Source organism: Anolis carolinensis, chromosome 1, assembly GCF_035594765.1.
Source record: "Anolis carolinensis isolate JA03-04 chromosome 1, rAnoCar3.1.pri, whole genome shotgun sequence".
NCBI classification, from domain to species: Eukaryota; Metazoa; Chordata; class Lepidosauria; order Squamata; family Dactyloidae; genus Anolis; species Anolis carolinensis.
In genome coordinates, this window is record NC_085841.1 from 206,037,088 (window position 1) to 206,109,176 (window position 72,089).

General features: G+C 40.4%; 1 long non-coding RNA gene across 1 annotated transcript; it reads right to left on the reverse strand.

The window, feature by feature from the left end:
• Positions 1-5,444: 5,444 nt before the first annotated feature.
• LOC134294145 (uncharacterized) lies at positions 5,445-41,984 on the reverse strand. The gene is made up of 3 exons (XR_010001116.1): positions 41,175-41,984; positions 40,440-40,510; positions 5,445-9,088 (listed from the first exon to the last, which is right to left on the reverse strand). It is a non-coding gene; the product is annotated as an uncharacterized LOC134294145 (long non-coding RNA).
• Between the last annotated feature and the right edge of the window lie 30,105 nt (positions 41,985-72,089).

The following is a 72,089-nucleotide window of genomic DNA, read 5'->3' on the forward strand; positions in this document are numbered from 1 at the left end:
CGAGCAATCCAACATTTGAGAAGGGTAACAGAATAGCAATTCTGAAAGAATATCCAATATCAGTATTAGAAAAAAGACGCAAATACTTCTTCTTAACAGATGAACTAAGAAGAAGAATTATAAGACTCAAATGGGACAGAAAGGAGGGCCTTATGACGACATGGGAAGGGAACAAAATCTGGATAACAAGCGAATACAAAGCTAGGGCTTTTTATGACAGAAATTTGCATACAGGAACGGAGAGTGGGGGGGGAGAGAGGTGGAGGGGGAGGGGGGATGGGGGGGTGGGAGAGGAAGAAGGGGAGGGGACAAGTAGACTAAAGAAAAGGATAAGGGAAAAATCTCCTGAGGATGCAATAGATTTAATGGACTTCGAGAAGGGAATAGTTTACAAGGTTGATGTTAGTAAAAATGATGATGGCCCAAAGATGTAAAATTTATTCCAACAATATCAACGGTTTTAACTTACCTAATAAAAGGAAAAAAGTATGGCAACAACTCAAGAAAGGAAAGTACGACGTAATATGCTTACAGGAAACACATATCACGAATAAACACGTAGCACACTTATCTCAGAAAAGCCTAGGGAAAACATTCTACGCATCCAGTGCAGAAAAGAAAAGGGGAGTGGTCACATACGTCAACGAAAATATTCCATCTGAGAAAAGGTTTAATGACCAGGATGGTAGAATGTTAGGGGTCAAAATAACAACAGAGGGGAGAAAAATTCTAATTTGTAATATATACGCCCCCAACGGGAGCAAGATAAAATTCGCTGAAACTTTATATCAAAAAATCCTCGAAGAAGAGTATGATGATCTTCTGATCCTGGGAGACTTTAATGGAGTATTGAACAACAAGCTAGACAAATCCATTCCAGGGGGGAAGAAAAAAGACAAAATGGCAGGAGAGTTACCAAAAAATTTCAAACAGGTAAAGGAAGATCTAGGCTTAATAGATATTTGGAGGTATTATCATGAAAACGAAAGAGACTTCACATTTCTATCAAATAGACACTCAACTTGGACACGTATAGATATGATCTGGGGCACCAAATCAATAGTGAATCAAGTAACAAAAATTAAAATAATGCCCAGACTGAATTCAGACCATGCACCAATAGAAATGATAATAGAAGATAGAGGAAAGAAAAGAGAAGCACTTAGATGGAGACTGAACGACACACTGCTGAAAAAAACATCGGACCAGAATTTATATAGAGGAAAAATAGATGAATACTTCAAGCTCAATAAGGAAGAGGACACTCCAGTCGAAGTAATCTGGGACGCTAGTAAAGCATATGTAAGAGGATTGATGATCCAACATAATGCAAGAATGAAGAGAGAGAGACAATTAAGATATACAAAAACTATAGAGGAAGTGACTGAATTAGAAAAACAATTAAAGGGGAAACCTCAGGACAAAAAAATTAAATTGAAATTAGAATTGAGCAAGAAAGAGCTAGATACACTACAGATGGAGGAGATGGGGAAAAAGTTAAAGTACATTAAGCAACAGCACTTTGAGCATGCAAACAAAGTAGGCAAATGGTTGTCGCGGAGGTTAGCGAAAAAAAGACAGGCAAATATCATTAATAAAATCCAGATAGGAGGGAAAAATTATCACAGCAATGAAGAAATAGAAAAACAATTTACCAAATACTATGAGAAATTATATGCGGATGATGGAATTTCTAAAGAAAAGGTAATTCACTACTTAGGCAAACAAAAAATCTCAAAACTTACAGAGATGCAAAGGGAGATTCTTAACAGGGAAATAACAGGGGGAGAAATAAGCAAAGCTATCAAGAGAATGTCGCCTAATAAAGCGCCAGGGCCAGATGGGTTTACGATGCGTTACTATAAAACATTTCAGGAAACATTAATTACTCCTTTACAGAGGGTTATGAACAAAATCCTTGTAGAAGGGAGAGTCCCGGCAACATGGAAGGAGGCAAATATAACTCTTCTCCCCAAAGAAAATACAGACCTGGCTAATGTAAAAAACTATAGGCCAATATCGCTGCTGAACACAGATTATAAAATCTTCACAAGCATACTAGCGGCCAGACTTAAGGAAGTGTTAAAGGACAGGATCCAAGAGGAGCAAGCAGGGTTCTTACCAGGAAGGCAGATGAGGGACAACATCAGGATAATACTGAACGCCATAGAATTCTACGACAAGAACCCACAGAAGGAGATCGCACTCCTATTCTTGGATGCCGAAAAGGCGTTTGACAACGTCAACTGGTTTTGTATTATAGAAACCCTCAAAGAAATGGATGCCGGATATTATTTCATCTCCGCAACGAAAGCAATTTACTCAGACCAAACAGCGAAAATAATCACGAATGGTCAGTTATCTAATAGTATAAACATACAGAAAGGGACAAGACAGGGGTGCCCACTTTCCCCGCTACTGTTTATCCTGATGTTGGAAATCCTACTGGAGGCCATTAGGAAAAATAACGACCTTAAGGGACTCAGGATCAAGAACCATAGTTATAAAACACGCGCGTTTGCGGACGATATCGTCTGTTTAATAGAGAACCCCTTTGAGCAGTTCGACTCCTGGTGGGGAACTATAGCCAATTTTGGAGAAGTGACAGGGTTTAGGATAAACCGAGAGAAAACCAAAATTCTAACTAAGAACATGACACAAGAAAATAAAGAGAAGTTAAAGAAGAAATCGGGTATTGAAATAGTGAAAAAGATCAAGTACCTAGGGATAGAACTAACGGCGAGTAATGCTCAGCTCCTAAAAAATAACTATGAAAAGAGATGGAGGGAGATAAAAAACAAAATGAATAGATGGAGATCGCTAAAACTCTCTCTCATAGGAAAAATAGCTACAGTTAAAATGAAGATCTTGCCCGAGGCACTTTTTCTGTTCCAAAATATACCGATTTTGAGAAACCAAAAGATTTTAAAAACCTGGCAAAGAGATATTAACAATTTCTTATGGGAAGGCAAAAAAGCTAGAATCGCTTTCAAATATCTGAAAGATGAGACGAGAAGAGGAGGCCTGGGGCTCCCAGATCTATCGTTATACTACGAGGCAGCGAGTCTAAGCTGGGTTAAGAGCTGGTCAAATCTGAAGGAAAAGAAAATGCTAGATTTAGAAGGACATGACCTAAACAAAGGATGGCATAGCTATCTATGGAGGGAGAAAAGTAAAAAGGAAAAGTGCTTTAAACAACATTATATAAGAGCAGCACTAATAAGAACATGGGACAAATACAAAAGAAGATTTTACAACAAGGTCCCAATGTGGTTCTCGCCGATGGAGGCAGAACACATGAGGGAACTCCCAAAGAAAAAATGGTTAACATATAGACAGCTCCTAAACATAGAAAACCAGGAACATAGGCTGAAAAGTTACGAGGAAGTTAAACAATTGGAACCATCCATGTCATGGTTAAATTACTGGCAACTAAAAGAAAGTTTTAAAGAAGACCAGAAAATAGGTTTTGAGCAAAGGGATACAGGATGGGACAGAGTGTTAAAATCCGACAATAAAACCATAAAAATACTGTATCAACAGCTATTAACATGGGAAACGGAAGAAGATCAGGTTAAAGAAGTCATGATAAAATGGGCTAAAGAGGTGGGCCGTTCGATAAATATGTCGGAATGGGAAAGCATATGGAACAAAAATATCAAATTTACATACGCAGTAGAATTGAAGGAAAACTGGTACAAAATCTTTTATAGATGGTACCTCACGCCGGTGAAGTTGTCCAACATGACTAAGGGAAAGGGAGATGGCAAATGTTGGAAATGTGGGAAACACATTGGGGACTTTATGCATATGTGGTGGAACTGCAAAAGAGTAAGAGGTTTTTGGCAAACCATACACAAGGAAATGGAAAAGATAATAGGGGTAAAATTTGACCTGAGACCGGAATACTTTTTACTAGGGATAACGGACTTTCCGATGGACTAGAATACGGAAAAACTCTTCACATTTATGGTGACGGCAGCCAGAATAAATCTGGCCAAACTATGGAAAACTAAAGAAACACCGTCAAAGGAAAATTGGTTGTTAAAACTTATGGATATCAAAAATATGGACCTACTGACTCAATACATAAAACAGGACGATGCCCCAAGAAAAGAGACCAACTGGGGTCCAGTGAAAGACTATATGGACAAAGAAAATACCAACTGAAGGGAATTTACAAAGACTAACCAACCTAGGACCCAAGGCACCTAGGGAAGTCGCAGAAGTGGGGGACAAAGGGTTTCGCCATGCAAAAGGCTCGGAAGGCGAATGAGTGGGGTTATGTGTGCATGTTAGGGTGTCTTTGTCATTGCCTTTGTTAATGTCTTTGTCATTGTCACTGTGTGTTACTCTGGTTATTTCTTTGTCTTTTTCTTTTATGCATTTGAAAACCTATAAATAAAAAATTAAAAAAAAAACATGTACAGTAGAGTCTCGCTTATGGGCTGGCAGAATGTTGGATAAGCGAATATGTTGGATAATAAGGAGAGATAAGGAAAAGCCTATTAAACATCAAATTAGGTTATGATTTTACAAATTAAGCACCAAAACATCATGTTATACAACAAATTTGACAGAAAAAGTAGTTCAATACGCAGTAATGCTATGTAGTAATTACTGTATTTACGAATTTAGCACCGAAATATCACGATGTATTGAAAACATTGACTACAAAAATGTGTTGGATAATCCAGAACGTTGGATAAGTGAGACTCTACTGTATATGAATTGGAAGGTAAGCCAGCAACCAGGTTTTTTTTTCCTCTCAGTCTTTTCATTTGCATCTCCTTCTAAAGGTATTTGGCATATTTGTATGTGACTCTACCTCATTAGGTCCAATGAAAGAACTACTGGATTCAGCAATCTACAAACCAGACATGATGAGCTGCATATCACAATTAGAAAAGTGCTTTATGTAGTTTATGACTGCAGAAGTGTTGCTTATAGACAGTCTAGTTGTGCATTTAAACTGTATAATTAATGCAGTTTGACCCTACTTTAACTGTCATGGCTCAATGCTATGGAATCATGAGAGTTGTAGTTTGGTGATGAACCAGCACTATTTAGCAGAGAAGGCTAAAGACCTTGTAAAACTATGGCCCCTTTTACACTGACCTTATATCCCAGGATCTCATATAATCCAGTTCAAAGCAGATAACCTGGGATCAGATCCTGGAATATAAGGGCAGTGTAGAAAAGGACTTTGACTTCCATGCCACCATAGCATTGAGCCATGGTACTTAAAGTGATGTCATATTGCATTAATTTTACAGTGCAGATGTATCCAAAACAATGTTGGAGCCCCCTGCCATGTGGGAATATACAGCTAAAGCATGCCTCAAGATCCAACCTCTGCTTTTTTATTGGCAAAGAAGGCGCATCCACAACCTTCTAAGGCAGCCTATTTACTCTTGTACAGATTTTACAGTAAAAAAGTGCTTTCTAATATTCAGGTAGAATTTCCTTTGTTGTAATTTGGATCCATTGGTTTGTGCTGTATTCTAGCCCAAGCATATTGTCTGGCTTTTGCACTTTCCCAGCAGCCCTGTCCTTGCAACTATTTTGTACAAGTGCCTGCCTTGCCGTTTAGTGGAGTAAGTGGCCACTATGTTAGGCTATTGATTCTTTGCTGATGGTTATATTTTTATGACCGTCCCCTTATTTTTAATCAGTGCATCCCAGGAAACTATCCCTCCCACCACCATTGATATCACCAGCTATATTGCCCACTTTGGGAAGCACTGATCTAGACCTAAGCTATATAAGGTTTTATAAGTCACTAGCTGTGCCCGGCCACGCGTTGCTGTGGCTTTTTTAAGGTGGTTCCATGTCTTAGAGGGGGGGAATCCTTTGTTGGGAGGTATTAGGTGGCCCTGATTGTTTCCTGGATGGAATTCCTTTGTTTTCAGAGTGTTGCTCTTTAATTTGTGTTTTGAGATGAGAGAGTGATGAGTACCGAATGGGTTTGGACCTTCAAAGAGTGGGTGTTTCCTTGTTTTGGGGGGGGGGGGGAACTTTGTTGAGCGTAAGAATGTAGAGACGTGGATGAGGGGTTGTGTTGTCAATTTTCTAGGTTGGGGGGCCTTTAGTTTTGTTGTTTTGCCCGGTGGAGTGACGCTATATATATAGATAGATGATTAGTACTTTCCAAGCTTGCCTTGAAAGAAATTAGTAGACATTGTTTTAACAAGGGAATTATATACTTTAATAAATGAGTTAAAAAGTAAGGTTAGAAGGAAAGGCAGACAAAACCAAATAAAACAACAACAATTCCATATTAAAACATAGTAAAAGCAGCCATAAAAAGGCAAGTCATAAGGATACCAATTCCTTGCACTTTTACAAATCCATAATAGTTGTGGTGGCACAGATAGCGTTGTCATGGGATCAGCATTTACTGGTTCTGGCTTTCATTGCCCTACTTTTTCTTCCAAGCTTCTCCCTTGTGAGAAGGGGCAAAATGAACTTTAAATAGATTCTGTGACTGTCTGATGAAAAATACACTAATTCACATAACACAGACCCAGTGATTGTCCAGATATCTAGAACATCACAATGGTAATTTTGCTGTTCATGTCATTCAATTTGCCAAAACCTGAAATGATAGAATGTAGAGTTGGAAGAGACCACATGGGCCATCTAGTTCAAATTCCTTCTGTAGTTGGCACATGGTTTTTAAATTTTGGAAGAACAACTTTCTTTGCTGCTTAGAAAGCTGCTTTTGGACATGAGGAAGCATAAAAGAATTATAATAATTTTTCCGACTCCTTATAGTTAAATATGAACCTATTATTTACATACATTCCACCTGAACATTAGGAAGAACTTATTGACTGTAAGAGCTGTTTAATAATGAAGCAAGTGGGTTAAATCTTTGTGCCAGCTGGACTGCTGACCTGAAGGTTGAGTTGCTGACTTGAAGGTTGCCGGTTTGAATCCGTGAGACAGGGTGAGCTCCCGTCTGTCAGCTCTAGCTTGTGGGGACATGAGAGAAGCCTCCCAGCAGGATGGTAACACATCCAGGAGTCCCCTAGGCAATATCTCTGTAGACAGCCAATTCTCTCACACCAGAAGCGACTTGCAGTATGTTCTCAAGTTGCTTCTGACACAATAATAATAAAAAAAACAGTGGACCTCACTGTCTTGGAGTGTGGTGGAAGCTCCTTCCTTGGAGACCTTTAAACAGGCTGGATGCCCATCTATAGGGGTGCTTTGATTGGCTTTTCCAGAACAGCAGGAGGTTGGAGTAGATGGCCCATGTGGTTTCTTCCAACTTTATGATTCTACATTCATTGTATATTTATACAAAACACCTGGGATGGCACTGGGGCAGCAAAGTGCAGCATCAAAATTGGTTCCCAGTTCTGTGAGTGAAGAGGTGAGTGTTCATGCAAGTTAGAAGAAAGGATCAAAAATCTTTTAAATAAATGGGGAGAGGACACAACAAAGGTTAGATTCCAATGTCATGGAGAGATACTTTAAATCCTGGAATTGATTCACCATTGCACTCACATGGGAACTACCAGCCATGACTAGTTTGTATTTTCATGATAGAAAATAGTATGTTGTTTCCCCCATGTATCATCTAATGTGGCTAGCATATGGTAGAATGTTCTTGAAATTGAGCTAGAATTTGGAGGTCCCCTTAGAAAGGAGTGGGACCTGGGACCTCCCCGAGGGTCCGTGCTTCTGGCAAGAAGGAGAGAGCCGCTGCGAATCATAGATCCCCCAATCCCCAATAATTCTCACCATAAGCTGAAGAAGGGACCACCAAATTTTATTTGATCCAGCTGGATAGGATGTCAACCACAATCATTCGTCAAGAAGACATGTCATACAACAGAATACAGCACCCTTTATAGTGAAAAAACAGGGTGGCGAGGTTTGAATTTCCCGCCCCGCCTCCCTCAGCCGGCTTCACATTGATTGGTCATTGGAGCGGGGACGCGAACACCCTGCCCAATCAGAGAGCTATCCCCACTTCGGCTCCTCAGCCAATCAGGAGCGAGGGGGCGGTCTGGGTCCTTGACAAAGGGCGACTGAGTGGATTTGTGAATGAATCAGTGAGTCTAATCTGTACATAATGGGCACCGACAGCTTAAAAGCCCTCAAGGTGTCCCAAGATTATTTTCAGGGGTGAAAATATACATATTGGTCTGGCGTGGCTTGCCAGATTCCGGTTTTCAAAAGGCTGGAAGCAGAGCAGATGGGTGAGTTATTTGTTAATATGTTCGGCTGGGTAAATTGACAAATGGAATGACAGGCAGGACGATCTTGGCTTTCCGAAGGCTAGATCGTCCCAGATTTGAATGTGACAAAGAACCAAGTGATCAATTCCTCTTTTGAGCGGCCTTGCTCTGAGACTCAAAAGGGAAGACCAATGGCTATTGTTCATGCAAGGTATTTGATTATGTCCTTTGTGAGAGGATTTCCCCTCTCAGGAATGCAGATGACTTTCTGCCATCCAGGTCGAACAGGGGTGGGTCTTAATATTTCATACATTGGGGACATAAGGGAAAAGAGAGACATATAGGGATACATAGAATACATTCATAGAGTTAGAAATCATATTGCCCACTCTCACCTACCCAAAAGTCCAGGGTAAATCCATAAGTCTCATAAGAAAGTACAGAATCCAAGAGGAAAGGAAGAAGGGGTTCCATTGAGTGTCCATAGCATGGCCAAGCTAGCCAAGGTCCAGTGAGAGGAGGGGCCGATGGAGATGGGGGTCACTGCCCGAGGCACCAGTAGACCCCTGGATGACCCTCTCCATGTTCAGCATGCAGTCCAAACTTGGTAAGCCATGAAATGGCGAGGCGAATGGCGCACCGGCAAAGAGGCTGGATTTGACAATCAGCTGTTGTCTCTTTAAACTTGTTGCTGTAGTAATAAAGATGATTTTTCCAGAGCGGACAGGTCTCAGTGCAAAAAGCAAAATAGTAGTTATGCTTAGAATCAGTTCAGAGAGATAGGATATTAAATTGGTGCCAATCCGTTAATACGTGGATACGGAGATCTTGGAATCTTCCTTATCTGCAGTTTAAAGGGAAAGCTTTCCAGCCGGTTGTCGGCAGCTTGCCAGCAGCTTGAGAAGGAAGGGGAAGCAATGCGAAAGGTTTGTTAATAGTGAGAATGGAAAGGTTCCCATGCCATAGTCAAGGAAAGATGCAAAATAACTACCATGAGAAGGGAAGGTTAGAATCAGATGATACATTTATTAGGGATTACTTACATTGTTGGGGATAGGGAGGGAGGCAAAAAGAAACATGTTATAAGCTGCTGTTGGGACACACATTTCATTTATTGGTTGGTCCAGCAGGGCTTTTCTCCGGATCCGTGGAACTCCCTGCTGCAGGCCAAATTAGGTTGAATGCAGGAAGCCTATTCTGTTCGACCTCATTCTTACCAGATATTCTAGCAAGAAGAACTCAGCAAGCATGTAGAAAATGTTCATTTATTTGAAATACTGGGTTTGAAGGTTGTTGTGGGTTTCTGACGTGACAAAGCAAAAGCAGGCTGCCCTAAGTGCAGGGAGGAGATTGTGTTATTATTATTTTTAAATAGCTAGGCTGAAATTTAGCATATGCAAATGCCTACCTCCTTATTTTCATTATGCTTGATTGCATTTTCTTTTCATCCAAAAACTTTAACTAGATTGTGCAGTGCTTTGCCCCCAAGCATTTATCACATTTTCCTGTGACAGAGAAACAGTAAGCAGCATTTTCAGTTGCCCCTGAATTGATTGTCTTTTTTTAAAGTCCGAAAGTTTGGAGTCAGATCAACAACAACAAGAGAAAGTGGAGTTCTTAGAAAAAAATATGAAAGGGGGAAGTTGTGCAAAATGTGGCAATTAATCTTGCAATAAAAATAATTGTTTACAGTTAAAATTAACGTAACATGTATTCCTCAGCAGATAATAAATTATGGGTTTTCTCATTAGCATTTGAATTGATTTCCTCTAATTTCTGAGGAACACATGAGCATGTGACCAGATTAAGTTTAATTGGACTACTACAGCTGGTACTGATTGTGAGTGGGTGGAGGTGGGAAGTTGTCTGACTGATTGGTTGTCTTGAGCAGAAACAAAAGGAGATAAAAGTAAGAGAAATTCCTGTGGTTTGTAAACAGTTGAAAATGCAACAAAGGACATTCACAAGAGCTGCTTCATATCAATGAATGAGCAATATTCATCGTTTGTTTTCCAGAACAGCATACAATGCATAACACATGAGAATTAACATCTGCAAATAATTGCCTTAATTCAGATCCAGACATTCTGTATCCAGCAGTGTACTGATTTGTGTGTGTGGCCTTCACCATTTAGTCATTCAAAGTAGGTGCAAGTGAAGATCCCTCATTTGCAGGAATGAATGAGGGAGCCCTAACAGATATAGTGGCTGTATGTGTGCAGTGGAAGTACCCAGATCCATAAGACAAACAGAGTCATTAGTTAAGAAGAGATTAATGTGATTTTCAAAAGCTGCATTGTTCTATTTAAATATATACTTCAATAAGTATGATAATTATTCTCACCGTTTCCATTGTCAGGAATAATCTACCCAATACAGAGAACACTGGTTCTACTAGTACGGTGGTTCTCAACCTTCCTAATGCCGTGACCCCTTAATCCAGTTCTTCATGTTGTGGTGACCCCCAACCATAAAATTATTTTCATTGCTACTTCATAACTGTTAGCTGTCATTTTGCTACTGTTAGGAATTGTAATGTAAATATCTGATATGCAGAATGTATTTTCATTCACTTGACTAAATTTGGCACTAATACCTGATACACATACATTTGAATACTGGTGGAGTTGGGAGGGGATGATTTTGTCATTTGGGAGTTGTAGTTGCTGGGATTTATAGTTCACCTATGCTCAAAGAGCATTTTGAACTCCACCAACGATGGAACTGAACCAGACCTGGCACACAGAACTCCCATGACCAACAGGAAATACTGGAAGGGTTTGGTGATCTTGAGTTTTGAAGTTGTAGTTCACCTACATCCAGAGAGCACTGTGGACTCAAACAGTGACGGATCTGGACCAAACTTGGCACGAATACTCAATATGCCCAAATGTGAACACTGGTGAGTTTGGGGAAAATAGACCTTGACATTTGTGAGTTGCTGGGATTTATAGTTCACCTGACCAACAATAGAATTAGGCCAAACCTCCCACACAGAACCCCCATGACCAACAGAAAATACTGGTCTTTGTCAACCTCTCTGAACCCCCCCTTGCAACCCCCAGGTTGAGAAACGCTGGACTAGTAGAATGTGACCTATTCACACTATGCAATTATGCAGCTATTATTCCACTAATTGCTATGGAAACCCGAGACTGACAGTTGGGGGGGGGGGGTGGTATTAAAATTGTCCTCTGGTGCTCTGACCAAACTACAGGACTCCATAAGAGGGAACCATGGCAGTTAAACTGGAATAATAGTATCATAACTATGTAGTGAGAATGGACCTTAATTCATTCTTAAGGAATGGCCAAGATTTATTAAGAAGGATGCTTCCATCTATGTGCAGCTGGAATTGGGACAGTTCATAATGTGTTACCTCAATAACTCCAGTGCATTCCATTTGTAATATCCTTTGTTACTTCTTCAGACAGGTTGTGCGTAAGACCTACATGCTTGAGAAAAAGATGCCAGCATTGCTCAGTGTGGGAAGTACTCACTTGACCCAATGAAAATGACAACCTTCACAGAATCTGCAAATCTGTTTTGGAACTCATGTAGAAATCTTTTACCATCACAGCAATTCTAATACAGTAGAGTCTTGCTTATCTAACACAAACGGACTGGCAGAACATTGGATAAGCGAAAATTTTGGATAATAAAGAGGGATGAAGGAAAAGCCTATTAAACATCAAATTACGTTATGATTTTACAAATTAAGCACCAAATCTAAGAATGTTTGACTTATCCTCAGAATTTTGGTGAATTTTCAAAGTTTTTATTAAAAATTTTTTTTAATAATAACAAAAATCTGTTCCTGGTTTGAAAGTGTTATTTCCTGTTTCACTGGGTTGTCTTTACTTTGAAAGCTGTTGTTCTACTTTAGAAACTTTGTTTTTTTGGCTGAAACTTTGTTAAATTGGTGGAGAGAGACTCAATAAACCATAATGTGCTATTTTTTTATAGAACGGTGTCCCTTGCTGTTTTTATGACAGAACCAATTAGGAAATGAAATTTATCAACCAGGAAGAGAAATCATAGCACACCATCAAATCACTCCTCACAGATGGCCATCAGCCTCTGAATAAGGAAATTTGTTCCTGGTTTGAAAGTGTTATTTCCTGTTTTATTGGGTTTTCTGGGGCTGAGAGAGTGTGACTTGCCCAAGATCACCCAATGGGTTTCCATGGCTGCCACAATGAAGCCACAATCGTAGTCCAACTCTCAAGCCACTATACTACACCATGCTGTCCCAAAAAGGGGCCCGCTGTTTCTTCCTATGAGCCCTCTTCTACTCACAAGTGGCTTTCTTCCTATGAGGCTTAGCCCGCTGCCGATGTTACACTATGTATTTGGAAAAAAACATTTTTGTTTTTTTTATGAATGCACCCATGAGAAAATGTATAAGGATGTGGGTGAACTACAATTCCCAAAAGTCTTGGGTCAACCCTTCCAAAACTCCCCCAGGATTCACAGCTGGCCATGTTGGGTATGTGTGCAAATCCGTCATTTGGTCCAGATCCGTCATTTGCTAGGTTCAGTCTTCTCAAATACAGGTGAACTATAACTCTCTGATGCCAAGGTCAATCATCCACAAAGCCTGTCAGTATTCACAGTTGGCCAATTGGGTCTGTGTGCCAAGCTTGGTCCAGATCCATCACTTTTCTTCTTATCCCAGATTATTTGGCAGTGGGGACTCATATAATTCAATTTAAATCAGATAATCTGGGATCAGATCCTGAGATATAGGCCAGTGTAGATCCAGCCTGATTCCTCTTCCACACTGCTCCTCTATCCCAGGATCTGATCCCAGATCTGCTTTGAATTGGATTATATGAGTCCACACTGCCAGATAATCATAGAATCATAGAATCATAGAATAGTAGAGTTGGAAGAGACCTCATGGGCCATCCAGTCCAACCCCCAGCTAAGAAGCAGGAAATCGCATTCAAAGCACCCCCGACAGATGGCCAACCAGCCTCTGCTTAAAAGCTTCCAAAGAAGGAGCCTCCACCACGGCCCGGGGGAGAGAGTTCCACTGTCGAACAGCTCTCACAGTGAGGATGTTCTTCCTGATGTTCAGATGGAATCTGGGATAAGAAGATAATCTAGGAGTGGTTTTCTTCCAATGGGGTGTACACATACACACAAATACTACTAAAATACTATTAAAACATAGATTTAAAATGCAAGCTTTTCCCTTCCCAGAATGATACTATCTATTATATATATTTTGCAAATCTTGCTTCTGCAGCCAGGAAGGGAAGGGAGATTTCTCTCCAGCAACTGCTTTAGGAGCCCTTTGCAAACCTCACTTTCCCTTCAGCAACCGCTTGGAGATTTCTCTCCAGCAACTTTGCAAACCTCGCTTCTGCAACCAGGAAGGGAAGGGAGATTTCTCTCCAGCAACCGCTTGGAGATTTCTCTCCTGCAACCGCTTTAAGAGCCCTTTGCAAACCTCACTTCTGTAACCAGGAAGGGAAAGGAGATTTCTCTCCAGCAACTGCTTTAAGAGCCCTTTGGAAGGGAGATCTCTCATTTATCCGAAGGTTATCCGAAGGTATTCCAAGGCATGGGTGCCTACACTTTGAATTGGAAGGTTAAATTCGAAGCGCCAAACCACCTCGGAACCCCATTTGGATCTATTACAATTAACGAATTTATTACGATTAATAACTTTTCCGATTTTTTTGCTCATGCCTATTGGCTACTAAAAGATTGACTACAAATAAAAATAGAATTGCATAAAATGAACTTACAGTAACAACATTATCAGAAGTTAAATCCATAAAAAGTTTAGTCCTGTGAAGGCCGACTGTGTTGGATAATACAGAACATTGGATAAGTGAAGGTTGGATAAGCCAGACTCTACTGCAATTCCAAAACGATGAAGCTAATAATGAGGGTAGAAGTGAAGTGCAGTATAGCAGCACCTGGAGGACAAGATGTTCCCACTTCTGTTTTAGAAATGTATTGTTGGTGCAACTCCATTAGATGGTATTTATTTGCCTGAGGAGGTTAACTAGACGTTCAGAGGGCAGCAGGGGAAGGGAAAATCCAGGAAATACAGCATGTATGTGATTATCTTTAGCTCCTTTGCTCTGTATTTTGATTTTGTGTTTTTTCCCATCACTGGTAAGTGTCATTTTGTCAATTCTTTGGCCCTGATTTCTATATGGAAACTAAATCATGCATGATTGAAAATTTAAACATCAAACCACCCCCACTTTGAGTAGTTGCATTCTGTGAAAGAAGGACATATAATTAAAATATAGAACACAGAACCTAAAGAAAACACTTTGCAAATTGAATGCTGTTTCTCTGAATGCCTCCTTTCCATTACTTTGTAATTGATGATAGAGCAAAAAACTGATATGGAAAACTGAGTATCTCCTGCCTTCATTTACCTCTCCCTCCCTTTTCTATTGTTGTGGTGGCTAATCTACACAGCTAATTAACATTAATCCCTCACTCGGTTCTCATGGGAAAAGCATAATGTTTTGTCCAAAGTCACATGTGCTTGCTTGTCAATGGTAACCTTCAATCACTATGTTTTAATTTACATAAAAGATAAGTGTTCTTCTTTATTGGTATGTCATCAAATTGCTGTTTTAAAGAACCAAATTTAATGCGGTTCTACACAGACACTATAATCCAGTTTGAAAGCAAATTAAAACAAACTGGTTTAGCAATGCCGTGCCTACATAAACACCCCAGGAACCAGGTGGAGGCTGGGACAGTGGCAATAATATCTGCTGAATGTGGATTGCAACCAGGCTCAGGAACCACAGTGTTGGTGCTTAGACAGCGGCTGTAAGATGTTTATTTTTCTTAACCAGTCTGCTGAGATGCACTGATGCTCTGTAGATGATCAGAGTAGATCTGTTTCGAGTCCTGTATGAAATGTGCACTGGTTGCACCAAATTATCTAGTTCTGGACTTTCTGGTGAGTTTTTTTAAACACACTGTTTCTGGCATGATGTGTGCTGCAGTGTGCATTGGGGATATATGTTTTGTGGACATCTCACTTTCAAGTCAGCTTCAAACTGCATTATAGAACCACTCAAGTTTGAATTTTGAAACAGTTGCTTAGGACTAAGATCCATGGAAACCAATCAAACAGAAAAACCTGGAAAACCTAACCTGGGAATTTAAAGTACAAGAATTCCCCAAGCCAACAAGGCCAATGAGAATACTGCCTGCAGGGGACTGTGGCACGACATCCCACACACTTACTTTTGCTTTTTCCGATTGAGACACACTTCCAAATAAACGTGAATAGGTTGTATTATTAAACATGAAAAGGACTGCATTGCTTAGAACAATATTCAGCAATTAAAATTATAATATCCACAACATGTGAATGTGTGTGGAGGCAGATTGGATGAAAACAAAGAACAAGTTAAAACATTGCCTGTTTGTCGGATGCACCTGGGTTTAATCAACAACTACATGGAAAATAGATCTATAATATTCTGCCATATTAGCAAAGTTCTAGTTTAACATTCAGTTTACCCTTTCTCTGTTTCTTTTCTAAATGCCTGATTTTTCTCTTTTTAAAAATTTGAGATAAAGCAAATTATCTTGTGGTCTCTCTTGATCTCAGGTGCTAAATTGCTGGAGGATGCAGACAAGACAAATAATTTGATCCTTGGGCATAAAAAGTTATGATTTGATTAGAGTCATGGTTACCAATGTTTGGTCCTCCAGATGTTTTAGATTTCAATCCCCATATTGCTTGGCTGTTGGCCAAGCTAACCAGGGCTTCTGGTAGTTGAAGTCTGAAACACCTGGAAGACCAAAGGTTGGGAACCACTGAACTAGAGCACAGGTGGGTAATATGTGGTTTTCCAGATGTTGGATTGCAACTTTCAGTATTCCTCACATATTCGCTGTCTTTTAACTGGAGAATCAGAATAAATAAGAAAACAATTGAATAGGACACAAACACAGTTTTTTTAGCAATTAAAATGCAAAAGTATGCAAAAGTATGAACAACTCTTGACTCCCCCTGAAATTGGAGATGATTAAACTAACCTATTTTTATTCTATGTTCTTTTTGCATGTGTTCACTTACAAATCTGCTCCATGCTGTTTCCATATTAATCTGTAATTTTAAAAATGTTTGTGGATATTCAGATTTAAATTGGTAATTACATACATGCACTGAACTACTGGACCAAGCAAGTAGGTAGGTCTTCTGCTACAAAGTGTTTAGCTTCCCACAAAATGAATATTAGTTTAGAACACTACCTGACTATTCCAGTTGCAATAGCCTTAAGACGAATATATACTCGGGCTTGGTTTGAACAACTTGTTACTATGATGCAAACTGGTCCTACTGTAACATCCCAAAAAGTGAGAGATTCTGCATTTGGGGAGAACAAATTGTGGAAAATATCAAACATTTTTTGATTGACTGTCCAGCATATACTGTACTCCGATACAGATATTTACATCCATTACTATCCAATTTTAGGTCTCCCAACAGAAATGATCTTCTTACATTACTCTTGCAAAGACAAGGAAGATCCACCATAATCAGAGTAAGCCTTTTTATTCTGAAAGCTACCAAGAAAAGCACACATTTCCTGAAAGAAGAATTGGGAAAATAATATTCTGACTGTAAATAGAAGGTCAGCTGCCATCATCTCCTCCTTTTTTGACTTGTTTTTATTAGTGTTGTATTTTGAAATGGTCATATGACTGGTCAAATAAATAAAATTATTATTATTATTATATGCACTAAACATTTCCCTTCTAAAAATGCATTAATGATCAGATTTCTCTTAAAATAACATTTTAAAATTCCCGTTTTATGGGTGGCTGGGTTTTCAAGATAGGGAAAAATACAACATGGGATGAATACCTAACATCCGGTCTTCACATTAGAGTGAGGAGCTTGGAATAGGTTTTCTGATCTTGCAGAATGTCCAAAGACAGGATTTCTGAAGCATCCCTGGATGTAATACACTGTGTTTATAGTCCTGCTTCCCACTGGCTGAGCTTTGAAGACAGGATTTTCTCCTCGCTGCCCCTTTCCGTCTCCCACACATTCTGCGCATTAAATCTTTCACCAGCGCCCTAATGCCTTGCTTTCCCCTCCCCTCTCTTTGCTCTGCAGGAGAGCTATAACCCACAGTATTTGTTTGGTGGTGGCTAGTGCTGGGGTTATCATAAATTGAAATACAAGCACACTTAAAATTTCCTAATAAATAAAGTGCTATGTTGTTTCAAAGCTGCCTTTTCACCTCATTACAGGCTCAGCCGAGTGGAGAGTGATGTCATGGTTGACCTAGCACCACTATGCCCATAAATGTTACAGTATGTTCCCCTCTTTACTTCCTGGCTAAAGCACTGGGAAGCAGCTTAATACGAAATTCATGTTGTGCTGACAGATTTAAAAGTTGCCACAATCCGGAACAGACAGCAGCTGAAGTTTACAGACATGGCAGACACATACCACTCTCTTATATCCTTAAGTGACGACATCCTCAGTTTAAAGAGTTATGTTTCCATCACCCATAATTGCTGTCTATCTACAGATTTAAAGGCAGAAAGAAGGGGAAATCCCTGTAAATCGGGTGTGTGGCTTTTTAGCAAGACAATGTGCAAAGTATTAATGTCCATCTTGAGGGACTTGTGGATTTTAAATATATAGACTCTGCTGAATGTCTTGTTTGAGGGCCGAATGAGGTTAAGATATTGACTGTAAGGAGGAGATGGGTCCAGGTGGTGTGTATCATGAGCGGAAATGTGTCCCTTGTAGTTGCAGCATCTGAGAATCTGAAAGTTCAAGTGGTAAATCTAGACGGCAGGAAATTAACAAGGTTGAATCCAACAAACCCGTTTCCTGGGCTTTCCAAGCAATTAAACAGACTACCTGTCACCCAATATTTCCCTCATGAAAAAACATGCCGCTGAGGGGAATTTATAGGAGCTGTAGGGAAGGTTTTCCCTACAGCCAGCTCTGAAATACTTTGGTGGCCCTCAGTAGTCTTGCTGAAGGGGCTGTTGTGCAGAAATGGAGGTTGAACTATGAAATGGAAGGTATCCATTGCTTCTTGTAACCTTGGCATGTTCCTTCACCTTCCACTAGCGACTCCCTTTCACATTTATTTAATATGCCACCACACTCCGCAGAAACTCCTCTCAGATTTATAGGTCCAGTGCAAAGTTATGCAAATAAATAAGTGTTCATTATAAATACTGTCCTGGATTTTAAAAATAAGTTAAGAAAAGATGGTGACATTGACATTCTTTCCAGAAGGTATCTTCTGCATTTCTCCCGCAATGAGTTCTTACTAAATAGCTGGTGTCTGCCACTGGAAATTATGTTTTGCATCAAAAGAGCTCCATAGGAAAGAGGCTGTGAAATACTTTTAATAGTTCTTTCACTGAGGCATTCTTTCCATATTTTAAGCGTGGGGGCCAGAATTCTTTTCAAATGTTTCAGGAGGTGGTGGGGAAGTGGATTTTTGGGGAATGATCTGGATGAATGGCCAATTCAGTAATGTGATGGCATTCATTGCTCTCAGGATTAAAATGAGATGTTTCCCCAATTTGTGGGAGGGGAAATTGCGGGAAAAGCCAAGATACCTTATGTAACGGAAAGCCTTATTTTATTGGGTATTTTTGTCTGTGTTATTTAATGTTGATTCAGTGGTGAAGGTGGGCAGGAGTTAGCTACTGCTGATTGGCTATGTGTTGCTGTGGTAACCTAGCTGCTTCTGTAGAAATGTAACTATTTCGAAGCTAGCAAGAAAGGGGTGGAGCTAGCTGGATGAAAAAGGAGGGAATGTTTTTAAAAGAGTTCAGTTATTGAAGTTCTCTAGCCGGTGAGCTAGGTAGAAGACGTCCGCAGTTGAGTTATGTTCAGGTTCTAGCTGGGGAGCTAGAAAGAAGATGTTTGGAGTTGAATTAGGTTCATGTTTCTAGCGAGGGAAGCTAGAGGAAAGACTTGTGTGTGTTTGGTTCAGTTTCTAGCCTGTGTGCTAGTGGGAAGATGATATGAATTTAAGTGTGCAGCTACAGATGTGGTATTGAAGTATAAAAGGACTAGCTTAGGTCCTGGTTCTCAGCTGGGTGTTGCTGAGGGAAACGTAAAAGAAACTGTTGAGACAAAGTTTCAGACAAGTAGTTGATGTTAAAGAATGAAAGATATTCTCTATATTATGTACAAATGAAACTGAAGAAGGAAACCTTTGCAACAAGTTATGCTTTTTGGACTAAAGAAACCATAAATAAATAATTCTTTGTTTTTAATAAAGACGGTGTTCCTGAGTGTTGAATTGCTCTACTTAGAGTCAGGGGAAGATTTGTCTCACATACTTCCCCTCAGTGTCACATCATCTCATACATGCACTCGCACAGACTCAAATGTTTATAGCTGGCAGTGGCTGAGATCCTGAAAGAAGGATTGCCCCCTGCCATAGTGGGATTTGAGAGATCCCATATTTAAAAGGTGTGGCAAAGGTGCGGGATATTAAGAAGAAGATTCCCTTAGCCTAAATGTAAAGGGCTTTGGGCAGGATGTCCCACATTTAATGGTGGCAGTGGTTGGGATCTTGAAAGAGAGATTCCCCCCCCCCCCCCCTGCCTGTTTGAGAAGCCACTCTTGTGCCTTTCTTTTTGAAGTGAGCCTTGCACCTTTGTTAGGGAAAGTTTAAATGGCCTCTTTTCCACACAAATGATGTCAAAATTCTTGTTTAATTTGCTGGATCAAGCACCAACAACTTCAACAGATCTTCAGATTTTTTAGGGGTGTGTGTATGTGTAATTATATAAAATGTTATTTAATTCACAGAACACATATTTGTCCATTTGGTTGAGCAAGCAAAGTGCTAAATTTTACTTCCATTAGATCCCCACATTAGCTATAATTATATGCCATCTACAAGTCTACATTGTTGCTGTTATTTTGATCATTAGCTTTGCTTCATCTTTCACAAGACTTCTTTACTGTAGTAATAGCAATCCACATGGAAAGGCTATAGCAAAGGCTATAAGCTGCTTAAGCACCTTAAGAGACAGAACCAAGGCTGTGTCCAGGGACACTCCTGTGCTGCATCTGGGGCAGCCCCAGAGCACAGTACTCCAGATTATGTGGGTAAATTTAGATGCAGCTCAAGTGGTCTTGTTCAAGACAGAAGCTTAGAAGTCCCTTCAGCTAGGGTGCAGGATAAGAGTCATAGCGAAGGAACAAAGCTTGATAGTAAAGGTAAAGGTTTCCCCTGACGTTAAGTCCAGTCATGTCTGACTCTGGGGGTTGGTGCTCATCTCAATTTCTAAGCCGAAGAACCGGCGTTGTCCGTAGACACCTCCAAGGTCATGTGGCCAGCATGACTGCATGGAGCGCCGTTACCTTCCCACCGCAGCGGTACCTATTGATCTACTCACATTGGCATGTTTTCGAACTGCTAGGTTGGCAGAAGCTGGAGCTAACAGCGGCCGCTCACGCCGCTCCTGGGGTTTGAACCTGGGACCTTTTGGTCTGCAAGTTCAGCAGCTCAGTGCTTTAACACACTTCGCCACCGGGGCTTCTTCAAAGCTTGATAAATCCACCTTTGTCAGCAGCTGTCAGTCTCTCCTTATAAAGATGTATAGGCAGATAATTTTGGAAGAGATGGTATACAGCCATAAGAGGGAAGTTTTCAGCATTAAGCCAGGTCACCAAATGCCTCAAAGGGGAGGAGAAGGAATTGTCAGCTTTATGGCTGGTAAAACATCTTCTCATCATAGTTTACTCCCTAATTCCGAGTCACTAATTCTACCATTTGGTCTGCTGGTATAATGAAGCAAGAGCTCCCTCTCCTCAGCAAACTGCCATAATTATTGTCAGCATGACACCGGATCATTAACTAAACTTCAAGAGACTTAGTTGACTGATGTTCTGTACTTGCCATTTTGACTCAAGATGCAAGAAGCACTTGACTCTGCCCATTTCTGATGACTGTTGTTGTCCATGTACCTGGTGTCTTACTGCGTTTGTTGTTCTATAATGTAGTTCTTCAACTGTAAAGGTTGGGGGTTCTCACATTTACAAATGAAGACATTGTAGCCTCTGAGGTGTATATAACCCAGCCATCCTGCTCCCAAATTTTTCAGTACATGATTTTGAACCTAAATGCCACTTGGGGATCTCTTTTTGGACCCAGGGAGGGATTTTTCACAATAGGAAGTGGTCCACACATTGGCCAACACAATCAATGGGAGAGGCCCCTTTCTTTGATTCTACAATTCTATGCATCTGTTGTAGCTCAGCAAGCGGCTGAGGATTTTTCTGATTTCTCTGTCATGTCAGAGGATGTGGCTGTCAGTGTCAGGAGAGAATTGCAGACAGAAGAGACCCCAGCAGAGGCTAATGTTTTGGATTCCACAGGGGAAAGGGAAAGTCCCAAGTCCCTTGGGAAACTGCTTTCAGCTGATGGGGAGTTTTCCTGAGAAGCTAGTTAAGCTTGAGAATGGAGGGAGTGAAAAATAGTTCAGATGTTCTGAGAGACTCTGTGAGAAGACCTTGAAGCCCAGGTGCCTTCGACATGATCTCATGGCTACTTGGTTGGGTTTAAATTACAGAGTGCTAGCTTCATGCCTTTCAGAGGAGACAACGTTGTCATAGGAATGGCTTTCCTGTCTGCTCTCAAGTTCATGACTCAAGTATTCTCAAGTTATCTGGTTCATGTTTTTGTTTTCTTGAAGGATTTATCTTGGAAATATTCTTGCTTTCTGGTTTATGGATTTATGGTTGAAGTACTGCTGTTGCTTTTATGTACTTTGGCATTTTTGGATTACTACTATTTTGTATTTCCTATTCTGCTGATCACTTTTAAAATTGAGCTTTTACCTGCTTTCTTCAATAAACATTTTTAGATAGAATTACTGGACTCTGGTGTGGTGCTGGGTGAAAAAGTCTTTTCAGTGCTAGAGTGCAATAGCATCCTTCGCCTCTTGTTTTAAAAAAGGCTGAATTATGAGATGCTAGAGGTCTTATGAAAAAGTAGTCCTTGGAAAGCTTCTAGTTTGGTTTCACCGCTTTTTTTGTGTGTCAGGAGCAACTTGAGAAACTACATGTCCCTTCTGGTGTGAGAGAATTGGTCGTCTGCAAGGACATTGCTCAGAGGATGCCCTGATGTTTTGATGTTTTTACTATTCTTGTGGGAGGCTTCTCTCATGTCCCTGCATGGAGCTGGAGCTGATAGAGGGAGCTCATATGTGCTCTCCCCGGGTTGGATTCGAACCAGCAACCGGCAACCGGCAACCTTCAGGTCAGCAATCCAACTTTCAAGACATAAACACATTGACTATACCACTCAAATCACACTTCTGCACACTCTTTGCTGCTTGCTATCAGGCTTAGGGTTTCCATCTACAAGAAACAACTGTTTTTAGGATTTGGACCTCTGATTTAGGAAGAGGTAAAACAGCACTGCATTTTCCTGACATTTCCAATTAATGTGTGTAAATAAGACGGCGTCTGAAGGCAGGGCATGCCATGGTGTGTCCTCTGTCACTACTGTCAGGTGAAGGGGACATCTTTTTAATCCTCTCTTCAGTCCAACTTCCCCAGATCCATATTAATTTGTCTTTGTCTCTGGTAAGGCCTCTCTTAGATAATTGTCTCTCATTGTACAGTGACCTTTGCTAGCTCACTTGTTATCTTGTAACGGAAGAAGGGAAACTCCTCACAGCAAAAGGTTCTTGTCCTGTCCTTGTTCTGCCCCAAGACAATAAGAACAGAGAGCAGAATTTCTTGTGGTCGGAGGGTGAAGAAGTGTGGATTCCCTGCATTTCTTGGCAAGTACTTAAAGGAGCTCTCAACACTTAATAACTGTAAGTTGCAACAGCGACATGCATGGGGGTGGGCCCCACACATATCTAAAAGTTACAGAATTCCCCTTGCTGGAAAAAGAAATGAAATGATGCCTTGCTTACTTCCTTTGAAAGATGTTTTTCCACTTAAAAAAGTTTCTGGTTACTTCTTTGCTACTTGTATCGTTGGATGAATTCTTTTGTAGTATTGATTTAAAGCCGCAGACATTACATTACCAGTAATCAGCTTAGTTCCATTATTTTTATGGCCTGCCGAGGGTAGTGTTATTGTTGCAGAATTAACATATTTTAAGGGAAGCATAGTTGACATAAAATTGAGGGAATTATAGCTGCCGTGGCCCTATTTGCTAGGCAAGGACCATAGTAGTATGTTGAGGTGGGGGGGGGGGGGGTATCAAAATACCAAAACACTGTTGACCCAGCTAGCAGGTCCTTATCAACAGAGAGTCTAACAAACAGTATTAATCACTGTTTCCCCTGTATAGGTAAAGGTAAAGGTTTCCCCTAACGTTAAGTCCAGTCATGTCTGGGGTGTGGTGCTCATCTCCATTTCTAAGCCGAAGTGCTGGCGTTGTCCGTAGACACCTCCAAGGTCATGTGGCCGGCATGACTGCATGGAGCGCTGTTTCCTTCCCGCTGGATCAGTACCTATTGATCTACTCACATTGGCATGTTTTCGAACTGCTAGGTTGGCAGGAGCTGGAGCTAACAGCGGCCGCTCCCGCTGCTCCCGGGGCTTGAACCTGGGACCTTTCGGTCTGCAGCTCAGTGCTTTAACGCACTTCCCCTGTATACTTTGATTCAAACCCGTACTCTGCTTACAATATTGTTAAAGAAGGATACTTTATGAAAATTGTTTCTGTAAACATAATTGAGAGCTTTCTTTACAATTTCGGTTATTGAGGATGCAACACAATTGAGGAGAAAGGAGACCTATTCATTCATTGGCAAGCCAGAGTCCTGTGATGTTTGAATGAGCTCTGTAATAGTAAAAGCATCACTGGAAGAGAGTACAATCCAGGTTGTTAGCTGAGTTGTGGGGTATGTGTGCTGCTTATGATAGATCAATTTCCTAACCCTAGCTAGCATTCCTGTGTACTTTAACTAACTTCAGTCTGATCCTTTTCAGGTTTTATAATTTACTATAACAGATAGAGCCTTTATGGAAAGAAAGGAAGTCTTTCAAATTGGCTGAGTTGTAACCATGAGATGAGACCTGAGACATTATATTCCAGTTATGGATGATGATCAAAATTGGGAATTTTCTCCAGTCTTGAACTGCTGTGTTAGATTCTCCCATTTTTGTTGGATCTTTAAAGAAAAAAGATCTTGGTATCAGTTATTTTCTCAAAACGTCTCATGTTACTCTAGCACAATGATGGGCAACCTTTTGTACTTGGTGTGTCAAAATTCACCAAAAAACCTAGCATGACTTGGGTGGTGTGTCACTTTGAGAAAAAAACCATAATTTTGCAATATGTATAGTTTAAATAACAAAAATGTATAATTGCAATATATAACTGTATTTAATAAATCAAAAACTATTTACTACCATTATTTCCATGTACAACAATCTATGGTACCTCTTGCAGTTTCCACGCTGATTTCTCTCTATTCTAGTTTCAATGTAGTCATGAATAATGAATAATATAATAATAATATAATGGTAATAATATGATAATATACTACAATAATAATAATAATAATAATAATAATAATAATAATAATAGAATAATAGTAGAATGATATAATATATATATAAATGTAATGTGCATAATTCCCATGGAGTAAACAACAAAACCACTGGACCAAATCACACCAAATTTGGTCACAAAAGACATAGTCATCCAATCAATCTGCATGCGGCAGCAAAAATGGCTAGGTGTGTCAGTACTGACATGCGTGTCATAGGTTGACCATCACTGCTCTAGCACTAGATACGAGATATGTTTTTTTTTCACCCATGTAAACAAACACTCATATGGAAAACCAAGTTGATATAAACTTGCTTAGAGATATTGCCTGATCCCAAACATTTTCCCAGACCCAGTGGGGCTTTATTCTTATGCCTCTCAAGCAGGACCATAGCCAGAATTTTTTTTTTGGGGGGGGGGGGGTGCAGGGGTTGAAACTTTTAAAAAGTGAATCATGAATCACTCTGACCATGAGGTCATGAGTTCGAGGCCAGCCCGTGGCGGAGTGAGCACCCGTCAATTAAAAATAAAAAATAGCCCCTGCTCATTGCTGACCTAGCAACCCGAAAGATAGTTGCATCTATCAAGTAGGAAATAAGGTACCACTTATAAAAGTGGGGAGGCAAGTTTAACTAATTTACGACATTGGAATGAGGAAGTGCCGTCAGAGTGGATGATGAAGCAGCTGCTCCACCCTGTGGCCAGAATCGAACATCCCTTCAGGAGAAGGTTAAATTGCCTCTGCGTCTGTCTGTCTCGGTCTCTGTTTGATGTGTTTATGGGTATTGAATGTTTGCCCTATGTGTGTATAATGTGATCTGCCCTGAGTTCCCTTCGGGGTGAGAAGGGCGGAATATAAATACTGTAAATAAATAAAAAAATAAAATGAAGAGTAGTTCCATAATGCAAAATAATTTAATAATGCAAAATAAATCAAGCTCCATCAATAAACTTCAGTGGACACTCAAGACAGATAAACTTTAGTGGACACTCATGAGGATTTGGGTAATTAGTTAAAATGCATGAGTAAACTAGATTTTTTTTAACTGAACCCCTAACAACCTCCCCCCTTGGCTACAGCCCTGTCTCAAGGCCCTTCCAGACAAATTTAAAACTCATGACTGCTTCTGGATTAGCCTGAGAAATCTAAACAACGCCGCAGGCTAATCCAATATAATCCAATATAATCCAGGCCCCTTCTACATTGCCATATAATCCAGATTATCAAAGCAGATAATCCAGATTATCTCATTTGAACTACATTATATGAGTCTACACTGCCATATAATCCAGTTCAAAGCAGATAATCTGGATTTTATATGGCAATGTAGAAGAGACCCCAGAGTAAACCTTTGTTCCTACAACGATCTTGACCAGGGGTCCCCAAACTAAGGCCCGGATGCGGTCCATTGAAGCCATTTATCCGGCCCCCACGGCACAAGGGCAGAAGGGGGTTGGGCTAAATGACCCAAGGGGGGGGGTCTCTTCTTCTCTTACAACCATTATTATTATTATTATTATTATTTATACAACGAGTCCACAGCAGATACTCTGCTGGCTGTTGTATTGGATCACACGTCGGACACTTCCCAAATGTCTAGGACTGTGTGATGTATCGGCGAATAATGCGCGCAGATCCCAGTAAGGTGGCCTTCTGCAGCTGGCAGGTGGGGATTGTGTCAGCGCTGATTGTGTTTAAGTGCAGGCCAAGGTCTTTAGGCATTGCACCCAGTGTGTCGATCACCACTGGGACCACCTTGACTGGCTTGTGCCAAGAGTCTTTGTAATTCGATCTTTAAATCCTCATATCATGTCAGCTTTTCCAGTTGTTTTTCCTCAATCCTGCTGTCACCTGAGATTGCAACATCGACAATCCATACTTTATTTTTTAACACGATTGTGAGGTCAGGAGTATTGTGTTCCAAAACCCTGTATTATTATTATTATTATTATTATTATTATTATTATTATTATTATTAACATTGAGGCTGGGTGGCCTTCTGTTAGGGGTGCTGTGCTTGTGCTTTCGGTGTACAAAGGCAGAAGAGGATTGGACTCAATGGCCAACTATAGTCCGGCCCTCCAACGGTCCGAAGGATTGTGAACTGGTCCCCTGTTTAAAAAGTTTGGGGACCCCTGATCTGGACCTTTCAAAAAAAGTCTGGATTTTCACAAGTGTGGGGTCTGACTCTCGGGAACACCTTCCATGATTCTGAGGATCAATCTCCATGCCATCCAGGTTTTCTGAGCTCCAGGAGCCCAAAGAACCAGGATGGAACTGCTTCCCCCTCTCCCAGTCTCCCAGCTTTCCTAAAATACGTACCATTTGCAGGCCTCTCCAGTAGTTTTTTTTAAAAAGGAAAATGGGGGCTGGGGGTTGGCTAGATGCCCTAGCCCTGGTCATTGATATGAGAAGGCATCTATACCACAATTGTATGGTCTATATCCCCAGAGGAATTGGCAATGTCTCTCCCCACAACTGCAAATCTGCATGGCAAACCCATTTAAAACTGGTATGGCATTTAGAAGGCATGGCTCCAAGGAAGAGGGAGATATAGGTGTGCATAAGCCTTAGAGTGTGACTTGGACCCAAGCCCCTGAAAACTCAACTCTGCCAACTATTTCAATTAAGCAGTGTTGTTAAAATGTTTTAATGTATGACTTCACCCTTCGTTTTATAGCATTCCTGGAAAACTGTTACAAATACAATAAATGCTCATTTAATCTTGAACACTTGACTAGTTGTCATTTGTGAGACAGTGCAATAAAATGATCACAGGCACTAAATGGCCTATTTTATATAGAATACAATATCCTTTGCTACAGCCGTAAGGTATGCTTTAAGTTAGGATTTACCTCAGGATTTAAAGTTAAAATGCTTAAAAGGATCTGTTCGTATTTCATTAGATGCACGACTTCCAGTAGAAGTTAATCAATCTCTTAAGTGTTCTGGTTTTTCAAGCTTTTCTAAGAGAAGGAACTGAGATTCTGTGATGGCTGTCTCTAATGCTGAGAAGTTTGTATTCAAAATCAGCTACTTAGTATCAACTTAATTTTTTATTCTTTTAAACTTTTGTAATTATAAATTGTTTTACATTGATTTTATTGAGGGCCACCCTGAGATCTTTGGACAAAGGGGAGGATTATAATTGTTTTCATAAAATAAAAATATATGAATACAGGCAGTCCCCGAGTTACAAATATCTGAGCTTATAAATGACAGGGGTGCGACAACAGGGAGTGAGAAAATTCTACTTCTTGGAAGAGAAATTCACTCCTGAAAGAGTTGGCATGGGAAAAAGATGTCTCCACTGAAGCTTTATCCCCAATCCTTGTTTCCACAACAAGCCAAAGTTTTCAAAATCCAATTATCACAGGGACAGAAAGTGAGGTGAAATCTTCTAAACAAGGGCACAAACTGCAACTGGGGTATTAATCCTTCCCTATGCTATCCAAAGCTATATACGAGGGTGGGTCAAAAGGTTTTGCTTCCTGTGTCATAAAAACTTTATAAATGAACATATTGGGGTTGTTGTATGTCTTTCGGGCTGTGTGGCCATGTTCCAGAAGTATTCTCTCCTGACGTTTCGCCCACATCTATGGCAGGCATCCTCAGAGGTTGTGAGGTATGGATAAACTAAGTAAGGAAAGGAAAGAATATATATCTGTGTAGAGTCCAGGGTGTGGCAAGAGTCCTTTGTCACTGGGAAGCCAGCATTAATGTTTCAGTTAATCACCCTAATTAGCATTGGAAAGGTTTTTGTCTCTTGCCTGGGGGCATCCTTTGTTCAGTCATTAGCTACCCTCTGCCCTCAGAGTGTTGGTTCCCATCTACTGTTTTGATTTTAGAGTTTTGTAACACTGGTAGCCAGATTTTGTTTCATGGTTTCTTCCTTTCTGTTGAAGTTGTCCACATGCTTGTGGATTTCAATGGCTTTTCTGTGTAGTCTGACATGATAGTTGTTGGAATGGCCCAGCATTTCTGTGTTCTCAAATAATATCCTGTGTCCAGGCTGGTTCATCAAGTGCTCTGCTATGGCTGATTTCTCTGGTTGAATTAGTCTGCAGTGCCTTTCATGTTCTTCGACTCTTGTTTGGGCGCTGCATTTGGTGGTTCCTATGTAGACTTGTCCACAGCTGCCTGGTATCTGGTAGACTCCTGCAGAGGAGAGAGGATCCCTCTTGTCCTCCTCTCTCTTTGTACAATTTGTACACATTTACACCATAGTTTAACCCAGGCATCAAACCATTTTGGAAAAATTCAGGATTTTGCTTAGTAACCCAGTGCTAGATTTGAGCAGCTGAATACAATGGTCAAATATAGAAGGTTTAATCAAATTCCATACAATGAGCGATTTTGCATCTGCAAAGCATCAAAGGTAGAAGATATTACACATGTACTGTTTAGCTGTAACTTGTATAAGAAAGAGAGAAACCAATACCTTGGGCCATACATTATACATAAAACACAATGGGATCCTTATATTAAAACTACATTTTTATTGGCCGGCCAGAGTGCTAAAATAACATACAAAACAGCCTTTTCCCATTCAAAGCCACACAGCTGAGAACTGCATATTTGGAATCAATTGTGGTAAACTGTAAAGGTGATGCAAATATTTGATTTAGATTGGGACTTTGTTAGCAGCTTGTTTGTTTCAACTTCTGTTGTACTGTGAGGTGTATGTTGTATGTCTATGTGTTAAATGTTTTGATATGGCTGATGGGCTAATCAATAAAGCATGTTGTTGCTTTGTGACCCATGATTTTAAAGCTGCATTCAGTCATTGAATCTGAAACTACGTAGGTTGTATTTCTGGACCTCTGAAAGATAACCTACGTGGTTTCAGATTCAGTGACTTGAATGACATTAAAACAGTGGGTTGCTATGAGTTTTCCGACCTATGTGACCATGTTTCAGAAGCATTCTCTCCTGAAATTTTGTCCACATATATGCCAGGCATCCTCAGAGGTTGTGAGACCTGTGGAAACTTGGCAAGTGGGGAATGTCCAGGGTGGTAGAAATAAATCTTGTCTGTTGGAGGCAAGTGTGAATGTTGCAATTGGCCACATTGATTAGCACTGAATAGCCTTGAAGCTTGAAAGCCTGGCTGATTCCTGCCTGGGGGTATTCTCTGTTGGGATGTGTTAGCTGGCCCTGATTGTTTTCTTTGGTCTATCATTTTCTTTGGCTCCCTCTTATCCTTTGCTGAACGTACCATTTGTTTGATTTTCTTATTGGGTCTGTAGATACTAGTTTGTAGGTTGAGTTTCTTCATCAACTTTCCTATGCGGTCAGTGGTTCCCTTGATGTATGGCAAGAACACTTTTCCTCAGCGTCTTTACTTTTGTGGCTTGTTCTTGGTCTTGCAGCTTTAAAATCTAATCTATATCTATATGTGTGTGGCTGAAGTTACACTTTTAAATTTTACCTGTTTGACTTACAAACAAATTCATCTTAAGAACAAACCTACAGAATCTATCTTGTTTGTAAATTGGGGGCATTTGTTGTTGTTTATTTGGTCAGTAGCTTCTGACTCTTTGTGACTGCATGGATCAGCTCACGCTAGAGCTCTCTGTTGGCTGTGGCCACCCCCAGCTCCTTCAAGGTCAAGCCAGTCACTTCAAGGATATCATCCATCCATCTTGCCCTTGGTTGGCCCCTCTTCCTTTTTCCTTCCTTTCCCCCCGGCACCATTCGCTTCTCCAAGCTTTCCTCATTATGTGGCCAAAGTACTTCATTTTTGCCTCTAATCTCCTTCCCTCCAATGAGTGGTTGGGCATTATTTCCTGGAGGATGGACTGGTTGGATCTTCTTGCGGTCCAAGGCACTCTCAGGATTTTCCTCCAACACCACAGTTCAAAAGCGTCTATCTTCCTTCGCTCAGCCTTCCTTATAGTCCAGCTCTCACATCCATAGGTTACTACGGGGAATGCCATTGCTTTAACTATGCGGACATTCGTTGCCAGTGTGATGTCTCTGCTCTTCACTATTTTATCGAGGTTGGCCATTGCTCTCCTCCCAAGAAGTAAATGTCTTCTGATTTCCTGGCTGTAGTCTGCATCTGCAGTGATCTTTGCGCCTAGAAATACAAAGTATATCACTGCCTCCACGTTTTTTCCCTCTTTTTGCCAGATATCAATCAGTCTGGTTGCCATCATCTTGGGTTTTTTGATGTTTAACTGCAACCCAGCTTTTACACTTTCTTCTTTCACTTTCTTCTCAGGAAACAGACAAGGTGGCTTGGTATCCCCATACCACCAAGAACTTGATACAATTTATTATGATCCACATAGTCAAAGGCTTTGGAATAGCCAATAAAACAGAAATAGATGTTTTTCTGAAACTCCCTAGCTTCCTCCATTATCCAGTGGATATTGGCTATTTGGTCTCTGGTTCCTCTGCCTTTTCTAAACCTAGCTTGTACATCTGGCAACTCTTGCTCCGTGTATTGCTGGAGTATGTCTTGCTGGATCTTGAGCATTACTTTACTGGCATGTGAAATAAGTGCCACTGTAAAGTTTGAGCATTCTTTAGTGTTTCCCTTTTTTGGTATGGAGATATAAATTGATTTTTTTCCAATCTGATGGCCACTCTTGGGGACTTGGGGACTGCCTATATTCTAATTCAAACTAGTTCCCTAAGATTCTGCAAGGATGCCTTCGTTTATACATTTACATTGTACAGTTGTGACAGTTACCGTTTGGTGTGTGATATTTACACCCGTTCATCAAACTACGTATCTCCCAGTTGCAAACCTTCAAAAGCTCTCCCTGCAATATACATGATTATGGTAATTTGAAAACAAAACACAGGCTAGGAAAAAAGGGGCATGATAAATGCATATCGTCTAAGCCTTTATGGCTCTAGTAAATTTAATACCCTAGGCTAGATTGAATTCACTTGGAGTTGCTCATGCAACAATCATCTTGGAAATGAGTCAATCAACAGGCTTTTCCTTACACATTATTACTTTGCCTAAAAACCCCCAGAAAACAGTTTTTATTCCCTGATCAATTTACTTCCAAGGAATACCTAGCACTGAAACTGTTATTTCTCTTCAGTTTATAACAGTTGCAAAAATAAAAGATTACCCTCTAACACCAAAAACATCTACTTTTGTAGCTGAATATTTCATTTTCTCTAAGATGCTTAACTAATAAAAATTTTGAAAGGAATTTTCGCTCCACAGGAACAGTAAGTGAATGTTAGCAAGTGGTGTTGAGGCTGAGGGTGGGGGATACAGGTTCATTTGAAAAAAACTATTGCTGACAAGCTTTATCTATGACTGAATTCATCCAAAGAATTTGGATTTAGAATGGTTGAATTCTATCAAAGTCCATGACATCAAATTGGTTTGGATGGATCACAGTTCTTCAGTTTTACAGGAGCTGTAGTTTGGGCCTTGAGCCCTTAGATTATTTTATATTGCCAATCTAAAGACAGTTATATCCAGTCTCCCAGAACATTAGCAAAGACTATATTTATACACTTGGCCCTCCCCTTTCTTCCCTGGCCAGCAAAGAAAAGTAATAAAGATTGCCTATAAATAGTTTGTGTTTGTAAACAATTCTGGAGAATGCTGTGTATCAGCTTTTCAATACAGTATATTTTTGGAGTTTAAGTGCATCTTCCCTCTTAACATTTTCAACTAAACAATCTTTGGAAGAAAAATCCTAAATCTTAAAGTTAAAATCGGAAAACTGTTTCTGGTGAGGAACAGGAGAGGCAAGCTGCTTGTTACAAGATGAAATCATGAAATTTAATTGCTTCCACATTCAGTTGCCATTGGATTATTGATGTCAGGATGGGCAATAGCTAGCCAGTGGCTGTATATAACTTGTGATGCAGAGTTTGGAGAAGTTACTATTTTAGACTACAGCTCTAGTGGCCATGCTGATTGGGAAAATCGAAGAATTGTAGACCAAGGATGTAACCTTTCCTTGCAGAGGCCTCAGATACCTTCCACACCAAAATGTGGGTTTAAAATAGGACCCTGTCCTGTATTACATTTACCTTCCACTAAGTGGTTAATGAGCAGGTCTTGGTAATTGAAAAAAAACCTCAGCCCCCACACCATATATTTGAAGGTGTGAGGAAAGGGATCATATTGTATTGTTCATACATAACTACAAATCTACTGCTGAGTGCTATCTACATAGGGTCGATCACAGAAACCATGTTTAAAGTGGCAGGAGTCAATGAGGTGCATTGTGTTGCATTTTCTCCATTACTCCTGAATATTTTTTACATTATCTGCATGGGGTGGGAACAAGCTCAGTCACAACCACGACCCTTCTTTGGGGGAAGTGTCAGAACAAGTTGAAAGAGGTGACATAAACATTTTTTAGCAGGGGTAGAGAGTAATAATGTCGAATTGTGGATTTAGACCACATCACCTTCTCCTTTAGGATCCCTACCCTGTTAAAAATCCCTCCCTGTGTGTGCTCCTTACTCCCTCCTCCATGTGCTCTGAGATGCAATAATCTGGATCACCTAGAGCTTAAAGAGTAGGCAAAGAGTATGCATCCCATCTGAAATCCGGTGGCTGCCTCCTGCAGAATTCTGGGCCTGTAGTTTAGTGAGGAGGAGCTGAAAGCGAGGAGGAGCTGAGGAGCCTTATAACCAAGGTGAAAGAGGAAAGTGCAAAAGCTGGGTTGCAGTTAAATATCAAGAAAACCAAGATTATGCAACCAGAATGATTGACAACTGCCAAATAAAGGAAGAAAACGTGAAGGCAGTGATAGACTTTTTATTTCTAGGTGCAAAGATTACTGCAGACACAGACTGCAGCCAGGAAATCAGAAGAAGTTTGCTTCTTGGGAGGAAAGCAATGACCAATCTCGAAAAAATAGTGAAGAGTAGAGACATCACACTGGCAACGAACATTAAAAAGGTACTGCTGCCATCCACAATTCTATTATGATGGTTCCTTCCTTGCAGTCCTCTCACCAGCAATTTCAAAATTCTTTTGATTTTGATAGACTTTCAAGACATGACTGCTGGGGCTTTTAATGGTGTGCTGTTCTGCCGATGTCTTTCTTTTTAATCTTTGAATGGATGTGTTTGGCCTACAACTCTCAGAAATCCCAGCCAATTTACCAGCTGTTAGGATTTCTGGGAGTTGAAGGCCTAAAACATCTGGGGACTCCAGGTTGAGAACCACTGAGCTACAGGGTTCAGGAGGAGGGTGAAAGAAACAAGAGACATAGGCATAAGATGATGGAGGATGCAAAAGAAGAGGGTTGGTATGGTGAGAGAAGAAGGGATGAAAACTTGGTAATCTAAATATCAAAATATGGTATACAAAATAAAGGGGAGGGGGTTCTTAAAGGTGCAAAGTAAGGCAAGGAAAGCAGAGAAGTGCAATTGTAGAGTAAGCGAGGGAAACATTGAGTACACCAGTAGTTCCCAACCTTTGGGTCTCCAGGTGTTTTGGACTTCAGCTCCCACACTTCCTAACAGCTGGCAAGCTGGCTGGGTTTTCTGGGAGTTGAAGTCCAAAATACCTGGAGGCCCAAAAGCTGGGAACCACTGATCTACATTGTAGAATTAGTGCAATTTTATACCACGTTCATTGTCATGACTCAGTGCTTTCTCTGTCGAAGAGTGCTGGTGCTCCACCAAACAACAAAAGCCCAGGGATCCACAGTATTGAGTCAGGGCAGTTAAAGTAGCATCAAACTCCATTAATTCTGCAATGTAAATGTACCCACTTAAGGCAAGGGGAAAGAGTAAATAAGAGGTATAGCTGCAAGGAACAATGGAATTAACTATGAGGCAAAATGCCTGGTAAAGAAGTGTGGTTTCCCCTGCATTTCCTCTGATGAATCAAAGGCAGTCATTCTCAGTGGCTTTTCACAATGCTTTCTGAATACAGTAGAGTCTCACTAATCCAAGCTTCGCTTATCCAAGCCTCTGGATTATCCAAGCCATTTTTGTAATCAATGTTTTCAATATATCATGATATTTTGGTGCTAAATTCATAAATACAGTAATTACAACATAACATTACTGTGTATTGAACTACATTTTCTTTCAAATTTGTTGTATAACATGATGTTTTGGTGCTTAATTTGTAAAATCATAACCTAATTTAATGTTTAATAGGCTTTTCCTTAATCCCTCCTTATTATCGCTTATCCAAGCTTCTGCCGGCCCATTTAGCTTGGATAAGTGAGACTCTACTGTATATGCCTTTTTGCCCATGTTACATGGAGCTGACATGTCATGAAACTCCACAACAAGCCTGTAAGGTAGAGTTGCCTGGATGTGATGATGGTTCAAGGTCACCTGGTAAGTTGTTTGAACAAGGAGGGGTTTGAACTTAGGTCTCTTTGTTCCTAAATAGGACATTAAATGTTAATTTTATATTAGTCTTCTCAGAAGAATGGTATCAAGGATGAAACATAATAGCAGAAAAAATGCAGTGATTAATGTGCAGTATTTGCCTATCTAGAATGCAAATTAATAATATGCATAATTATAATAACATGTAAATTAGATAACAGATTTGAGGGGATGCGATATGGCAGACCTGAGTGGTACCGTTAAGTCAAAAGAAACAAAATACAAGGAGGCTTAGTGGCCTGTTTCCTATTTAATATTGCCAATGTTGTCTGTGTTCGATCTCTAAATAGTGGTCCCCCTAATTCCTGGCAGTGCTTTGCTTTTAAAAAGGTAAAGGTTTCCCCTGACGTTAAGTCCAGTCGTGACCGACTCTGGAGGTTGGTGCTCATCTCCATTTCTAAGCCGAAGAGCTGGCGTTGTCCGTAGACACCTCCAAGGTCATGTGGCCGGCATGACTGCATGGAGCGCCGTTACCTTCCCGCTGGAGCGGTACCTATTGATCTACTCACATTGGCATGTTTTCGAACTGCTAGGTTGGCAGAAGCTGGAGCTAACAGCGGGCGCTCACTCCGCTCCCGGGAGTTGAACCTGGGACCTTTCTGTCTCCAGCTCAGTGCTTTAATGCACTTCGCCACTGGGGCTCCTTGCTTTTACCAGGGCTCTCTCTTCCTGTCCATTCTGCTTTCAGCTCTCCAACACATTCTCCCTCATTGCAAGGCAAACAAAACCCAGAAGAATGGGGAAGGAAGGACATTGAAATGTTCTTTTCTGACAAATTGGGACAGGAAGGTCACCCCAATGATTTCTTGTATTAAAAGGCAGGTTTTGTTGGTCTTCTCTGTCTCCTAGTCTTTCCAAATGTTAATAAGCCAGTATACAAATCATCCTAGTGTTTTCCCCAACTTAAGCTTAACCTTCCTCCATTACATTGTGATGACTATATTAAGGCAACAGTATTAATCTTCCCCAGGTCACTTTCTGGGTCAAATCCCTCCCTTCTTGGATGTTAAAAGTGAAGTAATGGACAAGATGGGTCTTATAGAAGGTCCTAGTAGAAAGGCTATTACTACCGTGTTTCCCCGAAAATAAGACAGTGTCTTATATTAATTTTTGCTCCCAAAGATGTGCTAGGTCTTATTTTCAGGGGATGTCTTATTTTTCCATGAAGAAGAATTCACATTTATTGTTGAACAAAAAAAAAAGAACATTTATTATTTACTGTACAGTAGTTGTCATCACAAACCAGCATAACCAGACAAACTCTGAATCCTATCAAGAATTTCTTGTTACTACCATTATTTCCATGTACAGCTGGTACGTACATTTACCGATCCTGCATGCTCTGGTGTTCTGTTTGGCAGACGCTGGGCATGCTTCCAAACAAAAACTTTGCTAGGTCTTACTTTTGGTGGAGGCCTTATATTTAGCAATTCAGCAAAACTTCTACTAGGTCTTGTTTTTCGGGGATGTCTTATTTTCGGGGAAACAGGGTAGTAGCTTCATGGGGATGGAGCAGTTTTTATTGGGAAAATAGCATGGGGTCAAAACAGAAAAGATGAATTTATTTTCTTTAGTCTTATGGCCCTGATCTAATTCTGCTCCTCTCACCTGCCCTTAGCTATTATTCCATTTTGAAAAAACACATCATGAGATCTGATCATTTATGAGATCTGGACAAAGTGATTAGCATTGTTTCTAAGATAAGTCTCAAATCTACTTTTTTAGAGAGTGAAGTCAGAAAACGAAGAAGAGAAAAATCAGTATAATTCATCTGGATGAGTCTACTGGAGTGGATTTGAAGAATCCCCAGTTACAGGGAGCCTGTTCACACTGCAGGATTATGGCACTATTGTTTCCATGTAACTGCCATGGTTTTACCTTATGGAAACCTAGGACTGGCAATTGAGGGAAGCATTTAGAATTTTCAATCAGGGAGTTCTTCTGGTGGTTGCAAACTATAAGTAAGTACCAAAATTTTAAAAGCAGATTCAGTTTTTAGCAGGGAAGGGGGGGTCTGCCATCTTGAGTCCTAACCTAGGAGAAAGAGAGCATATAAATGAAATAAATAATAACAAATTAGGAAGCAGTTGTGGCAATTAAAGTGGAATACAGTATGCAAGAGATACATTCCTGGATTTTGTGTGGCTAAAACCATGACTAGCAAACCATATTGAAAGGCAGGACTTCTTGCCCAAGGATGCCACAGAGTTGAGCTGGAGGACCAAGAAAATGCCTAGAGAGGCCATATTTTGTCAGAAATTGTTTCACTGGTATTGGTCCCACAGATAGGGGGTCATATTGTAATAGTGCTGTAATTTCTTAGTGTGGATGACTCCAGGGTCTCACCAGCACAGCAGCTGACCAAAAATAGAGCTGCAGCTGCAAATGGAGGAGGAAGAGGAAGCTTTATCTATATATATAAAAGAGTGATGGCATCACGGCGACTCACAAAACAACAAAAGTACAGGCCCCCCAACCTCGAAATTTGACAACACAACCCATCATCCATGCCTCTAGGTTGATACAACAAAAAGAAAAGAAAAATAAAGTCCTAATTAGAGGGAGAGCAATAATTTTTTTTATCCAATTGTTGCCAGTTTAGAGGGCTAATCTCTGCCCACTTGGTCGCCTAGCAACCAATTCAGCCAAAGGACAGCCAGGGTTAAGTTAGGGGACAGGCAGATTTAGTCCTCATTTAGGCTTCTTCCACAGATTATCTAATTTGCACTGGATTATATGGCAGTGTAGACTCAAGGCCCTTCCACACAGCTATATAACCCATTTATAATCTTATATTATCTGCTTTGCACTGGATTATCTTGACTCCACACTACCATATAATCCACTTCAGTGTGCATTTTATACAGCTGTGAAGAAGAAGCCTCATATAATCCAGTTCTAAGCAGATAATATAAGATTATCATTATGCAGTAGAGTCTCACTTATCCAACACTCGCTTATCCAACGTTCTGGATTATCCAACGCATTTTTGTAGTCAATGCTTTCAATATATCGTGATATTTTGGTGCTAAATTCATAAATACAGTAATTACTACACAGCATTACTGTGTATTGAACTACTTTTTCTACCAAATTTGTTGTCTAACATGATGTTTTGGTGCTTCATTTGTAAAATCATAACTTAATTTGATGTTTAATAGGCTTATCCTTAATCCCTCCTTATTATCCAACATATTCGCTTATCCAACGTTCTGCCAGCCCGTTTATGTTGGATAAGTGAATCTCTACTGTACTGTATTTACAAGTTTACCACTAAAATATCACAATGAATTTAAAACACTGATACAAAAACATTGATTATGTTTTTGTAGTCAGTGATTAAGGCAGACTGCGTTGGATAATCCAGAACATTGTATAAGCGAATGTTGGATAAGTGAGATTCTACTTTAATATGAAATAATTACTGGGATAGAATAATGCAGAACAATATAATCTCTAAAACCAGGACAGTAAATAAACAGGGGAACTCCACACAGGAAATAATCAGGGCCAGCTAACACCTCCCAACAAAGTATTCCCATCATCAAAGTCTGGCAAATCCTCTGTTTTCTCAGGGCCACAGACAGTAGAAGCACATAAAATATCGCAAACAACACCACTCTGAAAACAAAGGAATTCCAGACAGGAAACAATCAGGGCCAGCTAACACCTCCCAACAAAAAATTCACTCAGGGAGGAAACAGCCAGGCTTTAAAGCTGCAAGGCCATTACATCCTAATCATTTTTCCTAATTGCAGCATTCATACTTGTCTCCAACAGACAAAAAAAAACCAATCAGAAATATTGTATATTCACAACCTTTAAGAAATAATATCCCCTGATGGCAGAGTATGTTAAAGCACTGAGCTGCTGAACTTCTGGACCGAAAGGCTGCAGGTTTGAATTGGGGGAGCGGAGAGAGCCCCCACTGTTAGCCCCAGCTTCTGCCAACCCAGAAGTTCAAAAACATGCAAATGTGAGTGCATCAATAGGTACTGCTCCGGTCATCCCACATGACCTTGGAGGAGTCTAAGGACAACGCTGGCTCTTCGGCTTAGAAATGGAGATGAGCACCAACCCCCAGAGTCAGACATGACTGGACTTAATGTCAGGGGAAAACGTTTACCCTTTACCTTAACTACCACCAATTCCTCAATACTTTATTTCCCATACCACCATACTTCGCCACAGCAACGCGTGGCCGGGCACAGCTAGTATGTCATATAAGGCTCCCTCTTCTTCCTCCATTTGCTCCATCTCTCCTTTGCATCCATCCACTAGAGCAGTATAAGGACAGGGTATGCTAAGTACTTTACATGTTTTGCAAAGCATGTCAAGCTGCATTTCAGGAATGACCAGCAAGTCATCGGATAGCCCTTTTTGCACCCGGTGTCTAGTTAAGACCTCTACTCGAACACGCACTGCAGTTTAGCTGTCAAGGCACTATCACTTTTGTGAAAGGTGAGATGATTTAGAGGCTGGGAGAAGCTTAATTTTTCTTGATCACCACGTGCAACCTGGAATTTTAATGGCAGGCATAATTAATTCTTCTGATGTTAATCATCAGGGCTGGACTCCACAATTATCAGGCTTGTGCAGCTGGGGCATGGTGCAGACATGAAAAATTAGGAAAATGAATCCGTAATTGGGTGGCAGATTTAATCTGCATCATGAAAACAAAGTTAAAAAGAAGGGAGACTGGGAGAATTTCAGCCCAAGCTTTTGTGCCAATAAGTGCTGACAGAACTGAAAAATGTTGCCGATGTCCAAAGTGATTGGTAATTACCAAGCCATTGAATTTTTTATTGTCAATTTATCATTGCACCAGAGGTTAAATTTAACATCTTCTTCTAAAGCCATCACTCTAGTAGGAAGGCAAGCTTTGCACCACATGATCTCAGGAGTCAGTGAAAGGTTAATCAGGTATTCCTTTTGCTGGCATGATCTTCCAAATAATCCTTCCTTTTTGCATCCTTGTGTGGGTATTAATATGGGATAGGTGGGATTTGTGGGTGGCAATGAGATGGTTTTCACATTAATATCACCTATCTATTCCAGCTAAACATTTGCTTCAGTTCCTCAGCAACATCCCTGCTTTTTCCATGCTGTTTATTTACATGGTTCTCTTACAACAAACCTCCTATCATATATTCTCTGTCCTCCCTTTCTCTCACTTGACTCCTTCCCCCTAAACATATATACTGTGCTATATGCATAGATTTCTCCTTCAATACTAAAGTCAATATTAAATATATGTTCAAAATATGTATGGTAATGTTACCAATCACAATATGCTTTATAATGCAACAGCAAAGGAGGGCATTTGTGTGTGTGTGTGTGTGTGCTTGTGTGTATTTTTAACTACATCTTTACCTTTTAATGGAGTCCCAAGAGTCTTGTATTTCCTTGCATATCTTGTCAAAGGTCTTTATATCCATTTGCCTCTGTTACAAAGAAAGGAAATTGGATTTTTAGAACAGAAAGGTGTTTCTCAGTCATAAGAATTTAGGCGTATTATTTATTTGCTCTGTTGGGACCCAAGAAATATGCCTCTTAAAGAAATGTGTAATAATACAATTTATCAATCAAAAGACAATGGAAGGCATTTAAGTGTATACTTCGTGGCTCCAATAACGATTAATGAGACTTGAAATGTCTCAACTCAGGCTGTATTTTCATCTTGACAATGGCAAAAATCAGGTAAAATTACAATTCAAATGCTTATCAAATTTCCCACATGTGGTTCTGATATCAGGAACCAATCCTAATGTTTGTATAAATCAATATATTTTTAGATCAGTGAAATGTTGAGCTGATTGAGCTAGATTAGGTTGCCTCCAGCTACAAAAATATGAAGTCTCTTGCACACTGTGGTAAGAATACCTTTTAATATTTGTCTGCTTCAGTCTGCTTACTCCTCTGCCTTGTATTCTTAGATACTGACTATTCCCATGCATTCTTGTCTATCTATCTCCCTACATTTCACTGGGCTGTGCACTAACACAAAAAAGAAATCGTATGCATTTTCAATAAATTAAATATGGAAATGACCTTAAGGGGAAAGTTGGAAAGGAATCAATGTGTGCATTAATTACGGCAATTCATTACCTGAATAAATGTGGAATACAATCTCCCTCTTCCCTCTTTGTAGGGAGGGAAGATGTTTACAAGAGACAAAGGGTTTTGATCCTACGATGATAATCTGCAGATTTCTTCTTCTTCTTTTTTAAAGTGTGACTTCCATCTTCTTGGAACGAGCTCTAGGGGATATCCTAGGCTGGGATCAATTCCCTCAACCTGCAAAAGCAATGAATTATTGAGGCTGAATATAACACACACACACACACCCGCATCACAAAATTGCAGGTCATATGATGTACGCCTCTCTCCCTCTCATTTCGAGGATGAAGATGCAGGTTTTGCTCCCCTTCTTTTGTGCCAGGACAACCAGATGTGTGAAAGCGCATCTCTGTTGCTTTTAAATGTAACAAGATAACGCCTTTGCATTATTCGCAGTGCGAGATGCTGGGGAAGAGAAAGCGACAAGCAAATGAAATCTGTAGCTTCTCATAGCACAAACAAAAGGACTACTACATCATGTAGGGTGCCCCCCCCCCCCAACTACGAATACTACCTATGGGGGTTGTTTGGAGGCTAGGTGGCTAGGTAAATACATTTATATCAAAGAATAAATACTGTAATCATGATTGTATCGGAGCTACAAATTCTATCTTAAATTAGTTTTGTGGCAGGAATTCAAAGTGTCCTCCTTGCATAGGCATGTACAGTTTGCATGGCCGAAGCGCAGAGTTGATGCAAACCTCACTTTGAGCTTCTCTTGGAATTTTGTGACTTGTCTTCACTGCTGGAATCTTTAATCCTTCTAAGGGTGGATACATTGGGGAGAGAATTGCAAAAAAATTATGCACACACTTATACGCTGTTAAGAACCCCAGTGGCGAAGTGTGTTAAAGCGCTGAGCTGCTGAGCTTGCAGACTGAAAGGTCCCAGGTTCAAACCCTAGGAGTGGCATGAGCGGCCGCTGTTAGCTCCAGCTTCTGCTGACCTAGCAGTTTGAAAACATGCCAATGTGAGTAAATCAATAGGTACCGCTCCAGCGGGAAGGTAATGGCGCTCCATGCAGTCATGCTGGCCACATGATCTTGGAGGTGTCTATGGACAACGCCGGCTCTTCAGCTTAGAAATGGAGATGAGCACCAACCCACAGTCAGACATGACTGGACTTAATGTCAGGGGAAACCTTTACCTTTACCTATATGCTGTTAAGACTGTATACCTTTTTTGCGGGGTTGTTTATTCGTTCAGTCGTTTCCAACTCATGGACCAGCCTACGCCAGAGCTCCCTGTTGGCCGTTGCCATTCTCAGCTCCTTCAAGATCAAGGACAAGCCAGTCCCTTCAAAGATACCATCCATCCATCTTGCCCTTTGTTGGCCTTCTCTTTCTTTTTCCTTCCATTTTCCCCAGCATTATTCTCTTCTCCAAGCTTTTTTCGGAGAGGTTGCAAATATATATAAACACACACACAGAGCATTATAAGTTGTTAAGGATGCATACATTTTGGGACACCGAGTGTGCATATATATACACATACATATATGGGTGATATGTATGCATATGTGTATAGTATACACATAGTATAACGGCGCTCCATGCAGTCATGTCGGCCACATGACCTTGGAGGTGTCTACGGACAACGCCGGCTCTTCGGCTTAGAAATGGAGATGAGCACCAACCCTCAGAGTCGGTCACGACTTGACTTATCGTCAGGGGAAAACCTTTACCTTTTATAGTACACACACACACACACACATTTGGTTCCACCTCTATATATTTATTAGTGGTTCAATTGTATACATACGCATAGAGAGAGATGATTCAACCATTCATCTATCTATCTATCTATCTATCTATCTATCTATCTATCTATCTATCTAGGAATACAGTAGAGTCTCACTTATCCAAGCCTCACTTATCCAAGCCTCTGGGTAATCCAAGCCATTTTTGTAGTCAATGTTTTCAATATATTGTGATATTTTGGTGCTAAATTCATAAATACAGTAATTACAACATAACATTACTGCGTATTGAACTACTTTTTCTGTCAAATTTGTTGTATAACATGATATTTTGGTGCTTAATTTATAAAATAACCTAATTTGATGTTTAATAGGCTTTTCCTTAATCCCTCCTTATTATCCAAGATATTTTCCTATCCAAGCTTCTGCTGGCCCGTTTAGCTTGGATAAGTGAGACTCTACTGTATATATATATATATACATATATGGGTGATATGTATGTATATGTGTATAGTACACACACATACACACACAAAACATTTGGTTCCACCTCTATATATTTACTAGCTTTGCCCGGCCACGCGTTGCTGTGGCTTATGGGAATCCTTATGGAATAGCAGTGAATAGCCTTGCAGTCTCAAAGCCTGGCCGTTTTCTGGAGTAGCTGGAGCTTTTTGTGGTATGAACGTAGAGGCGTGGATGAGGGGTTATGCTGCCAAGTTTAGTGTTTCTGGAATGTGTAGTTTTGTTGTTTTGTCCTAGGCCGAAATTTCATTATCCTTTTATATATATAGATTAGTGGTTCAATTGTATACATACACATAGAGAGAGATGATTCAACCATTCATATATATATATGTGTGTGTGTGTGTGTGTGTGTGTGTGTTATATAGAGAGTGAATTAAGTATTGCTCACACATTTTTGGGGATACTGTGTGTGTACACATACGCACACGGGGGTATGTATGTGTACACATGCATATGCACACACATGTATACACATTGAACTCTCCTCCATGGCTCCCTCTCTATTTATCAGTGGTTCAATTTTACACACACACACACACGAACATACATATAGTGGGTGAGAGATGGTTCCTCTCTACACACACACACACACACACACACACAAGATAATACATATGAAGAGTTCAGTGTTTCTACATAACACACACACAGCACCCAGTTCTATGGGCAAGAGGAAGCTGTGAGTTACTGAAGAGATGATCTGCGGCTCCCCTGAATCAGTGTCATTTGCCCTCTCTTCCCCACTTTGACTAACATCATGCGGGACTGCTGCCTCACCGCCGGGGCAACACACACATTAGGGACCCTCGACACACTCCGGCTCTTTTAATTGGATGATGTCCAAAATGGCAAGTAATTAAGAATCAATTTGAGGCCATTAGGAAGGGAGGTTGGCTAGCCAGGGTTGCATATTTCAGAGGAGTGAGGTTTTTTTAATGAGAGAAGAGGGGAAGAGAGAAAGGCAGGGAGAGAGATTAAAGATAGTGCAGGGACTGCCTGGTGCTGAAGCTAAAACAACTGATACTACAAGGAAAGATGCTGAACTCAGGAGTCTGCTCTAATTGATCTCTTTACTGTTCTGGAGGAAACTTCTTTTTTAAAAAAAATAAGGAATGCAGGTATTTACTAAGCATCAGTGGCTCAATAGCTATTTATAAAGATTAGAAATCAGAGCAGCCACTCCAGAGTCCTCTTCCTCCTTTACTCTCTTCCCAGTGGAAGCGCATGTTATCTCTTTCCAGACATGTTCACCTTACAACTGTCACGCCATTTTCTCTTCTCCAGGCTCTGCGGTCCCTGCAGCATCTGCTTGTTTATACTGTGCTGTCAGCAGATGGCATTTTAAAAACCCACACATGCTTCCCACCCCCGACTTGTTAATGGGAGCTGGAAGGAGAAGTATGAGTTCCTTTGCTCATTTGGATTCATAATTGAGCCTTCCTATCTAGACTCCCCACATCTCGCTTTCTTCCTCCTTTCCCGCCTTCCCTTTCCCTAATGCTATAGAGCAATGATGGGCAACCTTTTCCGCTTGGTGTGTCAAAATTCACCAAAAAAACCTAGCATGACTTGGGTGGTGTGTCATTTCGAGAAAAAAACCATAATTTTGCAATATGTATAGTTTAAATAACAAAAATATATAATTGTAATATATAGCTGTATTCAATAAATGTACATGTACAACAATCTATGGTACCTCTTGCAGTTTCCATGCTGATTTATCTCAATTCTACTTTCAATGTAGTCATGAGCAATGAATAATATAATAATAATATAATAGTAAGGAGCCCCGGTGGCGAAGTGCGTTAAAGTACTGAGCTGGAGACAAAAAGGTCTCAGGTTCAAACCCCGGGAGCAGTGGGAGCGGCCGCTGTTAGCTTCAGCTCCTGCCAACCTAGCAGTTCGAAAACATGCCAATGTGAGTAGATCAATAGGTACCGCTCCGGCAGGAAGGTAACGGTGCTCCAAGCAGTCATGCTGGCCACATGACCTTGGAGGTGTCTACAGACAACACCGGCTCTTCAGCCTAGAAATGGAGATGAGCACCAACCCTCAGAGTCGGTCACAACTGGACTTAACGTCAGGGGAAACCTTTACCTTTACCTTTAATATAATAGTAATAATATGACAATATACTATAATAATAATAGAATAATAATAGAAAGTAATATATATATATATATATATATATATATATATATATATATAAAAATGTAATGTTCATAATTCCCATGGAGTAAACAACAAAACCACTGGACCAAATCACACCAGATTTGGCCACAAAAGACATAGTCATCCAATCAATCTGCATGCAGCAAAAATGGCTAGGCGTGTCAGTGCTGACACGCGTGTCATAGGTTGGCCATCACTGCTATAGAGGAAATATTGAAAGTTACAGGCAGGAGGTGCCTGGTTGTATTGGAAGAGTCAGATATTTACTATTGGAGTGCTAATGCAATAAATCAGATCTGAATGCTCTCTCAATATTATTTCTGCTTCATACTCCAGTTTCTCCATGAATATATATCCCTAGGGGGAAAAACTGGGCCCAGTTTCTTAGCATGGAACAACACAGACAGAAATGTCATGCTGGAATGGCTGTGCGCGCATATTTTTAAAAAAATCTGCTCAAAAAACACTCGTTCTTGGATTGTTATTTATATTCCCTGCCTGGAAAATAGGAAAATATTCTCTAAATGAATCCTTATGGGAGGAGCTGAGCCTCGGTAAGAATAAGGGTTATGGTTATGGTTGTGTAATGTGAAAGGACCTTAAGTTTATGCAATTCTTTCCCCCTGCTCCCCAGAGTTGCAAGTCTGAATAAACTAGAATGGTTCATCTTGCAGAACATCCATTTCACACATTGCTTGATGCACCTGGACAAACATGGGGAGAGGATTTGAAGTGGTCTTCCAGCATGTAAAATTGTCCACAAGGCTCAAGAATTATGTGTATTTTCATACCATTTCCCATCTACATTTTTTGCTTATTCATTTTGCTTATGGGCCTCAACTGATTGAGTTTCCAGTTCTCTTTGTTTTAATTGAGTCTCCATGTTCATGCGGTTGCATCTCGATCTTTCTTGACACATGCTAGGCTTACCTCCCTCCTCACTGTCTTGCCCTTCCTCTCCCACTGATCAGCTTCTACATTCATTCTCATGCATCATTTTAGAAACTGATTTTCATAAATTCCCAGGAGTATAAGGTGTTCAGGAGAGCCCATTGGCGCAGTGGGTTAAACCGCTGAGCTGCTGAACTTGCTGGCTGAAAGGTCGGCAGTTTGAATCTGAGGAGCGGGGTGAGCTTCTGCTGTTAGCCCCAGCTACTGCCAACCTAGCAGTTCGAAAACATGCAAATGTGAGTAGATCAATAGTTACCGCTCCGACGGGAAGGTAACGGTGCTCCACGCAGTCATGCCGGCCACATGACCTTGGAGGTGTCTACGTACACCACCAGCTCTTCGGCTTAGAAATGGAGATGAGCACCAACCCGCAGAGTCGGACACAACTAGACTTAATGTCAGGGAAAAATCTTTACTATCTTTAATGCGTTCAAGTGTTTTAGCAATATTATGCTAGTTAAGCATTAGCATCATTATGTTTTGATGCTAGGATTCCTCTGTCCATTGTTTGATCTCTGTGGAATCTGTGTCGTAGAAACAATTGTAGTGTTTACTTGGCTGACATTTTCACTGGGTCCAAGACAATAGAAATATGCAAAACAAGTAACTGATGCATTTCATTTCAGAAAGCACTGGCCTGGGCAGTGGGAATAAAAAAACAAATATGTGGTAATGTTGCAGGCACCCAGAAATTCCTTAGATGAAGAAAACAGCATATGAATTCCAACATAAAATCAGTCTGTGTAGGAATACAACCTTGCATTTCCTGCAATGTTTTTTCACACCTAGCTCTTTCATTTCATTTCATTGTATTTTTTATCCATTTCCCCACATAGTAGTTTTAGGCCCCTTCCACACTGTTGAATGAAATCCCACATTATCTGCTTTGAACTGGAAAATAATAATAATAATAATAATAATAATAATAATAATAATAATAATAACAACAACAACAACAACCTCCCTGCAGTAAAGAACTGGTGGAATCACAAACCTGCAAAAGTCTTGGAAAATGAGTACGCAAAGATACTGTGGGACTTCCAAATCCAGACTGACGAAGTTCTGGAACACAACACACCAGACATCACAGTTGTGGAAAAGAAAAAGGTTTGGATCATTGATGTCACCATCCCAGGCGATAGTCGCATTGACAAAAAACAACAGGAAAAACTCAGCCGCTATCAGAACCTCAAGATTGAACTTCAAAGACTCTGGCAGAAACCAGTGCAGGTGGTTTCGGTGGTGATCGGCACACTGGGTGCCGTGCCAAAAGATCTCAGCTGGCATTTGGAAACAATAGACATTGACAAGATTACGATCTGTCAACTGCAAAAGGCCACCCTACTGGGATCTGCGCGCATCATCCGAAAATACATCACACAGTCCTAGAAACTTGGGAAGTATTCGACTTGTGATTTTGTGAAACGAAATCCAGCATATCTATCTTGTTTGCTGTGTCATACAGTAAAATAATAATAATAATAATAATAATAATAATAATAATAATAATAATGATAATAATGACTTTATTTATACCCGCTCCATCTCCCCGAGGGGACTCAGAGCGGCTTACAACAATGTAAATAACAACAATAATCAAAATAAAACAGTGATAATAAAACAATAAACCAATAACCAATTTAAATAGAATCAACGTAAGTAACTAAACAATTCATAAAAGTGAAAAAATAAACCAAATATTTATAAATTCACAACAGACATCATCATTTACAACCAGAATTATATTGTATAAAACAATTAAAACATCTCTGCCACTGCTCAGGTTAGTGAGACCAGGGTCCAGTTTAGAAAGTGTAGACCAATTAACAGGACCGGCCGGAGGAAATTCGAAGGGGTACGCAAAAAATTTTTTGCGCCCCCTCCCCTGCGCCGCAGGAGGCGTGGCCAGGACTGGCCCCGCCCCCCACGCCCTAACCCCGCCTCCAACGCCGGGCGGCCACGCCTCCCGCGGCGCGGGCAGCGTGGGAGGCGGGGCCAGGATGCGCGGCGCGGGAGGCGGGGCCAAACGTGGCCCCGCCTCCTGCGGGGCACGCCCTCGTGCAGCCAAGCTGCGGCAGGAGTTCTTCCAGGCCGCAGCCTGAAAGGACTCCCGCTGCAGCGGGCGCGCGCCATGGGAGGCGGGGCCAGAGCTGGCCCCGCCCCCCACGCCCTAACCCCGCCTCCAACGCCGGGCGGCCACGCCTCCCGTGGCGCGGGCAGCGTGGGAGGCGGGGCCAGGGTGCGCGGCGTGGGAGACGGGGCCAAACGTGGCCCCGCCTCCTGCGGGGCACGCCCTGGTGCAGCCAAGCTGCGGCAGGAGTTCTTCCAGGCCGCAGCCTGAAAGGACTCCCGCTGCAGCGGGCGCGCGCCATGGGAGGCGTGGCCGGTCCCGCCTCCCGCGGGGTGTGCCCTGGCCTGGCTGCGCCATGGCGCGCCCCGTGGGAGGCGGGGCCAGAGCTGGCCATGCCTCCACGTCACATGGCCCCACCTCCGCCAGGTGTGACCCCACCTCCCAGGGGTTCAATAGCGCCCCTGGGAAGGTGGCGCCCAACGCGGGGGCGTGGCCAGCGTGCCATGTTGGGCCGGGCCTGCCAATTAGGTTATCCGAATATATGGCTGTGTGGACTTAGATAACTCAGTTCAAAGCAGATATTGTGGGATTTTCTGCCTTGTTATTCTGAGTTATATTGCTGTGTGGAAGGGCCCCAGTCTAGTTTCTGATGTTCATGTCTTCAGTGTTTCTATCCAAACAACATGAAATGTTAAGGTCTTATATTACTCGCTGAAGGAGAGCCATCATGGTATAGTGGTTTCAGTATTCAATTATGACTGGAGACTAGGTTTTGAATCCCTGCTCAGCCATGGAATGACTTTGGGCAAGTCATACTCTCTCAGGCAAAGGGAAACCTGCTTGTAACAAACCCTGCTAATAAAACCCCATAATAGGTTCACCTTTGTTGATGTGTGCTTTCAAATAATTTCTGATTTAGGGTGACCCTAAGATGAACCTATTATGGGATTTTCTGAGACTAAGGCCCCTTCTACACAGTTGAATAAAATCTCACATTATCTGCTTTGAAGTGGGATATATAGCAGTGTGAACTCAGATAACCCAGTTCAAAGCATATATTGTGGGTTATTCTGCCTTGATATTCTCGGTTATATGGCTGTGTAGAAGGGCCCTAAGAATTTGTGACTTGCCCAATATCACCCAGTGGGTTTTCAAGACTGAGTGGTGATTAGAAGTCTGTTCTTCATAGTTGTAGTCCAATGCACAAATCAGTACAAAATGTGCATTAAGTTGGAAAATGACGAAGGCGCACAACAGTATCAACTCCTCCTCATCCAAAACATGAGACACGCCATGTGTCAAAGTTATTAGACAAATACCCATGTTTTATAAGCAATGATACTGCAAAGATGACAGGAAGGGGGGGATCTTTTATAAATATCCCACCTCTGACACCAATTTGCGGAGATGTGGAGGAGTTTCTATTAATTAATTATATTTATATTATATTATTATTGTTATATCCGCTGCCATTATAAAGATGTTTATAATGCGGCCACCAGATGTCAAGGGGATCATCTATTCTTGCCACCACTATGGGAATACGTAGCCACTAGCTACTTAGAGAAGAGACTTTTAAATCTTGGTTTTTCTTTCTTCTTCTTGTTTATTCTTGATGAATATGTGTATATGACAGAGACTGAGATGCTTGAAGAACAATAACACGTTTATTGAGGCAAAAGCTTAATGGTTACAATAACTTTTCTTCTTCGATGCACTTTGGCTAACAGTTGCAATAACAGAATGAAGTGATTCAAACTTCTTACAATGTCACTTCTTTCTCCACTGCTTTAACCTGCAGTCACCCTGTGAATTTCAATCACAGACTATCTGTTCCTTATCTGGAAACAGACTACCTTAAAATAAGCTACCAAACTTATTTTTAATCTGACTCAAATAAACTCTTGAGTCTCCCTGATCCCCTCAACTGAGAATCAGACTTCCCTGTACCTTATCAGGGCACAGACTACTTAAAATAATTCACCAAACTTATTTTAAAATTGACTCAAATAAACTCTTGAGTCTCCCTGATCCCCTCAACTGAGAATCAGTCTTCCCGGTACCTTATAAGGGCACCGATTCTAAAATCAACCTTCCCTTCCAAAAATAACAATAATAATATAATATAAATATAATTAATTAATAGAAATTCCTCCACATCTCCACAATCGATGTCAGAGGTGGGATTTTTTAAAAAAAGATTTCTCCCCCTTTCTGACATCTTTGCAAATTGGTGGCAGTGGTGGGATTTCAAAGGATTTCCCCCCTGCCTGACTTCTCCTCAAATACAGATGACATCTTCTAACCTTCTCAGTCATGTCAGTTATGTCTTCTTCATTGTTTTCAGAATGGTGTCCAATTGTATTTGTTTATTCTAATTTGTTAAGGAATTACCTCATGGTAATTGCAATAATTCCTCCCGTGATAAACAAAAGGAATACATAAAACCAAGTAATTTTATTTATTTATTTATTTAAGTATTTATTTCAGAAAATTATAAATTAACAGAGTGGTTTTGTTTGGTTTTAGAACAACAAAAGATGTCTCAATGATTCTTAAGACAGTGCATTGGGGGTCATCAGAAAAGAAAGACAAAGATGCTGCAGAAGAAAGAAACTGCCATACACGTTTCAGCTGGTCAGAAGGCATGTGGTCTCTGTGTCACTTCTCCAATTCTAAAATGGCTGCTTTAAGATCAATACTCCTATGCATGCAGATGTTGCTGAAGAAAGAAGAAATTCAAGTACTACAATGATGTTTCAGTGACTCTGCTTTTCCTGATAAAGCAAAGAAGGGACCCCCTCTGCCTTATTTAGCATGATACAAGAGGCAAAGTTAATGATATCTCTAATACACTTCCCCATACAGGGGATGAAAATGATATCCACACAACCTCTAAATACATCAAAGGTTCTTTAAACACCACATCGGACTCAAATATTGATAATGTAAAGGAAATAAAGGAGCATGCTAGGGGAACAAAGAATGAAAACCATCCCAAGGCAAAGGTAGTTATCAGTGAATTGTGCATTTGGAAACACTTGATGAAGGCATCAAGCCATGGATCATATGGCTTTGCAGTTCAACCTGAGTGCAAATGCAAAGGCTCAGCTACTCTGATATTTAGCTGCCAGATCCTGCATGCTCCATGGAAACAGCTGAAGGGCAAGTTGCCAGTACTGAGGTTCAGAGCAAGCCCTCGGAGAAAAATTTAGTATGCCATGAATTCAACTGAATAAAACAAGTAAACCCAGTTAGCAAGGAAGATCCTTGCTTCTTCTATGGAGGCAGCTACCCCTACAAACATAGACACTTATGAAAGGAAAAAAAGTTCTCAAAAGTAGTATAGGACAGTGTGCTGGTATGGCTGTACTAGAAGCTCCAACTTTATTTTCTTTCTGCTAACGTTTGCAGTCATAGGGCAGGCCGCCTGTCCATCATCATTAAGTTTGGTTCCGCCCCTTGTTCAGGGCTCTGGGAGGGAAGGAGCCATTTTTAAGTCAGTCTCTCTTGAGGAAGCTAAGCTATAGGACGTAGACCAGCTTGTTCCGTAGAAAAGCTTCATATCTCAAGAACATCCGGGGATATAGAACATCCGGGGATATAGAACATCCAAGGAATCAGAAACAGAAATTCCAGGGGAGAGGTCCCAAAGGTTCTGGCTAAGAGCTCACAGCCTGTCAGGCTCATAGCTCTTGAGGGAAACAGCCCTAAAGTTTCCAAAGAAACCTCGGAGAGGGAATAGCACCACAGATCCACGGAACCCCAGCTGAAACATCTGCTAGCCTTGGTTGGTAGGTCCACTCGATACCCAGACGCATTTGGAATCGGTAGTGGGTCCCACATCAGCTAGGCCCATATAATAGACAGCCTGGGAGAGGTTATAAGGGGATTTTCTTCTTATAGAGAAAGCACAGTTATCCAAAGCCAATTGTCTGTCCCCTAGGGACAAGATTGAAAAGTCAACAGTTTATTAAGGAAACCTTGAAGTGTTATTTGACTCCTTGAAGATTTATTATTTGTTCAACAATAAAGACTTTGTTATCTCATTAAAGACTCAAAGGACTATCCTTTTCAGGAAAATCCTCAAGAACCTCTCTTTTGAGGTGCCCTGGCTTCCCGCTGGGCATAAAGTATACGTCCTATACAAAGACAATAGTTACAGGCCCAGCGCGTGACAGAACAGACAGTGATAGAAAGACTGAAAAAGAGAAAAAACAAAATCCCTAGGTAAACCAAGGGCAAGATGGATGGATAGTATCCTTGGAGTGACTGGCTTGACCTTGAAGGAGCTGGGGGTGGCAGTGGTGGACAGGAAGCTCTGACGCAAAGGTCCAGGAAGTCACAAAGAATCGGAAGCGACTGAACAAATAAACAACAACAGGTAAATCAAATTGGTTTGGGTAATGAAGAGAATAAGTGATTAGAGTATTGGAAAAAACAACAACACCTTGGAGGGTAATTATTCTTTTTAAATTAGACCACAATTTAAAACCAGCTGACTCCAGAATGTGACCTGCAACCTCATCACAAAGGGCTAAAATTGGCAGCATGCACTGATTTTAGCCCAGATCACTCACGGAGCCAGCTGGCTCCCATCAGATGATGCCGGCGTGGCTCCGTGAGTGAATTAGGGCAGAGCCGGCACAGGCTGCTGCCAGGGCAACATGGGAGGGGTCCTGTGTTGCCATAGAATCCATGGGGGGAAGCTGTGTGCACCATGCGTGATCACACTTCCCTCCATCTGATAGGCATCACCTGGATCCGGGCAATGCGGGGCATGTGGTACCGAATTTCTGGAGCGGAGCAACACTGGTGGCAATGAGAGAATGTTGAAAGCCTGGGCATTTGTCAGGGCACCAAGGCTGATAAAGAACCTGCTATCATAAATAATGCCATTGCCTTAATTTTGCATAACTTTTAAAAAGCTGGGCAAAATTTACCAAAGAGGTTTCACAGACTGCCATGCTTCTCTAAGGCTGGGCAGAAGTTCTAAGAATTCCATACCACATAGCCCCATGAATCCTGGAACTGTGGGCTTTAAAATAACTTGTATATGAGAAACACTAAAATACAATCACTGGCAGAACAGGAACAATTATAAATATTTTAAATACCCAAAGTCTTGGAAACCAGAAGGACAACTTACAAACAGCTACTGCTCTATATGCACATAAGTCCAGGTACAAAAATATGTTCTCATGGTGTCTACATCTAAAATTATGGAGTATATTGCAGCCTTCTATGTAGCAAAATAAATTCCATCTCCACAAGAGGCTGTGAAAACAGCTGTTTGACTGAACATTATGAGGGTTATCAATCAGGAAAGTAAACAACAGCATTGCATAATAATTATACAAAGAATATGCTGACAGATTTTAACAGCTGGGGAAAGACAAAGATGTAAAAATTAAAATTCACATTGGTCATAAAAAAGTTAAGCCTATAGCTACAGGCAAGCAATGTTCTATATTGAGGGTTAGGGAAGAAAAGTTATAAAGAAGCTTCTAACATCATAGAGTAGGCCTGAAGGGCAAACATCATGAGCATCACCAAGAACTGTAGCTCTTACACCCAATTTCCAGGGAAATAATCCTGAGTGGATGTGCAGGCAATGGCTAATGAATTATCATCTGAGAGAGACCTACCATGCCAACAGAAGTATGTAGAAGTATACTTCACAGAACTTTAAAAGTTACTTTAAAAATAGTTAATTGTTTATCATTATTTTATACTGTAATTTAAAAGTAATTTGCTAGCATCACAGTGTTAAACTAGTACCTCCTTCTGCTAATTGCTGCCTTGCATGTTGCTTTTCCATTACTTTTCATTGATTTTTAAAAAGTCCTTTGGATTTATGGCATCCCAATTGAAAAATCCCTGTCAAAATTCCTCTAAAGATGCATAAAAATCTCTTAATAGGGTATTTTTGAGTAACTAGAAAATATTACTTGTTATGAAGTGGTTTTGATCCAACATTGGAAAGATAGCATTAACCTTTGTTAGCAAAATAAGTCAACTTGTTACCTGTTCACTTCTATTACTTGATTCTTCAATCGTAATTTAAATTTATCAGGAGAATATCATTAGGTGGAACTAGACATGTCTTAAGCTTGTTACATCATTCTCTTCTAATGTTGACCTAAACATATATGAAAGAATCAATCTCGGTATCTGCCATAGAGGTTTCCCATGATGCTATTCTTGTCAGAGATGCTGTTGCAGGAGTGAAATGTCTGAACTGTAACATCATTGCCTATGGCAGATATTAAGAGGTACATTAATGGAGAGAGTAGAGAGCAAAAATGTGAACTCAAGAAAGATTCACTAGCATTCTAGGGAATTCTCCTAAGACAGGACTTTGCTGACCCAAGGAAAATAACTATTCTGATGACCAAAAGGCCAAGCTCTGTGATATCTGAACCCTACTGGGATTCATTCTGTGAGTCTCGAGATGTGTCCACCACAAGTACTGCATGCTCACAAACAAAATGCAAAGTGGGAAAAATAGAAGAAGAAAAAGCTGATTACAGTCTACCCTTCATATCCATAGGTTCTGCATCTACAGATTCAAGATAATGGGACACAAGCATCAATTGATTTTGAGATCCAAAGGGGATCCTGAAAGCAAATCCAAGCAAATACAAGGGTCAACTATATAAGAATAATCTTAAACAGAACTGCTGTACAGACCCTAATGATATATCTTGACTCTAGCAAGGAAAATGCCATGGCAAAGCCCTTATCAGCATGTGAGAGACAACAGAGCTATTGGCACCATGTTCCTCATTCTCCTCCAGAAATTCTAGAATTATTTTAAGGGGATCCCTCAAGATTGGCAAACCTTTATTATGAATGTGTTGTCAAAGGCTTTCATGGCTGGAATCACTGGGTTTGTGTGTGTTTTCTGAGCTGTATGGCCATTTTCCAGAAGCATTTATTATGAATGTTGTGTACTTGTATATTAGAATCATAGGATAATAGAGATGGAAGAGACCACATGGGCATCTAATCCAACCCCCTGCCGTGCAGGAAAGCACAATCAAAGTATCCCTGACAGATGGCCATTCCGCCTCAGTTTAAAAGTTTCCAAAGAAGGAGCTTCCATCACACTCCGAGGGAGAGAGTTCCACTGTTGAATAGCTCATATGCTCAGGATGTTCTTCCTAATGTTCAGGTGGAATCTCCTGTCCTGTAATTTGAGCTCATTACTCCAAATCCTAGTTTCAAGGGTAGCAGAAAACAAGCCTGATCCCTCTTCCTTATGACATCCTTTCACATATTTATACTGTATATGGCTATCATGTCTCCTCTCAACCTTCTCTTCTGCAGGCTAAACATACCCAGTTCTTTAAGATGCTCCTCGTAGGCCATGGTTTCCAGTCCTTTGATCATTTTAGTTGCCCTCCACTGGACACCTTCTAGCTTGTCAATATCTCTTTTAAACTGTGTTGCACATACCTGGACATAGTATTCTAGGTGAGGTCTAACCAAAGCAGAATAGAGAGGCACCATGTCTTCCCTTGATCTATACTCCTTTTGATGCAGCCCAAATTCTCATTGACTTTTAAAGCTGCTGCATCACACTGTTGGCCCATGTTCAACTTGTTGTCCACAAAGACTCCAAGATCTTTTTCACATGGACTGTTGTCAAGCCAGGTATCACCCATCCTGTATCTTTGCATTTCATTTTTTCTTCCTAATCTTACATTCGTCTTTGTTTAAATTCATTTAGTTAGTTTTTGCCCAACTCTCTGTTAAGGTTATTTTGAATTCTGATCCTGTCCTCTGGAGTATTAACTATCCCTCCTAATTTGGTGTCATCTGTAAACTTAATAAGCATGCCCTCTAAACCTTCATTCAAGTCATTAATAAAGATATTGAACAGTATTGGGCCCAGGACTGAACCCTGTGGCACTCCACTAGTCACTTCTTTTCAGGATGAAGAGGAACCATTGGTGAGCACCCTTTGGGTTTGGTCACTTAACCAATTACAGATCCACCTAGCCCACATTTGATAAGTTTGCTTGCAAGAAGGTCATGGGAGACTTTGTCGAAGGCTTTACTGAAATCAGTCCTTTGAAGATTGACAGGGTCCCTTTCAGGATCTCCTGAAAACTGTCCCTGTTGTTGAACTGGATTGTGTAGCTCTAGACTGGCCTATTCTTCAGAGACGTCCACCCTGCATTCATCAAGGATAATCAGAAGTATCCAAGACACCCCCCCCCCCCATTCTCCCTAGTGTGATCTCGTTCCGTTTTATCTGGAATTGAGGAAAGAGCCCCTGCTGTCAGTTCCTGGAAGGTGTAGGACACAAAGATAGGCTCATACAGCTTGGAGCTATGGAAAACTTTATTGAATTCGCCTTGCCAAGATGACCACAAAGCTTCTACTGCCCCTCTTCCGCTCTTTCCCCAGTATATTAACTTGTTGCTTCCCTCCTCCCCTCACATCTCTTCTTCCCCATTCACACCTCCCCTTCAGTTGTCCTTTCCCACTTTTGAAGACCAGATCAAGTCATAAATCAGCCTTCCCAACCAAATGGTCTTCCTTATCCAGCTTGTTCTGGTCAGGTGTGGAAAAGGGCAGCTTGGAGAATGCTGATCTTTTTGCATCCTGACACCTGCTTCATTCTGTGATTAAAAACGGATCAGTACTGTCTTGTAAGGAGCCCCCGGTGGTGTAGTGGATTAAGCTGCTGAGCTGCTGAACTTGCTGACCGAAAGGTCAGCGGTTCGAATCCGGGGAGCAGGGTAAGCTCCCGCTGTTAGCTCCCGCTTCTGCCAACCTAGCAGTTTGAAAACATATACATGTGAGTAGATCAATAGGTCCTGCTTCGGCTGGAAAGTAATGGCGTTCATGTAGTCATGCCGGCCACATGACCTTGCAGGTGTCTACGGACAATGACAGCTCTTCGGCTTAGAAATGGAGATGAGCACCAATCCTCAGTCGGACACAACTAGACTTAATGTCAGGTGAAAACCTTTACCTGTACCTTATTGTCCTGTAACTGGCAGCACTTTGTTACCTCATATCTTTGTGATCAGAAATGCTCATAACTGCACCTGGGATTTGGAAAATCTGTGCTCTACCACGAAGCTCTGCTCTCATTCCCAAGGCACCTGATATGTCAAGCCCAGCATGTCCTTTTGACTGGACAAGTCAAATCATTCACTAACAATGGATTAGATCTCTATTACTGGCACATGCTGAACATTTCTAGATCTTTGAAGAGAACATATTTTTAAATTTTGTAGACAAAATACAATATTATTTTTTTTAAAAAAAAGTGATGTTTAAATTAGTTATTTGTATTTTATTGGATTAAAAATACTTTATTAGTGATTGAACGCTTCCCTTTTAACCACATAACAAACCAGCTAGTGCTTCAAATTATGAATGTTAAAAATAAAAAGTGTCAAAATGCCGTCAAGATGGTGCCCTTCTTCATATCAGTCGCCGAATCCTCTCATAGTCCACTGGCATTTGCAACGCTGGGTGAACTCTCTGTTTCGATTTGTGTAGTGCACATCTCCACTTTAAATAAAGTGGCAAACTAATGTGTTTCAACAGAATCTATGTCCCCATGGCACTAGAATGGCTTGGCAGTCATTCATTTCAATGATAGTAATTGTGGACAATACATATTAGACCATGTACTCTTGATGCGAGCACATTGTTGGCAGAGGAAAGACAAATGGTCCTACAAACAAACAATGCACGGGGCATTGCTTCAATACACAATGCATTTTGAAGAACATCTGCTTGCTATTTTCAATGGTGAATATATTACAAACCTGGATAGAAACCAGCTTGTTGTATATCTTGGGGGAAAATGAGTGATTTAAACCCATTTCTAATGTATCTGGTAGGTAAGCAATAACTTGATTTGCTGAGTGGGAGAAATTTATGTGTTTAATGCATTAGGCAAATAAAAACATCCTCATTCTGTAATAAAGGCGAGGAGAATGTCTACGGTTGCAGATAAATAAATTACTTAAGATGGCCAGAACAGGGTTGTCAAGGCACTTTCTCATACATGTTTCAAAAAGATGATTTACTCTGTCCCTCAAAAAACATTTTTTGTCAAAATATTTGAGTGTCCAGGTAACTCAAAGTTTGCAGAAGAAAAATTAAGGAAGTTATAAATGTATTCAATTTGCATTCAGCATTATTTAAGGGAATGTTTTGACTTATCAATATGACTACACATTTATTACTGAGCAAGAATGCTTCTATTTGCTCAATATAATGCATTAGATCCATAAATTCCAGCCACTCCACAAGTCAGGCTGTTGCCTGTGGGTTTAAATCAGTCACATTTGGAGATATATTGCAACTGATTTGGTATACAGACTTGCTTCCCAAAGTGTACATCCTATGATTCACTAGAAATGGACCTGTTAGGAAAAAACACAGTATTGAATCAAAATGTGGGAGAAAAAAATATTGACATGGAACAACCAAGGTACTGCTTCCATGTGAGCTATTCTTTCCTGGATTAACTCGATTTAGTTACTCTCTTATTCCTGAGCTTCCAGAAATTTATAACAAACTCTTGTTCTCCCTGATGTGGCCCTGTGGAGTGTTCTGAATTATAGCAACCTTTTAAGAGTAAATATATGGAAGATGACATTGCGTTATCAATCACGGAAAGATTCTTCGCCACCCCATGGTAGAAATGCTGAGTGATTACTTTGTTGGTGATCTAGGCTCAGTGTGTTTCTAAGTCCAAGGACAACAGTTCACTGCATTTGCATTTAGTTTTGGCACATGGGACATATAATATATTTCTAAGGGTCTAACTTCAGAACATGTTAAATATCTTAATGTGCTGCTGTCAACAATTGCTAAAGTGGATCTTAATAAAAATTTTTTTAAAAAAACTTCCATTTGTATGTTGAAAACTGCACACTGATGACAAAATTCTGGAAGTCACAAATAATGCAAAGATGAAGAACCCTTTTAAACAATACTTTGGATTTGTGTCCCTTTCATACTGTTTGATTATGGCTTTAAGATTCTACTTTGTGATTTCCCAAGATTATTTTTGGCCCATTTCTTCTGAAGAGCTTGGAGGTGTTAATGTTACCAATACATTAATGTTGCATCACAGAAAAAGAATTCATTAACAGAACTGGTGAGATATCTGTTCAGGTTTTAATTTGTTTCATTAATCGAACCATTAATTAGTAAAACATCAAAAAGAAATATTTTAAATTACTAAACATAACTAATTATTTTCCAGTAATTAATCAATATAATGCAAAGTGCAAACTATTACTAAAAATGCGTTGTCAAAGGCTTTCATGGCCGGAATCACTGGGTTACTGTGAGTTTTCTGGGCTGTATCACCATACAACCGGAAAACTCACAACAACCTATTACTAAAAACCTTTAATATTGGTGATATTTAACAATATAACTAATAAATTTAATTTTAGTGTTGATAATTTTAAGGATTTTGAGATAACATTATTATTACAGTAGAGTCTCACTTATCCAACATATAACATATAACGGGCTGGCAGAACGTTGGATAAGCGAATATGTTGGATAATAAGGAGGCATTAAGGAAAAGCCTATTAAACATAAAATTAGGTTATGATTTTACAAATTAAGCACCAAAACATCATGTTTTACAACAAATTTGACAGAAAAAGTAGTTCATTACACATTAATGCTATGTAGTAATTACTGTATTTACGAATTTAGCACCAAAATATCACAATGCACTGAAAGCATTGACTACAAAAATGCGTTGGATAATCCAGAACGTTGGATAAGTGAGACTCTACTGTATAAGCCTTTAAAAGGAAGAAGGTGGATGGACTCTCACAATTCTTTTCAAACTACTCTTGACAATTAATAGTCAATCCATTAATCTTCTGAATGGTCAACAGGAAAACAAACCAATGGTCATATATAACCTCTCTCACAAAATCTCAGTTTTCTTCTGCATTCTTAAAGTACATGTAGATAAACATCTATTTTGGGCTTTTTAAAGATAGCTGTTTCCAACAGGTGCTTCAGAAGATTTGTGAAACTTGTTTGATCTTCCTTTTAAAGACATGAACATAATAGTCAGAGTCAAAATCATAGCAATGAGTATTGGCTGATAAGTGCTGATTTGTTCTTTTGTTTTCTACCCCCCCCCCCCTGATTTGTTGTGATATTAGCCACTTTCATAATGAAAAACATTTGGCTTATTGTGTGACACAAGTTTGAGTACCCAGTTATGATCATCTCAATTCTTTGTGTTTTGTTATACTGCTAGGTTTTTATAATAAAGAACTCTTCATTATTTCATTTATTATTCCCATCATCCTAAAAAACCTCTGTTTTTTGTTGAACAGTTTTGAAGTAAGTTCAAGAAAACAATGGACCATGTTGTACAAAATCAGGACATGAGGTAATTGTTATGAAACCCAGAAGAAGTAATGTATTTGTAACATTAGAACAGAAAGAAAGGGTGTCATTTGGGTTGCTTTTTCCCAAGGCAGCTACATTGAAATTAGAGAGTAAATCGCTTTTCTGAGTGTTTTTAGCATCCACTTTTAGCAGCCCCATCATTCTTGCCAGGGCTAGAGACCAACTGGCAAGGGAGTATGAATGGACAGATCTGTCAGTATCACTTTTCTTCAGATTTGAATAGTTATAATCTCAAGTTTTTGTCATCTATGAAAATAAAACCCATATGAATGTCCATAAATTGTCACCTGTAGTACTTTAATGCTATTCTCAGTCACATAGAATGTCAGCCATAATACGTATGCAAAATGAATACATGACCTTTCTTTCTATCAAACTACTTTCAATTCCCACTCTTATTTATGGGATATGGACAGAGCTCAGAAAAATTGCCTGTGATAACAAATGGCACAATCTGGGTATAACCTTCTAGAAAAAGTAGCATTTCTCAACTCTAGGAATGTGATTGGTTTCGTTACTTTAGAATACTTTGAAAACACTAAAGTCTTCTCTCTAGGCCAAACTGTAATTCAGAGCCATTAGAGAAGTGGTTCTCAACCTGTGAGTCCCCCAGGTGTTTTGGCCTACAACTCCCAGAAATCCCACCCAGTTTACTAGCTGTTAGGATTTCTGAATGTTGAAGGCCAAAACATACAGGACCTATAGGTTGAGAATCACTGCATTAGAATCATGGAATCATAGAATCATAGTAAAGTTGGAAGAGACCTCATGGGCCATCCAGTCCAACCCACTGCCAAGAAGCAGGAAATCGCAGTCAAAGCATCCCCAAGAGATGGGGGTGCTTAGAGAGTGGCAAATCCAGTTTCACTGGGTAGATTTTAGTTTTGGGCTATAAAAGAACTGTCTGAGGTGCTGAACTCTATGCTCCAAACCATGTTCAGCATTTTTGATAGCTCCTTTAATAAAGGTAAAGGTTTTCCCCTGACTCTGAGGATTGGTGCTCATTTCCATTTCTAAGCCAAAGTGCCAGTGTTGTCCATAGACACCTCCAAGGTCATGTGGCCAGCATTACTGCATGGAGTGCTACCTTCCTGCTAAAGTGGTACCTATTAATTTACTCACATTAATATACTCACATATTCAAACTGCTAGGTTGGCAGAAGCTGGGGCTAACAGCAGGAGCTCAACCCATTCCCTGGATTCGAATCACCAGCCTTTCTGTCAGCAAGTTCAGCGGCTCAGTGGTTTAACCTGCTGCACCATTGGGGGCTCTTTAAGGGTACCCAAAATCTAGAGCAATGATGGGCAAGCTTTTGCACTTGGTGTGTCAAAATTCACCAAAAAATCTAGCGTGACTTGGGTGGTGTGTCACTTTGAGAAAAAAACCATAATTTTGCAATATGTATAGCTTAAATAACAAAAATGTATAATTGTAATATATAACTGTATTTAATAAATCAAAAACTATTTAATACCATTATTTCCATGTACAACTATCTATGGTACCTCTTGCAGTTTACACGCTGATTTCTCTCTATTCTAGTTTCAATGTAGTCATGAATAATGAATAATATAATAATAATATAATAGTAATAATATGATAATATGCTACAATAATAATAGAATGATATAATCTCTCTCTCTCTCTCTCTCTCTCTCTCTCTCTCTATATATATATATATATATATATATATATATATATATATATATATATATATATATATGTAATGTGCATAATTCCCATGGAGTAAACAACAAAACCACTGGACCAAATCACACCAAATTTGGCCACAAAAGACATAGTCATCCAATCAATCTGCATGCGGCAGCGTGTCAGCAAAAATGGCTAGGCGTGTCAGTGCTGACACGCGTGTCATAGGTTGGCCATCACTGATCTAGAGTGATGGAAACCAACAGCCATAACTAGAAAGAGCAGTTGATCCTCTTTATTTTTCACAGATGAAAGCCCAGCTCTGCAGTTCTGCTGGTTTGAACAGTGGGAGTTGATTGCTCTATAAGGATAATTATGAAGAGTCTAGGAAGATAGCAGACATCCTTGCATGGTTACCCAAGGGAAAAGCATACCCTGTCTTTGCTTCATCTACTGTCAGCTATAGAAGCAAATGTTTTCCTAACATAGGCTCAGAATTAATTTTCTTATTGTTAAATGCTGAAGAGCAAGCCTGGGTTCTGGGGGGATATAACATGACTGACACTCGGGGTGTTCAATTTAGCTAGAGTGTGCTGCTTGTATTGCTTCAGAGGTTGATAAACTGTAGCATTTGACACTGATAGTGATGAGTGTTGTGCAATGTCAACTTTGAGATGAAATGTTAAACTGCCTGTGAAAGAGGAAGGCCATTTAAGAATCTGATCTTTCGGACTAGTCACTGGCTGGGAGGAAGCCAGGCCTGGTTTAAATTTTCTTACTGTAGAAAGGTGGGGGTGGTTATGACTTATGGCTCTCTGTAATGCCCCCATCCCATGGGATGAAACATACATTTCTAACAATGAGAATAATAATAACTTCACCCTTGGATTAGGGGGAAATTCACTGGGATCATGCAAAGGGAGAGCTATTGAATTTCTTGACATTAATAAGTGTCACATCTTCAAGAAAAATGGCTTAAGGAGCCTTCACCTGTGTTTGCCACTCCAGCTCATCCCAAGGATCTCTTGCCACTATGGCATGTTTATTGGGAAGCTCTGTAAATCAAGAAGTCATTGGGATAAAATGTTCAAGTATACAAATATCTTCTCAGCCCAAAGAGTTTATAGATCATGGGATCGTCCTATTGTTAGTGCTTGCAACCTTTGCGTAATCGGTGGGATTTATACTGCATGTGCTACTCTTTTGGAGTTTAGATACACCATGTTTATGGTAGCCTCCTATTCATTTGTGAGTTTGTTCACACTCACTCTTTCCCCGCATCACATAGCCTTTTTTGTTCTCTGGAGTCTCATCTGCTTTCACACCTCTCTGTCTCCCTGCTTGTCTTCCATGAAGAAGTTGTGACTGACATGCTCCAACCCTCCTGATACTATGGAGTACTTTGTCTTTTCTTACCTTGGCCAAGAAGATGAACCTGTGTTGATTATGCACAAGTATTTGTGAGTAAAACTACTTTTAGATACCATATGAAGACAACTATGAAGACAATACCTCTGTTAGATATTGTGTGTGAGATAGAGTGGGTTGGTGAGATGGTCATGCTTATGCTTAGAGCAGCATTTCTCACCCTGGGGGTTGGGATCCCTGGGGGGGGGGTCATGAGAGGGGTGTCAGAGGGGTTGCCAAAGACCACCCGAAAACACATATTTCTGCTGGTATTAGGAACCCCTTTGGCAGAGAAGGCTGAAGATCAATGTCGACCCTTTCAGTATTTTCTGTTGGCCATGGGAGTTCTGCGTGCCAAGACTGGTTCAATTTCATCATTGGTGGAGTTCAGTTTGCTCTTTGATTGTAGGTGAACTATAAATCCTAGCAACTACAACTCCCAAATGACAAATCAATCACCCCCCCAACCCCACCAGTATTCAAATTGTATTGTATCATGTATTTGTGTCAAATTTGGTTCAGTGAATGTAAATACATCCTGTATATCCAATATTTACATTACGATTCATAACAGTAGCAAAATTACAGTTATGAAGTAGCAACAAAAATAATTTTATGGTTGGGGGTCACTACAACATGAGGAACTGTGTTAACGGATCTTACAGTAAAATTCTTCCCAATGTTTAAGTGGAATCTCTTGTCTTGTAATCTGAATCCATTGATTCATTTTCACCCCCCTGGAACAAAATAAAACAAGCTTGCTCTCTCTTTCACATTATAGCTTTTCAAATATTTAATTATAGCTATGATGTCACCTCTCAGTTTTCTTTTCTCCAAATGAAATATACCCAGTTCAATGTGTTGTTGAAGGCTTTCATGGCCAGGATCACAGGGTTGTTGTATGTCTTTCAGGCTGTGTGGCCAGAAGTATTCTCTCCTGACGTTTCACCCACATCTATGGCAGGCATCCTCAGAGGTTGTGAGGTATGAATAAACTAGGCAAGGAAAGGAAAAAATATATATTTGTGGAGAGTCCAGGGTGTGACAAGAGTCCTTTGTTAGTTGGAAGCCAGCATTAATGTTTCAATTAATCACCCTAATTAGCATTGGAAAGGTTTGTCTCTTGCCTGGGGTCATCCTTTGTTCAGTCATTAGCCATCCACGGGGCTCCTCTGCCCTCAGAGTGTTGCTTCCCATCTACTGTTTTGATTTTAGAGTTTTTTTTAAATACTGGTAGCCAGATTTTGTTCATTTTCATGGTTTCCTCCTTTCTGTTGAAGTTGTCCACATGTTTGTGGATTTCAATGGCTTCTCTGTGTAGTCTGACATGATAGTTGTTGGAGTGGAAATGCTGGACCACAGAGGAGCCCCAAGGACGGCTAATGACTGAACAAAGGATTCATTGCCTCAATGTGACGAAGTGGTTAGTGATTCTCATCAACATAGGCAATAAGTCTCCGCCCAAGCTTTTTTTTTCCCATGCAAATCTGCCAGAATGCCTTTCCATGGAATGCAATACTTCTGCATCTAAACCCATTGGACCCTTGAAACAGGGATGCTGTTTTAAACCACTTCTTTCCATAGGAAGAAGTAATCATGCATTTCTATAAACAGCAATGACAGCTCCATGCTAAGTACAATATTATAACTGGAACAAGCCTGCAAAGGCAAACAGTCTGTTCTCTGTTCTACAATGCCTCTATTACGCTACATCTGCCATTAATGATTTAAAAATAAAGAAATTTGTGAAGGGAAATTTATGGTGGCTGCCTGTAAAATGGGAGGGGGGGATTGTATGTGTGATGAGGTGGAAGGTCCACTTTTCTTTCAGTTGTCATTCACTCCTATTGGGGGAGTGGGAGAAGAGAAAACCATTACCCCGTTTTTGTTTGTGGTTCTCACATCAGGTGAAAGTAGGGATGGCCAGTGGTTCTGGTTCTTAGTTTTATGACCACTGCTCTAAGAGTACCTCTTACAGGCATCATAAAATAAAATAGCAAAGAAATCCAAAATCAAAAAGTACAATCCAAAACAGCTACAGAAAAAGCAGACATAAAATCAAGAGTGGGTTCTTGCTACTTGTGGAAATGAAACCACCTGTAGTTATTTTGGGAAAAGAGAAAATTCCTCACTGATGAGCACTATTGAGGGATAATCTACTGCAGAATTCTATCGCTATTCCATTTTTAACCCCAAGCACCCTAGCAAGCCTGGCCAACCTGTTGCACTCTAGATGTTTGGGCCACCAACTCCCAGAAATCTCAGAGAGCTTACCAGCTGTTAGGAATTGTGGAAGCTGAAGTTAAAAATATCTGCAGTGCCACAGGTTGGCCAGGCCTGCTTCTAGTTTAAAAGCTTCAAATTTAGCACCACACTTATTTTTCCACATTTTGTGTATTCTATTTTTTTTAAAAAAAAATAATAATTAAGGGGCCCCTGGTGGTGGCGCAGTGTGTTAAAGCGCTGAGCTGCTGAACTTGCAGACCAAAAGGTCCCAGGTTCAAATTCAAGGTGCGGAATTAGCGCCCGCTGTTAGCCCCAGCTCCTGCCAACCCAGCAGTTCGAAAACATGCAAATGTGAGTAGATCAATAGGTACCACTCCAGCGGGAAGGTAAGGGCGCTCCATGCAGTCATGCCGGCCACATGACCTTGGAGGTGTCTACCGACAACGCCGGCTCTTTGGCTTAGAAATGGAGATGAGCACCAACCCCCAGAGTCGGTCACGACTGGACTTAACGTCAGGGGAAAACCTTTACCTTATTTTTTTAAAATTATTCTCTAGTTTGAAAGGTAATGTTCTGTTGAAGTTAAAAAAAGATATTAGCACTGCTTGTAGCACTCAGCAATAAACTAAGTAATATCACAACCACTTGATATCACAAGCATTTTGGACACTTCTGTGCCTTAGGCAACCCTTCAAGAGCAGTCTGAGGCATAGAATGGGGAAAGATGCAAGACATATGCAATTCAACAAGCTTAGCCTGTGTTACAATGATAATGCAAAAAGATGTTTTCAGTATAATGGTAAAAACACACCTTAAAAAAACATTTAGGAAATCCATCAGTTGATAGCTGTCATGGTGACACATTATGACTGGATCCAGGTTCAGAAAAGTTTATATCAGAGAGGCTGTGATTTTGAATTGCTCCAGACAGTGTGGAAGCATGTATAATTTATGGGCAAATGCAAATAGCTGCAGTTTTCTGGCCACTGGAATTATAAAAAGCTCTCCAGAGAGGTACTTCATGCCAACAGGACTACATTCTTTTTGTGCAGGAGGCTTAAAGCAGCTGTTGCCTTAAATTGCTTTGTACTGTGAATGTCAAAAGATAAGGGTAGTTTCCATATGAATGAATCTATGACCTATTGTCCATGTGGTCAGAAATCTCGGAATGACTGTAGCAGCATTTTGTTTTGACATCTGCTGAAGTCATCTGCAGAGAGTCAACTTTCAAGTGCTCCTCAGTGCAATTGCCTTCCCATTCACTCCCCCAGTGGCATGGTCTAGCTTGGTTTCAGCATCAGACATTAAAGAAGACAGCAGAGGCAGTTTCCATGTTCCACATTGTTGCTCCAAGAAGAAGCCACCAAGTGCTATTAGGAGAAAAGTGAGTAGAAGCAAATGAGTGTGTGCAATACTAAAAAAAGGTTTTTTGTTGGGGGAAATTATATGAGTTGTCAGGTGGAAGCTACTTGCTATATCATGGTTCCCAACCTTTGGACCTCCAGGTGTTTTGGTGGCTCTAGAGCAGAGGTTCTCAACCTGTGGGTCCCCAGGTGTTTTGACCTACAATTCCCAGAAATCCCAGCCAGCTTTCCAGCTGTTAGGAACTGTGGGAGCTGAAGTCCAAAATACCTGGAGGCCCAAAGGTTGGGAACCACTGTGCTATATGAGCCCATGTTCATGTCCTCAGAAATTAATCTGGGCCTTTAACAGGAATATTGGACTGAGACCCAATCCATCCCTTATCCTTGCCTACATATGCAAATGTGTGCATGCCCTTAAGTCACTTGCCAAATTATGGTGACCCAATGAATTTCATCGGGTTTCCATAGACAAATAATAATTAATTTGAAATATAGCCTACACCCTGGTATTCCTTGGTGGTCTATCATCCAATTAGTAATGGGAGCTCTCCTTGCCTCGCCTTCCAGAGTCAGACAGGATCTTGTGCCTTCAGGATATTTATGTTGTGGCAATCTCTGAGCGGTTAGACTCAATTTAACCCTCTCTGGGGGAGATTCCACCAAAATTTAGCAGCGTAGCAAAAGCAGACTTTCAAAGCAGCAGATACTTACACATGGTGAGCAAAGAGAAGCCTTTCTCTCTTAGGATGGCAATGGATTGCAGAGGCTCAGTAAAAGTTCAAAAAACATTTATTTAAGTAAATAATTAAATATTAAGTAAATATGTAAGTCAATGTTTTAGTAGTAAATGTTTTCAATACATTGTGATATTTTGGTGCTAAATTCGTAAACACAGTAACTACTACATAGCATTACTGCATATTGAACTACTTTTTCTGTCAAATTTGTTGTAAAACATGATGTTTTGGTGCTTAATTTGTAAAATCATAATCTAATTTGATGTTTAATAGGCTTTTCCTTAATTCCTCATTATCCAACATATTCGCTTATCCAACATTCTGCTGGCCCGTTTATATTGGATAAGTGAGACTCTACTGTACTTCTAATTGTTCTGATGGCATTTTTGTCCATAATTATTATCTGAACTTGGAAGTAAAGTCATTCCTTAGAGGGGGGAGTAATGAGGCTATGATGAAGTTTTCTTTTGAAAGCAATGTAGGAATAATGTTAACTGCATTTTGATATAACACTTAAAGGTTACTTGGAAAGGACACTTCAGAGATATTTTGAGTGGAATTTTCAAAAGCTGTATCATATCATTCTCTTGTCAATCATATAACCCATCCCACATAATAATAAAATATAACTGTCAACACAGCAGCTTAGTAAACTGAGAAGGTTGATGTTATTGGTGATAAATTAAACTGGGAGTGAGGAATGCACAACAAATTACTTTTAAAGAGTAACATTCCAAGGTCAGATTACAACTTTTCTCCTTTTAATTCTTTACGTACAGGCAGAAGAGAAAAAGCAGGTCTTTCACTTGCAATTCAAGAGGCCTGTAGAGACAGCTAAGCAACTTCAAAATGTTGTTATTTTTTTAAAACCGGCAAAAGCAAGGTGCCATAAATAGGGGCACTAGGAAAGAAGAAGAGGACAGGTAAACTAATAAAGAAACACAACCTACAAACTATCTACTGACCCACTAAGAAAATCCAACAAATGCTACGTTCAGCAAAGGACAAGAGGGATCCTCTCACCTCTGCAGGAGTTTACCATATATCATGCAGCTGTGGAAACGTCTATATAGGGACCACCAAATGCAGCATTGCCCAAACCCGAATCAAGGAACGTGAAAGGCACTGCAGACTAACTCAACCAGAGAGGTCAGCCATACCAGAGCACTTGATGAACCATATTATTTGAAAACACAGAAATGCTGGACCACTCTAACAACTACTATGACAGACTACACAGAGAAGTCATTGACATCCATAAGCATGTGGACAATTTCAACAGAAAGGAGGAAACCATGACAATGAACAAAATCTGGCTACCAGTATTTTTAAAAAAACTCTAAAATCAGGTCAGTAAATAAAGAACAAGACTCTGAAAACGGGGAAAACAGACATTAAACACTCAAGGTCAGCTAACACCTCCCAACAAAGGATTCCCCCAGGCAGGAAGTAGCCTGGCCTTGAAGCTGACAAGGCCATTAAATGCTAATCAAGGTGATTAATTACAACATTCACACTTGTCTCCAATAGGCAAGAGTTCTTTCTCCCACTCTGGACCTTCCACAGATATATAAACCTCCCTTGCTTAGTTTCCAATATACCTCACAACCTTTGAGGATGCTTGCCATAGATATGGATGAAACATCCGGAGAGAATGCTTCTGGAAGATAGCCATACAACCTGGACACTCATAGCAACCCAGGAACAGAGGAGTTAGAACAACTTCTGTCCAGCCAGGCAAAGCCCCTAGGAACAAGCAGGAAGGCAACAATAATTTTTATATTTTATATTCACACACTATGTTTTCTGAGGCAACTGCGACTACATTTGCTTGCTGGCTCTTCCTTGGGAGCAGGATTTTGCTGGGTAGGAAAGAGCTGAAACAAACTGAGTGGAGTGCTGATGCATTACTAGGACTTCATCCAATGAGATAAGCGTTTGGGATCGTTGTTTTTTCCTCAAGCTTCACAAAGCCCTGTTTTGAAATTAAATGGATGAATAAGGTTTCCCTTATTCCACTTTCTCTTGTAATTATCCGTTTGCCTTCTCATCACATGGGAGACATATTTCTCCTCTCACTGTCTCCTCCCCCGTTTTCTTTGGATATTACAATTTCTCTTTATAAGTACAGATAGTTCTCAATTAAAAAGGTAAGTATGTTTATTTTACCTTTAAAAAGAGATATAAATTACTGTTTCTTCCAACAGTAATTGTTGGAGAAAGAAATCAATGCTGCCCATCTCGGCTCCTCCCTCCATGATGACGTAATCATTATGTTTACAAGCGGGCAAGGGGAATTCCCATCACATGGTAAATTGGGCGATTTTACAAGTCTCTATGCGGAGAATTGAAAAAGATGTCAATTGACAATTGACTTAAGAAGCGTAGGATAAACCACACTTTAGAAACGGCAAAATAACTGGGACACACTGTATGAGCATGCATCATGTGATGGGCTCTGTCGGTTGCCGTTTCTTAAATGTGTAGAAACACTCATTTTATTGCATGTGATAAAGTCCATAGACAAAGGGAATGGGAGGCAGTGGAATTACAAGCCTTGAACACTTAATGTCTATCTCAGATCTAGACAACTTTGGGTCTGCCAGATGTGTTGGACTGCAACTCCCATCACCATTGGCTTTACATTAGGAGAGCCAATAATTTCCTTGCCTCAGTTCCAGTTCTTCTCTCAAACTTTATTCATGAACTGTGGTACAGTAATGTAATTTATAATATCGGACTGTCTCAGGTGCCTTCTTCCAAGGTCCACAAGCTGAGGCATCATCTCCCTACTTCCTGCTCACTCTGAGTAATAACTCTTTTCCAGGTATTAGACTGCTCAGGGTTCTAATTTAATTGGGATGCCTAACTTTATATATGATCTGAAGAGAAGCCAGAATAGAGTCTATATGGGAAAGCTCCTCCTTCTTGCTTTCCAGTTTCCATGGCTCTGGCCTGAAAGGGAGAAAAGCAGCCAAGTCAAACCACTAGAAACTGCTGAACTTAATCCTGCCCACGTGGTAATCCTTTCTCCTTAGGTACAATGACGTTTGTAACTTGTAAGCTTGAGTATAGGGGCTGTCAAATTACACTATGTAACATGATTTTTGTTCCTGGGTTATAAACATCATTTCCTAATTGGCTCTATCATAAAAACATGGAAAAGTTTATTAAACTGCAAAAACTTTGTTTTTTCAGGACATCCTGCAGCATATTTGCTATAATTATTCAATGAATTTCTCATGGAGTTTCAACCAATGCAACATAGTTTGTGGCAGTCATAAAAATGAACTTTCTGGAGTACAACAACAACTTTCAAAGTAAGTACCGCACAATTAAATAGGAAATAACACTTTCAAACCAGGAACAGAAATTTCTTCAAATTTTGTTACATAGGTAAAGGTAAAGGGTTCCCCTGACGTTAAGTCCAGTCATGTCTGACTCTGGGGGTTGGTGCTCATCTCCATTTCTAAGCCGAAGAGCCGGCGTTGTCCATAGACACCTCCAAGGTCATGTGGCTGGCCTGACTGCATGGAGCGCCGTTACCTTCCCGCCGGAGCGGTACCTATTGATCTACTCACATTGACATGTTTTTGAACTGCTAGGTTGGCAGGAGCTGGAGCTAACATGCCGCTCCCGGGACCTTTTGGTCTGCAAGTTCAGTG